Raw genomic sequence first — 72,089 nt, 5'->3', positions numbered from 1 at the left:
ATTACTCATCGAAGGCAGCAGGAGGGTTGGCGTCAACGTAATGACCGATATCGACAACAGCAAGAAATGAGACGTCAGGAAGAATGGAATCGACATAAAGATCATTGGAGATGTCCGTTTTTCATCCATTGCTGGGAAGAAGGTATTAAATTGCCAACTGTTGAAAATTGCCCTGAGTGTAATGGTTATTACGGAGTCAATCGCTCAGAAAGGAGGTTTCAACTTGGTAATCAGGGTTTGTCTATCAATGAGCCGATCAGAGTCAGAGTATCAGTGCATGATCGGCTGGGGGGCAGACTTAGTGTACATGAGAGGCTTGGTAAACGCGCTGGATATTTTCCAAGGAATCAAGAGGAGCTTGAGGAGATGGCAAACGCAAGAGTTCCCGATGAGAAAATATTCTACAGGGACCCTAATATACGTCGTGTAGAACCAACTAGGACTTGTTATCAGCCGGTTTGGAAAACCAAGTTTCCTCGATGGTGCCCAGAGGGTCTGACAAAGACGCAGAGAAGGAGGATGCAACGTGAGCGTCAGGAGGATTTATACCAAGAGGAAAATTCCTCCAATGAAAGGCCTGGTCATCAGCAGTGGCAGGTAAAACACAAAAATAAGGGTCCATCGGCAGATGTTAATATGGTATTCATGTTGCCGATGGAGTTTTTGGCACTATCTGATAATGAGGAAGAAGTTGTTCTCTCTGATCAAGTAGCTCAGTTAACACTAGATTCAATGATGGCTATTTTTGAGAAACCTACCGATGACGAGAGACAGCATCTTAAGGCTTTATTTGTGAAGGGCAGAGTTGATGGGCAGCCTGTGTCTAAGGTACTTATTGATGGAGGGGCTGCGATTAATATTATGCCTTACGTGATGTATCGGAAACTTGGTAAGGGAGATCAAGACTTGACCAAAACCGATATGATGTTGAAAGATTTTGAAGGCAATGTGTCACCGGCTAAAGGGGCAGTGTGCGTTGAATTGACCATCGGCAGCAAAACCTTGCCAACGACGTTCTTTGTTATCAACGGCAAGGGTGCATATAATCTGCTTCTAGGGAGGGATTGGATTCATGCTAATTGTTGTGTTCCTTCTACAATGCATCAATGCCTCGTACAGTGGATTGGGGATAAGATTGAGGTCGTCCCTGGTGATTCTTCTTATATCATCGCATCGGCAGAATCAGATACTTATGAGCGAACTAAATGCATATCAGGAGAAGCTTGGGAAAAAGAGTTCCTTAGAGTTGCTGATTATGAAATTCCACCGATCCAAGCAGTCGGTTCTGAAGAGGAGTTTTAATGGATAGGTTTGCCGATGATGGAAAATTAGGTCAAGGGTTCACATCGGCGGATGATTTAGTAGAAGTAGATATCGGTGATGGTGATAGGTCAAGACCTACTTTTATTAGTGCTAAGTTAGATTCCAAGTGTAAGCAGCGAATAACAGATTTGTTAAAAGAGTATAAAGATTGTTTTGCTTGGGATTATACTGAGATGCCTGGATTAGACCGATCGATAGTTGAACATCGGTTACCTATCAAATCTGGATTTCGGCCACATCAGCAGCCAGCGCGCCGATGCAACCCTAATGTACTTCCTGACATTAAGGCCGAAATAACTAAATTAATTGAAGCAAAGTTTATTCGGCAATGTCGATACGCAGAGTGGATCTCTAATGTGGTTCCTGTTTATAAGAAAAATGGAAAACTTCGTGTCTGTATTGATTTCAGGAATCTCAACAAAGCCACACCGATGGATGGCTATCCAATGCCGATTGCTGATTTGTTGATTGATGCTGCGGCTGGACATCAAATTATCAGCTTCATGGATGGTAATGCAGGTTACAATCAAATATTCATGGCTGAGGAAGATATTCCCAAGACTGCTTTCAGATGTCCAGGTCATGTGGGGTTGTTCGAGTGGATAGTCATGACGTTTGGTTTGAAAAATGCCGGTGCTACTTATCAAAGGGCTATGAACTTTATTTTTCATGAGTACATCGGCACATTAGTGGAGATCTACATTGATGATGTAGTGATTAAGTCTGGAGATATCACAGCACATTTAGCCGATCTGCGAAAGATACTGGAGTGCACAAGGAAGCATGGATTGAAGATGAATCCTAATAAATGTGCATTCGGTGTATCGGCAGGACAATTCTTGGGTTTTATGGTGCATCAGCGGGGCATTGAAATCAGTAGGAGGTCTATTGATGCAATTAACAAGGTGATTGCTCCTGCCAATAAGACTGAATTGCAATCTTTGATCGGTAAGATTAATTTCATTAGAAGATTCATATCTAATCTGTCGGGTAAGATCAAGGCTTTCAGCCCACTACTTAAATTGAAAGCTGATTAGGAATTTGTATGGGGAGTTGAACAGCAATTAGCCCTTGATGAAATTAAGAAATATTTATCAAATCCTCCAGTGCTAGTTCCACCTCAACATGGGAAGCCTTTCAGGTTATATTTGTCAGCTGATGATACAGTTATCAGTTCAGCTCTTATTCAAGAATTTGAAGGGAAAGAACGTGTTATTTATTATTTGACCAGAAGATTAGTGGATGCTGAGACGAGGTATTCGGCCATCGAAAAATTGTGTCTGTGTTTATACTTTTCTTGTGTCAAATTAAGGCATTATTTGTTATCTGCCGAATGTACGGTCATATGCAAAGACGATGTGGTCAAGTATATGCTGTCGATGCCGATATTAAGTGGTAGAATCGGCAAATGGATTTTAGCATTATCAGAATTTGAACTACGCTACAAATCAACTAAGGCAGTTAAAGGGCAAGTGATGGCTGATTTTGTCACTCAGCATTGTAATACAGTGGACTCTCTGGGGATTGCTCCCTGGACACTTTTCTTCGATGGGTCCACATGTGGTGAAGGAGCAGGTATCGGCGTTGTGTTAATTTCACCTCAAGGAAGGAAGTATGAGTTTTCATTGCCGATTGTTGCTACAGCGACAAACAATCAAGCTGAATACCAAGCCTTGATAAAAGGGTTAGAATTGCTGAAGGAGATACGTGGCGATGTTGTTGAAATCTTTGGTGATTCTATGCTAGTTATAAATCAGTTGGCTGGAATTTATGAATGCCGAAGTGAAGCTTTGATTTCGTATTATGAAAGATGTTTGCGATTGTTGAAAGGATTTAGAGATTTTCGTCTTGAACATATCTCTCGATTGCATAATGAGGAAGCTAATCGACTAGCTTAGCATGCTTCAGGGTATCAGCCTATTCAGGAAGTGCTAACATCGGCAGTTGATACCGATGACTGGAGGAAAGAGATTGTCGATTATTTAAAGGATCCATATAGAAAGGTTGAGAGACGTATAAGGTTCCAAGCTACCAAATATGTGCTCCTCGATGATGAATTATATTATCGAACTATAGATGGAGTTTTACTTAGATGTGTTAGCAATGATGAATCGAAAAGTTTGATGGGTGAAATTCATGAAGGAGTATGTGGGGCACATCAATTGGCTTTCAAGATGAAATGGATGATCAGAAGGAATGGGTACTATTGGCCGACTATTCTTGAAGATTGTTTTAAATATTTTAAGGGATGCCAGGGGTGTCAAAAGTTTGGTAATATTCAAAGAGCGCCTGCATCGGCTATGAATCCTATAATCAAACCATGGCCGTTCCGGGGATGGGCTATTGATCTCATTGGTCAGATTTATCCGCCATCGAGTAAAGGACATAAATTTATTCTGGTTGCTACCGATTATTTCACAAAGTGGGTTGAGGCAATTCCTTTAAAAAAGGTGACATCGGTCAATATGATTGATTTTGTGAAAGAGCATATTGTTTACCGATTTGGTATTCCTCAGACTATCACTACCGATCAGGGCACTATGTTTACATCAGGAGAATTTGATGAGTTTGCTATAGGTATGGGAATTAAAATTTTAAATTCTTCTCCATATTATGCTCAAGCTAATGGTCAAGCTGAGGCTTCTAACAAAGGGATCATCAAACTCATTAAGCGCAAAATTGAAGAAAATCCTAGGAGGTGGCATACAGTATTAAATGAAGCCTTGTGGTCATATCGGATGTCATGTCATGGTGCAACCAAAGTAACGCCTTATCAGTTAGTATATGGACACGATGCAGTATTGCCTTGGGAAATTAAGGTTGGCTCTAGACGAATACGTTCTCAAAATCAGCTGACAGCCGATGATTATAATACTCTTATGAAGGATGAGTTGGAAGATGTGGCGGGTCATCGGTTAAGGGCTTTAGTTAGTATCGAAGAAAATAAGAAAAGAGTAGCTAGATGGTATGACAAGAAGGTGAAAGTAAAAGAGTTTGCCGATGGAGATCTGGTCTGGAAATTGATTTTACCGATTGGGACTAAAAGTTCAAAGTTTGGAAAGTGGTCTCCTAATTGGGAAGGTCCATATCGGATAAATCAGTCTGTTCCTGGTAATGCATATATTTTAGAAACCCTCGAAGGGGTTGTGTTTCCCAGAGCGTTAAATGGAAAATATTTAAAGAAATATTACCCTAGTATCTGGATAGATGCATAAAAGTATAAGTGCCGATAACAGTACTATCGGCTAGAATTATGCAAGGATGTCAATGTCTCATAAAGTGCCGATACAATAAATAAGATTACACGTTCAACAAGGATTGGATAGCTAATATCGCACGCAGGCGAATCTGGTCGGCTTCCTCCATTTCTTTGATATCGTCATCGGCAGCACCCTCCACAGGCTTGAGTTTTTTCTTCATGGCTAAAGCTTTGCGAGCTTGGATATCTCTTTCTTGCTGAAGGGCTTTGACGGCATTAGGTAGCTGGCTTTCTTCTTGTTGAGCATGAGTTAAGGCTGCATCGATTTCTTTCAATTCAGCCAATAGAGCTATCTTCCTTGCTGATAGATCCAAGATTTTCTGCTTAAGTGCAGCACCCGAAGTCTGCAAGTTGACGATGCCCTTGTGCTTCTCATCAGCGATTTGTTTCAGTTGTAGCATCTCTTCTTTGAGTTGAGCTTGAGCTGCTCTATCGGCAATGCGCTGAGCAGCCCGTTGATATTGCAGTTGGCGTCTTTCTAAGTGAGCTGCTGGGAAGAGTACTTCTTCAACATCGGCAGGGACCTGGCCACGAATTGTTTTGAAAATTGCCTTTGCGGGGTCCGAGTCATCTACCAGTTGGGCGGTACCTTGCTGTAGCAAGTTCAGGAGGGTTTCCAACTTGGATTTAGTCTCTGCCGATATTGTTCCCAGTGCAAGGGAAGAACTTGTCTCCTCTCCATCGTCGTCAGAAATGTCAATGGCAAAGGAAAATAGGCTGTTCGGGGAATCTTGTTCCTGAGAGAGAGAAAAGGAGATCAGTTAGGGGTAAGTATGAGTATTGTAAAATCAGCTAGGTTGATTGGTTTACCTGTTTCAAGGCAATTTCCTGTGCTTGACTGGAGGAAGCAACCTGGAGTATGTCGTGTGGGGGATCGGCTGAGCTTGCCGATGGGATATCCTCTGTGACTTCATCGGTGGTGGGCTCTTGAGGTATGATGACCGATGACATTGGGGCAGATGTAGGGATCGGCATAGACCTTTGTCGTTTTGGCTGTGCTTCAGTATCTGTTAAAGCTTTGCGCTTTGCTTGGGCATCGGCAACGATTGGCTGGGGGGCATCGACACTTGTTGGTTGTGAAGCTTGGACATCTGGTACGTTTGCCGATGTACCCAATTGTTGCTGCAAAACAAGTGTAAGATATGATATTTAACAGATAAAATGTAAAGTCAAGAAGCTACCTCTGAAGGTTCATCGAAAGAAGTGGCGCTTGATATCGGCGGAATTGCCGATGACGATCCAGTAGCAGCTCTTACCCCCTGATGATTAAGGTTAATACAGTTTGTGATCGGCATAAGTGAAAATAAACAAGGTTGTTACCTTAAATGCTTTGACCAAGGTTGTAGCAGCGGCCGATGGAGTAGCCCTGGATGTAGCCAATTTGGACTTAGAAGTGATGGTCTTGGTACGAATCTTCTGGTGGGTCAAAGCGGCTAAGGTGGGAGCGTTGTAGCCGATCGGCGATGTTGGGGAAACAGGCCGGAGATTGAAGGGTTTCCCACTTTTGCTCACCGATGGTGCTGGGTTGTTAACCTGTTACAAGAGAATCAGTTACTGATATATGAAGGGAAAAGCAGAAGGGAGTTAAAGGAAACTTACCGCGTCGTCAGGGATGGCATATTCAGGGTCGATCATGTGCCGATATGTGTGAGCAGAAGTTGCGAACAGTTGTTCTTTCCACTCTCGCCACCATTGCTTATATAACTCGGTGATGAAAGATATTGGTGTCCAGGTGGATATATCAACATCTGTAGTATCGGCATCGGGGGAGAGTTGTACTACCTTGTTCCAATCTGTTCCGCAGGTGATTGTTTCCCTGGGTTTGATCACATCGGCAAAGCAGAGTTTGATTGGCAGTTGCCCAAAAGCCAATTGGCGGGATACTGCCGATGGGTTGTAAAATTCATATGTAATGTTGGTGTTTTTTCCGCTGCCGAATGTGTTTACTGGAATTGCCCTGGGAGTGATGATAGCCATCATGAGCTCATTATCTTGATTCAGAGTGTCATCGGCAAAGTTGAAAAGAAGGGGGAATCTGTTTTCTTCGTCAATATAAGGCACCCAGGCCCTATGATCACGAGAAAGACCATTGTAGAAGCTTTGAAAGAATCTGCCGATTTGGTCTTCGTTGGCTTCTGTTCCAGGAAGGACAATTATGGCTTCACCAAAATTGAGGGGTGAGCGTGTTGCCGATTCATCATCCCCAAGCACATAGTCTTCAGCAATTTCTCATGGGAATTGTTGAGCAAAAAAGTCCCATTGCAAACGTTTGTGCATATGGGCATTCAGCCACATGTTGATAAACCACCACGGGCCTCCCAGGTTGCCGATGGGTTCGCCAAGCAAAAGTTTCTGAGACACTTGATGAAGAAGATGATAAGTGGAGCTCAGAAGGTATCGGCCAAGAGGAAACCTTACGCCATTAGCCAAAAGTTCAGCTGCAGGGAGGAAGGCGTTGGTTGGTCCTACTGATCGACCACAGAAGATAAATTTTTCTAACCACATATTCAGGAATGTGGCATGTTCCCTCTGGCTAAGTGTCCCGGTTTTCTGGTATTCTTGAATATATCCTGTCCAACCGCCGATGTTACGGGTATTCACCCTATATTTAGACTTTCTACCATAGATGGAGCCTTCATCGGCAGTTGAGATGTCCAAGCCAGTAAGCATGTGGATATCGGCAAGGGTAGGAGTAGCTGGGCCATGTCCAAACATAAAAGTATTGGTCGTGTCTGACCAGAAATAAGCAGCTGCAATTATCATTGATTCATTTTTCTGCATATCGGCAATAGAGAGCCTAATGCATTGGTCTAACCTTCGTTCTGCCCAGTATACTTGCATCGATCTATTAACCCTCAAGTACCAATCTTTCCACCCTTTGGTGGTTTTGGGCCAAGATCGGAATGTGTCTTTCCACAAATTCAGAGAGAAATTTTGGGCTCTAAAGGGGATTCTGTTAACCTCTGCATTGATCAGATCGGTTGGATCTGGGTTGCCCATTGGTCCAAGGCATTGGACGTGCGGCTGATCGGTTGGGATAACTAATTTGTTGCGCAGTTCCTAAGGTTATGGAATCCAGAAGACAGAAGAAAGGAAAAATCACCAACTGAATGAATTTGCAAAAAGATCAAAGTAAAAGGTAATGGAAGTGGAGCGAACCGCGGGGACGTCGAAGTTGATGGCCATTGTCTTGAGGAAGGTGGAGGTACGAGCCGGAAACTTGAAGTTAGCGCCGGAGAGAGAGAATGCCAAGGATTGGAGGCTGAAGGTAGAAAATGAGGGTTCCGGAGAAATCTATTTATAAGCCGCCCAGAATAAGGGTATTTTGGATTTATCTCTATGTCGCGCGCATATAGGTCAAGGCGGTTCAGAGGGATATGGTAACTGTTCGCGCGATAATCAGGGGATTGTACAGATGAGTTGATGACAAGTAATCATGACTTGGAGGGGATATCGATACATGATATTTTAATTCTGAAAATGGCAGCATTATCATGTTAAGATCTTGCCGATGGGTTATTGTTTCGGTATCTTAACCATAATCAAGGCAAGAGTGGTTGGCGATTGTGCGATATTTACTGAAGTGCGTGAATCAAGATTAGATTTGATTGGATTTGATAACAAATCAAGTTTTGGCTTGGAGAATGAGTTACGGTAATCGGGCAAAGGCAAGCGTTATCTGGAGTAAATTTCGGAGCATTAATGGTTTTATACTCCGAAATTGGGGGGGCATGTGTTGACACCGTTTTTTGCACGTGTCAAAATAATCGGAGTGGACTAATCAGCAAGGGGAAAGTTATTAAATACTTTGATAGCCGATGAAAGCCAGTTTGTAAAGATGGTTGCCGATAGCTGGTGATGGTCGATGGAAAGGTTGATTTGGACTCGGGCGTTGCCGATGAGGTTGGAGGTGTTATTGTCGATGCCGATGAAGGGAGGCTTGAGGACTACTGCCGATGAAACATGGAGTATGCCGATGAAGGAAGGCTTGAAGACTACTGCCGATGAAACAGGGAGTATGCCGATGAAGGAAGACTTGAAGACTACTGCCGATGAAATAGGGAGTATGCTGATGGGAAGGAGGACGGTGAGATTTCCATCGTAATTGAGGCGGACAGGGAAATAGATAGGAGTTGATTTCCTTTTCTATATTTGTTAGGGTATGATTCATGTAAGAGTCACGTGTTTCCTTAGATATGGGATTAGTGTCCTAGTTGTGTTTGGTTGTGTCTCTTTAGATCAAGGTATAAATATGGAGTAAGGGGCAATGTAATAGATATATCAATCAATATCAAAACCAATTTTTACTCCTATTTGCATCTACTTACTTTTCGGCGACTTCGTCAATTTGCATATTTTTTCCTTTTTTACGAGTTCTCATTGATTCGGCGAGCTGCATCGTTTCAGTGCGACCTTCGGCGATTCTCGAGTTCCGCGTGAGCACCTCTTGGCCGTGACTTCCGGGCGTATCGCTGTTGTCAGGACCAAAGTGTTCGTATCTTCATCCTTGTCGATTAGCAGGTCAAATCGACTGGCACGCTTTGGATATCGATTCGGGTATTAGCCCTTTGTGTTTGCAGATCCACTTTTGCATCAACACGCTTGTATGTGCTGTTCTTTTCCCTCACTTCACAAATTCCATTTGCAAAAAACTAGGCTATGCAGAATATTATCCGAAATAGGCTGCATTCGTAAAACTGCGAGCAGCAGGATGGTTACTAGAGTTTGTTTAAAAACTCGAATGGTGGCTGGCCTTCCACTTATTTTTGTTTTTGGTGAAGGGATGTGGGGAGCCTCGCAACATAAACAAGGAGCCTTTATATAATTGCGAAATAACATGAAGACATTCACTGGACGGAAACGGTGTCCAAAAACAAAAGAGACTTGACTAAGCAGATTGATGTCTAAGATGTAGGATATTTTTTTATTAAGAAATTACATATTTTGGACCGGACATGTGTGTGAAAGTGAAAACCGAAAAGGCAACTAGATCTTAACGTGGTAAAGACCGAAATTACAGGCTAGGGCAGCTGTATCCTTCGTCAGTAAGAAGGGACCGGCAAAACAACTATGCATGCGCTTTTGTAAAAGAAGAAAGCGAACAACATGGTTGACTACAACCATTATGAAATATGATAGGACCAGGGGCGAACACAGCGGTGGGGCGGGGGGCTCAAGCCCCCCTACCTATACCGGAGTAGTGGAACCCTATGTAGAGCCCCCATGAATTTTTAGGCAAAGTTTTATAGTATACGAGGGGCTGAGACTTAAGATCAAGCAGCAGTGTTGTTCAGCCCCCCTGAAATATTTCCTGGATCCGCCGCTGGATAGGACAAAGATGCGAAGATATTTCTATCCAACATTACAAACTACGAATTGTCTATCGTCTAGAGGACATGGCTGCATTGAAATGTTGTCAACAATGAAAACATCCTTTGCAGACATTGATGTAATTCCGTGTAGCACCTAGGCACGAAAGTAGTCGGGATATAACCCGTACTGTCCCGCATCGCTTTTCTATATTTGACCTGTTCGAATTCGTATTTTTGGACAAATCCAAAATCAGTACGAAATACTATATGCTAAATTCAAAAACTGGACGAAACACACTAGTATGCCTACCTTTCCTGACTGTATTTATATTCAAGCAAACACCCATCAATTTGTGTCATTTCTTGTTTTGACCTAAGAAATGAAAACTGCAAGCATATTGTAGACGGCTAGAAAGCAAATAAAGGTGGATAAGTCGTGCGTGGTTCATGACCAGGACATCATTTTCTTTAAGTCATATTTGTAGCATATATATGATGGCAGCAAATTCTGACAGTTTAAGGGGATAATAAGGCTAGTATATGTTGCATTTATTGTTGAAAAGAGGTTATGTGGTGCAACAATACTATAGGTAGCATATATTGACATGAACTTAGAATAAGTTCAGTTGTAAATGTTTTTGGTGGCAGATTTATGTGAGGTAATATTTTTGATGACTTCATTGATCTGTGCAAGGGCAACAATAAAAAGTCTAAACTCACACTTTTCTCAAAATCACTAATTCTTCACCATTTTTATATAAGAAACTCTATTGGTTTGTGAGTGGGCTACTCCTGATGAACCATCTAAAATTACGGACATGGAAAAGATACAAGATTCATACACATTAATATATCAACTGAGTGGGCGCCAATGTTGGCCTCCGACCTAACATGAGAGGGGTGAAAATGAAAAAAAGAGAACCAAATGAGTGGGAGGTCAAGAGTCCCCCTCCACCTTCCTCTCCCCTTTTATAGGGAAGGTGAGAAATGATGTTTTCATTATTTGCCTTGGTGGGGCTTGTATTTACAAAAAAAACATCTAGGGGCTTCAAATGGCCCAAAACACTACCTCAAAATTCCCTTGGTTATGTAATTGAGCCTAAACACATTAGTGGGGGTTCCCAACGTTTAATACACCCCAACAATGTGTCAGCAGGTGGTGCTATCGTCTGTTCGTGTGGTGTGGAGATGGGGAAACAATTTATCTATAAAGAATATAAAAATCAATTAAAAATGATGATACTTTATACATATGAAAGATTGTAATTTTAGGGACTAGGATGCCAAAACCATTTAACCATGACCATAATTTTAGCGACCGTGATGCCAAAACCATTTAACCATTACTATGGTCATTATTTCTTACAACTAAATCAAAATAAGTCGATATACATAAGTGATAAGTGTACGAGTACTTTGATGTTAGAAAATAAAAAACGTTACCACTATTATAGAAAACGCATGGGCCGGTGGCTCCAAAAGAATTGTACCGTCGAATCTTATATAGGATTGAAGTTACAAGACCAACATTTGATTGGATTAGGAAGCGAACCTAAAATATGGTGCTGTATGTATACTATCAGTTGAAGCAATCAAGTTGGCGGTGTATACAACCATATTTGTACTACTGGTTGAAGCACTGGCAGGCCGTATAGAGCCTAATTACACCCGCTTAGATTTTGTGTTGGGTCCACCCCTGAATTTAGACGAAGCAAATTGAGACAACATGCAAACATACATGTGATTTTTTTTCTTTAGCCAAATTTATCAAACATTCAAAAATTTTGGTCTTCATACATTTTAGGCAATTTATCTTAGATTGGAAGAGAGCTCACACTACAACAAACCTCTTAATCCATGAATAAAAAATTCTGTCACGAATCACCAAAAAACTATCACAATACAACGATTATGACGCTTTTCAGATATCATCATGGATTGAGCATCACGGATTAACTTGCGTGACGGTTTTTCAAAAACCACCATAGATTAACACAACCCATGATGATTCTAGACTTGTCATAGAATAGCCCAAGGCCCAGTTAGCCCAACCCAAGCCCAGTGTCTATGACAAAAAATAATAGTCATGGATGAATTGCCACATCATTATGGATGCTAACACAGATGATGATGTGGATGCTTACATCACCATACCAGCCCATATAAATATAGTCCATCATTACATCACATACATCATACTATAGAACCCATATAAACAATCAATTTTCATAATGCAGCATACTGATATAGCATCACATCATATATATTAATTAACTCGTGTTTTTTATCCAGTGCCACATTAAATAGAAAATGTCAAGTTTCCATCCAACATCAACATACAAACATCAAACATCAGATAATGTACAAGGTTTGATTGAGCATTAGATCACACTTGCAAATTAAGTTGCAATTCACCTGAAAGGCTAAGTTTGGTTTTGGATAATTGATGAAACCTTAGTATACTAACCTTTGGTTCTAAGTGATATGAGATAGGTTGGTACACACAAAGTCATGATGGAGCTAGATGATGGAACTCATGGTAATGGAGGTGGCCAAAGATGAAGATCAAGTGCTCCAACTTGGAAAAGAAGAAAGAGAAAAACAAAAATGGGCTCAAGGCAAAGGTATATGAATAAGGCTATTTTTGTTTTGCCAATCAAGACATCATAGAGGGTGTGATTGGGTTTAGGATAGATAGTCATACTATGAAGAGGGAAAAATCATGGTTAAAACAGTTATCAAGTGCCACTTGGTGAATTCATTCATGTATATTGCATTAGGACCTAGTGTGTGCTAACATCCCTTGGAAAATATGTTTGTGAAATGCTAACTCATGTACACAAGGGTTGAAAACCTGGTGGAGTTAACACATTTGCACAAGGGATGAAAGAAAGGATGTGAAGGGGTTCACTGCCTTGCATCGGACGCTGATGCCATGGGCATCGGACGCATCCAATACCTAACCCTAGGTGTAGGCCAACGCTGCTGCCTGTACCAGACGCTGGCACGGGAGTGACCGGACATGACTGTGGTACTTTTCATCATTTAACAAACACATATTGGAGAGGATCGGACGCTAGGGTGTGGACCGGACGCTCTGTCCTAGCGCGTCCGATGTAGATTTAGGTGCTCTCTGTTTGAAGAAATAATTCTTCGGATGCTAGTGTGAGTTCAGTGAAGGTGACCAGACGCATCCGGAAGCTAGGGCAGGTTGAGTCTGTAAGGAAAATGGACCCTTGGCCCGTTTACTTTGGATTTTGGTGTTTGATGACCAACACAACCAAATTAGACTAATGAATTTACAAGTGATTGTTTTGTAGTTCAATAGGATGCAAGACGTGACTTGGACGAAGGCAACGTGATGATTCGATGATCAATACCATAAGCAAGACCTTAGAAGCACAAGAGAAGACCCAAGATATCAAGCAAAGTCCAAGCACGAAGATAGGAACCAAGCCATATGCAAGATCACGAAGAAACGAGCTCACAGAGGTGACCAGACGCTGGACCGGACGCTGGAGGAAAGTGACCGGATGCTCCGATCAAGAGGCTCAGCAACAGGCGTGACCAGACGCTGGACCGGACGCTGGTGGTAGATCGACCGGATGCAGGACAACAGGGTCCGGTTAAGTACAGAGAGGTTCTAGAGCGGCGAAAATGCGTCCGGACGCGTCCGGTGGCATGTGACTGGATGCTGGTAGCGTCCGATCAGTGGATCACGGCTCCAACGGTCGGGACGACCGGACGGGTCCGATCAGGACGACTCCAGCGTCCGGTCAGTAGCAGAAAAGTAGGACTTTGTCCCCAATGGCTACTTTCTCAGTGGGGCTTATAAATACAACCCCCAAACGGGCATTTGAGTTGTGTGGAGCTGAGGAAACATACCAAGGGTGTTGATACACCATTTTAGTGATCTCCACTTGCATAGTGCTTAGTGTTTTATTAGGTGATTAGCGTAGGTGCTTTATGCAGTGCTTAAGTTGATTATACCACTGCTTATACACTTGCTCTAGGTTTAGGCCTAGTGTTTAGTGAGGTTTGCATACCTCTTACCACTCGGTGCTTGCGAGCACCATTGTTGTACATCGGAGGGACTTGTAGTCTTGCGAGATCACACCAACCATGTTTGTGGTGTGGCTGCCATAGTGTACTAGAGGGAATAAGGCCTATGATGTTTCGGCCGGAAGCTTGATAGTGAAGACGGCGGGGAGCATCCGGGAGAGGCTTGCCGGAAGGCACGTCTGAGACCCATTTGCGCGTGGAGAAGGCCTGAGGCTATCCACAGAGTTACCCGACCAGGAGCTTGGCCCTTGCGAGGGGCTCCAACGAGGACTAGGGGGAAGCTTGCGTGCTTCTCGATACCTCGGTAAAAATACCAGAGTCGTCGATGGGAGTTTGCATATCTCTACCTTGCTCTTTAGCTTCTGCATTTACATTGGTTGTATTACTCCTTTCACGGTAGAGATAGCAACACACTAGCAAAACCATAGTTGCATATTTAGATAGTTTATCTTTTGCATAGGTTGTGCTAAGGTTAGAAAGAGAGGTCATAGTTTAGAGTTAGAATTTTAAGTTGCCTAATTCCCCCCCCCCCCCGTCTTAGGCGTCATGGTCCCTTCAGAGTCTGGTCAAGAACCAGATGCTGAGTGAAAGAGTGCGCACAGTGAGCCATTGGGCACCAGCGATAACTTTCAAAAGGCTAGTGACACGCGGCGTTCATCCATGCACCGGACATTGGTTCAAGCATGTTCAATGGGTGCTGGTGTGTCTGGTGTGGACGTAGTCAGCCCAATGAAGGGGGCAACTAGTCTGTGAGGCTTGGGGCCTCTATAAATAGGTGTTGGCCAGCTCTAGCTCACTCTCTTAGACAATTTAATCATTGTTGCATCCTTATGAGCTAAGTCAAACCTCTCCCACTCAATCTCTTGCTTGATTGTGCATCTAGGTGAGTTGGGTGTGATCCACATTTGTTTGGTTTTCTTGTTACTCTTGGTGATTGCTGCCACCTAGATGGCTTGGGATAGTCATGGAATCTTGCGACGAGTTGGTGATTGTTCATGGCCACTCCTGATCGTGATTGTGAGGGGTTCTTGGGTTTATTCCTCGGTGGAGGCTAAAAGCCACTCTAGTAGAATGCTCATGACTTGTGTACCTTCACCTTGTGTTGGTTCTTATGGTAGGTGGCTTGCTAGTTGAAAAATAGAGCTAGAGCAAAATTGCATTATTGCCATCTTTATCTCACAATTTGCTTTAGTGCCTTTGTAGATTTTTTATTAGTCTATTCACCCCTCTAGCCATTTAGGACCTTTCAATGGCCAAGAGGGGTGGTGCATGGTGGGGGTCAATCGCTCGCACCTGTGTCATGGCATTGTTGTTGGGGGGGCAGGGTTTGTGGACGCAGAGTCCATCTTTCGCCTAGGTTGACATGCAAACGCCGGGTGAAACTGAAAGGACAACGTTTGTGCCAATTTTTCATGGGCTGTGAAGAGTAGTAATAAAAATTTGGTCCAAATTTGTGGGTAGTCCTGGGCCTAACTGGACTACCCCCTGGGTGTTGCTAATAGGTGGGGCCAAAGGTGCCCAAATGTGGATAGCTCATTTCTGTGCATGCAGTGATCTAGTGGACTATCTAGATGGACACCGAATGGTCCATGGGATCACTATGTTTGTGAAAATTTCTAAGTTTGTCGCCATGTCCTCATGAATTGTTCGTGTGTGCACTGAACTGTCCCACGGGAACATGGTAGTGCCTAGAAAATGCAATTTTGAACATGTGCAAGTTTTTTAAAGTGAATTAAGTTTTTAGATGATGCTCATGATGTTGATGAAAATGCTCTAGTCATGATCGGGTCGTGACATAGATCTAGGTTTAGGTTTTTTGGTGATGGTGTCAAGGCAACAACGATGGTGTCAAGGAAGGTCCTCTCATGCTCTTCCCTATCTTGACATTTGAAAGGTCCTTGTTTGGTTTTGGTAATTGAGTGACAACATAGGTGGACTAATATGTGTTTGACGTGAGATACATAGGTGATGACTTGACAATGAACAGAACTGTTCTATCCCTTTTCTAAAGAATAGGAAGTCACCCAGTTTCAAAAAAAAAGAATTGGAAGAACGCGAAGGCTAACAGGTGGGCCTAGGGGTCGGGCGGCCTACAGGTGTGCGGCCCCACCTGGCAGCCCCTTGCTCTCTGTCTCGGCGTGGTGTCCTCTGGTGTCCTCTAGAACCTTCTAGTGTCTGTTTCACGGTGGATAAGCGCAATTAAATCTAACATGTAGGTCCACCTTGATGTTTTTCTGGATAAACCCTACAGAAATCATAGATTCACTAAAACTCATTGAATTTATTAGTTTAAACCCCTAAACCTTTGTTGGTGATCTCAATTATGCCCTTATGCATGTTTTATTGATGATTTGCAATGGTTGTTAACTACCATCAACAAACTCCCCCAATCTTAACCTTTGCTAGTCCCTTAGCAAAGCTAAACTCAGCAAATTGGATCCGGAGTTGCTACAATGCTTTCACTCCTCAAAAGTACACATGCGTTCAAACAAGAATTCTCCTCTAGATTAAAATAAACCAATCTGACTTTCAAACTTACCCATATTACATTCAACTATAGGGCTCCTTAGCCTTCACTTAGGTCTTGAGCAATTGAAAGACAAAATAATCAAGTCAAGCACTATGTCTCAAGTTCTTTGCTCAACCATTATTCTAGAGTTTTTATAGGTTTTCAAAATAAAATTCAGAGCTTCCATTGTATGACACTCTCAAGTCTCTCAATATATGTGGTATTTGTGGATCCTCACCAAGACAATAATAATGTTATGCCTTTCTCTTCCTACAACTAAGGCTTATGTGGAGCTCATAGGAGTGAAAAAAGCATGAAAGAGCATACTTACAATACATATATTGTAAAGTCAAACCTTAGATACAAAGAGAGTTAAGTCATACAATCAAATCAAGATGTGCATATGTGTGGATGTATATGGTGGCTAACCTAATTCTACTTTGCTCCTTAAAAACATATCTCTCTTTTAAAACTTGGAAACAACTTTGCAAGAAAACATGGGCTATCTTATTCATCTTTTCTTTTTTCAGGTAGACATCAGAGTATCCATTGTTTTATATATCTCGAACACTTATCCATTTTTTATTTTTTTCTTTTTTTATGAATAACTTTTGCATAGCCCCATGTCTCTTTTCTGCAATAAAGCTTTTGAGAGATAGCAACAAGAATTTGGAGCATTTATTTAGTGGATATCCTATAGGGTATATTTTTTGTGTTTACTCCCAGTATAAGAGTAAAATATTTTTAGGTGGATCTAGATGGAATGGCATGTTGTTGCGCCTACCCCCAGTGTAGGAGTAGTGCATATGTGGGTGGTGTATATGTGATTTTGATTTTAAGAGCATGGCAAACCTCTCATAAGGGTCAACAAAGCTTGACTAAACTCAATACAATGCAAGCAGCATATAAGAGTGAAAGTTTTCCTAATCTAAATATCATATATGGTTCTGGTAGGAAATCAAGCTTTGTTATATAAGGAACTCATCATGTAGAATTTTTATGTTTTTTCAAAAGATAAATCTCCAGACCTCTAGTATCACTAGGAACAAGATAAATAGCAGCTCAGATATTCTTATATCATATCCGCCAATTACCTAGACTTAGATCAAGCATATGCTACCCATAAGTTTCAAGTTCAGAGTAAATCCTTATATCAAAACAGTTGTATCCAAAACTCGAAAAAATTCAAGACTGAAAACTAGGTACTTGAAAGGAATTACAATAGAGCAACTATTCATCATTTTCATAGCAAGATATTATCCTTAGAGTCCATTTTATTTATTCAGCTCTTAAAAACAAAAAACTAGACACATACTTTTTTTATTTTGTTTTCAAAATTTAAGATCACACCTTATTAATATATATATATATAACTAGCTAAGATAAAATTTTATTTTGTTTTAGTTTGTTATACATCTTTTTATGTTATTATATCTAGCATAAAGCAAACTCAAAAATAGTAAAACTAAAGAAAAGAAATACTTAGCTAGATACATAAGGGGTGCTCCTCTCCCAAGCTGGATGTTGTTGTGGTCGATTGTTAAATGTTGAGTGGTCCTTCTCGGAGCGGGTTTGCCAGCTGATGTCCTTCTCATTCATCCAGAAGTTGGGTTTCTCATGTGTAACGAGTACAGCAGCGGTTCAGGAAGATGTACTTTGGGTGGATGAAGACAGTCGGGTAAACTTGCTCTTGATCTTATGTGTTATCCTACAAAATACTTCAACAAGAACACCAAAACTTATGGCACAGATTAGGATAAGGGTTAGCGGTCAGTCATTCAAAGATTTATTATCCTTGTGGGTTTAGATAGATTTTCTTTTGGCAGCATTTTAGCATGATGTCCATTTAATATATTTTTTTACAATGCAGAAGAAAAAATATGCATGCTCAGTATTTTTATTTTTATGCCACCACAGTGAATACTTCCATAGATGTTTACACACAGTAGATTTATTCACATGGGCTTTAAGATTTTATATGTAGTAATGAAATTTTTTATTTTTCTTTTATTAGTGCAAGGCAAATACAGAAAAGTAAATATGCTAAAGTGAAAAATAATTTATGCAATGCTAGAAAGTAAATATGGATAACTACCGTTGTTACCTCATGGTGAGGGTTCAGATTTTTAAGTCCTCTGGACAGGACTTGACTAAGGAGAATTCCTTCATTCCTTGGGTGCATCATCCGGTCTTAGCGGTGGAGACTCAGATGACTGCACTTTTTGTGATGGTGATTTCGATGATTATGTCACCTTTTCTTTCCACACCTGCCTGGACTATGGACTTGTCTTAGGCGGAGTAGGTTCATCTTTCATAGGCGCTTTAGGTTCTTCATCTTCCCATTCATTCCATTAGGGTTGGTTTCTTTGACGTTGGGATGATCGATGTCTACTCCTAGAGCGGCTCTTCTTCGGTTGTTCATAATTAGTATAACTATTGAAATAATAGTGCACCTTTCTCCAGGGAATTGGAAGTGGACTTGTCCAGATTCAACGTAGATGGTCGTGTTAGTGGTGTTGAGGAATGGTCTTCCAAGGATGATGGGTGTATCATCTTCTTCTTCTCCCATGTTCAGGACCATGAAATCGGTAGGGGCAAACTGATCATGTATTCTTACCATGACATCTTTAGCTACCCCCTCTAGAAATCAGATTGATTGGTCCACCATCTGCAATTGGATGTATGCAGGAAACAAAGGTTCGATACCAAATAAATATTCATACATTACCTTGGATATTATATTGACACTCGATCCAATGTCGTAGAAGGTCTTATGGAAGATTCTTTTTCCAATGGTACACTCGATTGTCGGTACACCAGGATCATCTTTCTTATCAAGGAATGGTGAAGTGAGGAGGTGGTCGTACTCAAATAGGAGTGTGTTTATTATTTGTATTGTTTCTTCTTGTGGCTGACTGGTCTTATTCTTCCTCCTTCGGTTGTTCTTCTTCTTAGTCACTGTTGTCTCTTCGGGCAGGTATGCCTTTTGTGGATGACTAGAAGATTACAAGATGTGGTTCTTGAAAGAGAACTTCTCCTTTTTATCCTTGATCATGAAATAGATCTTGGCACTATCCGTGTAGATGATGGCTTTTGCGGTGCTCAAGAAAGGTCAGCCTAGGATGATGGGTGCTCTTTCATCTCCACCTGTTTCCCAAACCACAAAGTCTACAAGAACATATGATTGTCCCACTTGGATGATGGCATCTTCAAGAACTCCCTTGGGGTAGTAGAGTAACTGATCTACAAGCTATAAATGCATATTTGTATACAACAAAGGATCTCCTAAAATTTTCTCATAATTACCTTAGGCATGATGTTGACACTTGCTCCGAAGTCGTAGATAGCTTCTCAGAAGATATGAGGTCCAATGGCGATAGGGATGACAGGTCTCCCTAGATCACCTTTCTTGTTGGGTAGGGTGTAATCTATCCATCTTCCCTCTGATGGTTGCGTGTAGTAAAAAGCTGCATTGTGAATATCGACAAGATTTGCAGTTTCTAAATCTTTCGGCTACCCTAGAATCTTACCTTTGTCGGATGGAGGAACAGCAGCCGCCAGCTGAGCTATTTGTGATTCTATTATTTTATTAAAGCTATGCTGGTTCTTAATGGCAGAAGCAAAGCTATCCATTCTATTACTTGTATTTTCTAGAATTTTATCATTGATAGCTACCTTCTTAGATAATCCTTCCATAAGTCTAGATTGGCCAGCAATTAATTCTCTCAAGGGTGGTTGATTGAAGTTATTATAATTATTACCTTGAGGGTTACCTTGGTAGTTCGGCCTTTGTTGTTGGTTCCATCCTTGTTTCTGTTGATGACGATAGTAGTTGTTGTTAACAAAGTTCACACCCTCTTGGGTTTCAGGACAGTTGTTCCCTGAATGCCTAGTGTTGCCACATACTTCACACGTCATGCGTGAATCATGAATGTGCATAACTTCTTGCTTTTCATTAGCTCGGTCTTTGAGCTTCTTCATCAATAGGTCCATCTTGGCAGATAGCATGTCTACCTCCTTGAGTTGATATATACCTCCACCTCTCTTGTGGGTCTAAACACATTCTTCATTCTAGCCTTGGTTGGAGGCCATCTTCTCCACAAGAGTGGTCATAGCTGGAAGTGTAAGTGATAAGAATGCACCTCCAGCAACAGCATCCATGGTCTCCACAAGAGTGGTCGCAGCTGGAACATTTGAATGAGTTGCCAATTCTCCATCCCATGATGAGGACATTCTAATATATATAGTCTTGAAAGTGTTCCCATGCCTTAGGGACAGATTCATCATGTTGCTGCTGAAAACTTAAAATTCTCTCACGCAGAGCATTGGTCTTGCCCGTGGGAAGGAACTTTGCTAGGAAGGCAGTGGAGTAGTTATCCCATATAGTGTTTCTATCTTTGTTGGCATAGAACCACTGCTTTGCCTTCCCCAAAAGTGAAAATGGGAAGAGGCAAAGTATTATGGCATCTTGGGTCACTCCTTTGATGGTGAAAGTGCTATAGATCTCCAGGAAGTGTTGGAGATATGCACTTGCATCTTCATGTGCCTTTCCATAAAACTGCCTTGCTTGCACCATGTTGATGAGGGCTGGCTTGAGCTCGAATCCATTGTCTCCAATATTGACTGTTGGTCCAGTACGGATGTTGGCTGTAGTTGGAGCAGAGAACTTGCGAAGAGTCTTGTTAGCCATGGCTTCAAATTTAGGTGTTAAGCTTTGCCTTATCTGGTTGTCTTCCGACTCTAAAGCTAAAACTTTCTTGAGTTTAGCTCTAGTTCTCTTAAGTAATGCTTCTGGATTGTCAACGTAGTTTATCGGAAGGTCAAAACCAGTCATACATTACCCTACATAAGATATGAAAGTAGACAGAACAAGGGTAATCCTGCTTGAGCAGGGATATATGGTTTATCTCGATCATATCAAGAAGTATAAGTTTATCAATACTTCCTTTGCCTAGCTACCTTCCCCGGCAACAGCACCAGAAATGCTTATTGGTATTTATTAACTTGTCACTTGTTTTAATAGCTATCTATTATAAACCTATATCTCCTAACATTACTTTACTAGGTTGTCATCCCTAGTGATGTTGCTAGAGGTACTTGTTGGTACTACCTAGCATTACTACTAGAATAATACTAAATAGTTATTTATTAATTTATGTGACTAGAAGGAATATATAGATATAAATAAAAAGGAATCTACTATTGTAGCACTTCACCCGAGAGTATTCCAGGTATCGTCATTTATACTTTTACCATAGGAAAGGTCTAGCATGGACAAGTATTGATAACTTATACTATTGATGGAGAAGTAAACCATAACCAATATTCTACTCAAAATAGGGGTAAGTCATAGGATAAGATATATATATATATATGATAAGTATTGATCAATGATATTGATAAATCACTCAGAGTACTCCTTTCTATGGCATTAGCATGGTCATGTAGAATATTAGAGGAATAATTCCTAAGTCATTCTTAATTATAAGTCAAAGCATACATTAATTAGTGTAATTATATCTAATAGTCATTGCGGAGATCATCTTCATATCTACACATAAGGGATATTACTAAGGGAGATCAAGAATAGAGCTTGTCCCCCTTCGTAACCAGATCCTACGTGCTATCTACATCGGGGAGTGGACTACAAAGGACATAACAGGAGTGTCATGTCCTTGATCTACCACATGACCTAGAATATAGGGTGTATCCATAGGTAAACAACATATAAGCACCACGCTTACACAATGTCGACCACCCACCCATGGATCCTTAGGGAGAGCGCTATACGAACATAAGCATGAATATGATGATAATCCAACTATACTAGGTATATAATCAAAGTAGACGATGAACATTATAACAAAGAACATAAATGAGATGAATACTAATCTTGTTGTAAGGAAATGGACCCTAGGTCCCATTTACATTGGATTTTAGTGTTTGATGATCAACACAACCAAATTGGACTAATGAATTTGCAAGTGATTGTTTTGTAGTTCAATAGGATGCAAGACGTGACTTGGACAAAGGCGACTGTGATGATCCGATGATCAACACCTCAAGCAAGACCTTAGGAGCACAAGAGAAGACCCAAGATATCAAGCAAAGTCCAAGCATGAAGATAGGAACCAAGCCGCACGCAAGATCATGAAGAAACGAGCTCATAGAAGCAACCGGACGCTGGAAGAAAGTGACCGGACGCTCCATCAGTGCTCGGAACAGCAGGTAGCAGCAGCGACCGGAAGCTGAACAAGTGAATTGACCAGACGCACCGATGTCACTATTCATCAGTCCGACAACACACTCAGCAAGTGACCGGACGCAGGACAACAGCGTCTGATCGAGTACAGAGAGGTTCCAGAGCGGCAAATTGCGACCAGACACGTCCGGTGGCAAGTGACCGGACGCTGGCAGCGTCCGATCAGTTGTTCGCTCTAACGGTCGGGACGACCGGACGTCCGATCAGGACGACTCCAGCGTCCGGTCAGTAGCAGAAAAGCGGGATTTGTCCCCAACGGCTACTTTCTCAGTGGGGCTTATAAATACAACCCCCAACCGCCCGTTTGGCATATGTGGAGCTAAGGAAACATACCAAGGGTCTTGATACACCATTTTAGTGATCTCCATTGCATAGTGCTTAGTGTTTCATTAGGTGATTAGCGTAGGTACTTTGCGAAGTGCTTAGGTTGATTAGACCACCGCTTATGCGCTTGCTCTAGGTTTAGGCCTAGTGTTTAGTGAGGTTTGCATACCTCTTACCACTCGGTGCTTGCGAGCACCATTGTTGTACATCGGAGGGGCTTGTAGTCTTGCGAGATCACACCAACCACGTTTGTGGTGTGGCTGCCACCGTGTACTGGAGGGAACAAGGCCCATGGAGTTTTGGCCGGAATGCTTGATAGTGAAGACGGCGGGGAGCATCCGGGAGAGGCTTGCTGGAAGGCACATCAGAGACCCACTTGCGCATGGGGAAGGCCTGAGGCTATCCACAGAGTTACCCGACCGGGAGCTTGGCCCTTGCGAGGGATTCCTTGTGAGGGGCTCCAACGAGGACTAGGGGGAAGCTTGCGCGCTTCTCGATACCTCGGTAAAAATACTGGAGTCATCGACGGGAGTTTGCATATCTCTACCTTGCTCTTTAGCTTCCGCATTTACATTGATTATATTACTCCTTTTGCGGTAGAGATAGCAACACACTAGCAAAACCATAGTTGCACATTTAGATAGTTTATCCTTTTGCATAGGTTTTGCTAGGGTTAGAAAAAGAGGCCATAGTTTAGAGTTAGAATTTTAAGTTGCCTAATTCACCCCCCCCCTCTTAGGCGTCACGGTCCCCTTCAATTGGTATCAGAGCCGGTTGGCTCAATTTGGACCTTTGGCTTAACCGCCGTTGAGCCGACGCTATTTAGAGTGGTTGGGATGGATACCTCTAGGCCTCCGCACTTTGACGGCACTAACTTCCCCTATTATAGAGCTAGAATGGCTTGCTACCTTGAGGCGGTTGACTTAGGAGTTTGGAGAGTCACTCATGATGGGATGAAACCCATTAAGAATCCCGATAAACCCACAAAGAGTGATGAAAAAGAAATTCATTTCAATGCTAGAGCGAAAAATTGCTTGTTTGAATCTTTTAGCATGGATGTATTTAACCAAGTATTCACCTTTAAATACGGCAAATGAAATATGGTTAAAACTCCAAGAGCTCCATGACGGCACAAGTAATGTCCATGAGCAAAAACATTGTCTAGCTAACAAAATTATGATTCCTTTGAAATGAATGATGATGAGCTTGTTCGTGATATGTATTCTCGTTTGAATCTAATTATCAATGAGCTCCATTCTATAGGATTAACAAAGCTAGATGATGTGGACATCGTGAGGAAGATCATCTCCGTGCTACCACAAAAGAAATATGCAAGCATCATCACCATCCTTCACAACATGGAGGACTTGAGCACCATGACTCCGGCCATAGTCATTGGCAAGATAGTGGCATTTGAAATGTCACGGAAGATGGGTCAAGAAGAAGCCTCTTCATCAAGCAAAGGCAAAGCTCTTGCATGTGGCAAGAAGAAGATGAAGAGCAAGCAAGTTGAGACAAGCTCAAGCTCAAGCTCCTCAAGTGAAGAAGAAGAAGAAGATGATGATGATGATGATGATGAAGATTCAAGTGATGATGATCAATCTTCCTCCTCCACCTCTGACCTTGATGAAGAATCAATCAAACTAATCAACAAGGTGGAGAAGATGATCCAAAAGCTCAATGTCAAGGGTGTGCCCATCCAAATCCAAGATCTCATTTTCACCAATCAAAGAAATGAGCAAAGAAAGAGAGGATGCTATGGATGCGGATGAGTTGGGGCACTTTGTTGAAGTTTGTCCAAACAAGCCCACACCCAAGACAAAGAAGAAGGCAGTGCAAGAACCAAGCCCTCACATCAATAAGATCATGGGATGATTCTTCAAGTGAAGAAGAACATCATCACAAGAGGCGAGGGCGCAAGCACTCATCATCAAGCTCTTCTCGTATGTGCCTTATGGCACGAGGTAACGAAAGCTCATCCTCTAGTGAGAGTGATAGTGATGATGAAATGCCTTCTTATGAAGAAATTGTGCAACAAAATCTTAATTATGCTAAAGTTTGCACTAGTCAACAAAAGAAGCTCGGAAAAATAAAAGAAAAGCTAGATAGTTCACAAGAAGCATACAAAACTTTGCTTGAACAATATGAGAATTTTGCTAATCTCAATGTTGAACTATCTACTAAAATTGAGCAACTTGAGGCTAGTGCAACAACAAATGCATGCACAATCAATGATGAGCAACTTGTAAAGAAAAATGAAAATTAAAAGAAAAGTTAGCTAGCTCACAAGATGCTTATAAAAGTTTGCTTGCTAAAATGGAAACCATGTGCAAACATTGTGATGAGCTAACTAATAAAGTTGCTAATCTTGAAGCCGTTAGTACAACTCCCACTAAGGCATCTAAAAGGAAAAGTTCTAACATGTCTAAAAAGGATGCCTCTACTTCTTGTAATGATTTATGTTTAGACTCATCCTTGTGCAACCAAGTTTGTGTTGAGAAAGTTGTTGTAGATACATGCACACAAGAGGTTGCAAAGGAGAATGAGCAACTCAAGCAAGAAGTAGCTCGCCTCACCAAGGACTTGACTCAAGTGAAAGGCAAGGCAAAGCAAGCCCAACTTCATCAAGATAACACCATCAAGGGAGTGAAGAAGCTTGATGAAGGACAAACCGTGGTTTGCTATGTGTGCCACAAGGAAGGTCACAAGTCCTATGAGTGCAAGGTGAAGAATGAGGGAGGAGCAAAGAAGAAAGAGAAGAAGCAAATAAGCAAGCTCTCCAACACCTACACCAACAAGGTGGACAAGAAGGCCTCCACACCTTATCTCTTGAAGAAGAAGAAAAATGACAAGGTGGTGGCCATCAAGGTGAACAAGCAAGCCAACAATAGGGTCAAACGCTTTTAGGGTGCCAAAGGAAATCATCTCCAACATGAAGAGCACCAAAAAGGTTTGGATCCCGAAAGGGAAGTGAGAAGTCCTATGGACTTCGAGGAATTTGGAGACTTGGCAAAGTATGGATGTATTTCATGGGGTGCATCATGATGGATAAAATCATTGCCAAGTGGGTTAGTGAATACTATGGACCTAAATTCCCCTTCCCATGTTAGGTAACTAGATTCAATTTACTTTCAATTGGTATTAGATTTAAATTTTCCTATAATTGGTATCTTGTAGCATCTAGTTACTCTTCATGCCTAGGTTTGCATTTGCATTCTTATATATTTTGTCATGCATACACTAGGTATTTCATATGGTAGGCTTGCTCGGTTTCATTCTTATTCCTTAGAGCAATCCTACATGGTTTAAAATTGTTTAGGAGCACGACACATAGCTTGTCCTTCAATTGTTCATCTAATATGTGTCCAAAGTCTAAATTGTAGATAATTTCTCCCGAATATCACCTTCGAAAATGACTCTCACATTCATGTGATGTCATCTTTCAAGTGGTATTTTTTATTCTAAAATCAATGTGCATATTTCCTACAAGTATTCCATACTTGTGTGCACAAATTTAGGGGGAGGTTACTCTACAAGTTAGATGCTTTGAGACTAACACCTTTTTAAGCTTATCATGTGTGTAGTAGTCTCATTGCAAGGAAAATGGAGTCCCCGGAGTTAAGCATCATACTTCAAATATCCACCACCGATTGCAAGTGGTAGAAATCAAATTGATTTCTACATGTGGTATTTCTAAACCAATATCATCATGTTGATTTCATTTTGATATTTATATGCTTTCTCTGTGTATTATATAGATTAATTTCCCTTGTGCAATACTTTGCCAATTATGCATATGCTTTTGACTTCTATCATATGTATGCATATATTTAGGGGGAGCTTAGTCTATATAATGTGAGAGTCAAATTTTGTGATCTATTTCACTCTACACACAAAGGATCACAAAGTTTGACCCTCCCTTGTGCTACTAATGTCTTCCTTTTTCGGTGTTTGATTCCAAAGGGGGAGAATTTAGAGGACCAAAAGCAAGCATTAATTTATAGTAATGGTCCGAGAAAGGGAGGATAGTGGATTATGGATTAGCCTATGTAATGGGGAGAATTTGTAGGAAGCAAGGCTTAAATCCATAATACCACATGGGGACATTTGCAAGGGCAAGATTAAGTTTTTATGTAGTCTTACAAGTAGTATCTTTTAGCATCATATAATCTTACCCCTTGCATTGCATCCTAGCAAGTAGGTAGTTTTTAAAATTTAAAATTCTATTATTTGCTTGCTTTGGTCGTGTTGTCATCAATCACCAAAAAGGGAGAGATTGTAAGGAAAATGGACCCTAGGCCCATTTACTTTGGATTTTGGTGTTTGATGACCAACACAACTAAATTGGATTAATGAATTTGCAAGTGATTGTTTTGTAGTTCAATAGGATGCAAGACGTGACTTTGGACAAAGACGATGTGATGATCCGATGATCAACACCTCAAGCAAGACCTTAGGAGCACAAGAGAAGACCCAAGATATCAAGCAAAGTCCAAGCATGAAGATAGGAACCAAGATGCACGCAAGATCATGAAGAAACGAGCTCACAGAAGCGACCAGACGCTGGAAGAAAGTGACCGGACACTCCGATCAGTGGCTCGGCAACAGCAGGCGTCAGCAACAGGGACCGGACGCTGAACAAGTAAATTGACCAGACGCACCGATGGCACTGTTGATCAGTCTGACAACACACTCAGCAAGTGATCGGACGCTGGCGGCAAACCGACCAGACGTAGGACAACAGCGTCCGATTGAGTACAGAGAGGTTCTAGAGCGGCGAAATTGCAACCGGACATGTCCGGTGACAAGTGGCCGTACGCTGGCAGCGTCTGATCAGTTGTTTGTGACTCCAATGGTCGAGACGACCAGACATGTCTGATCAGGACAACTCCAACGTCCGGTCAATAGCAGAAAAACAGGATTTCATCCCCAACGGTACTTTCTCAGTGGGGCTTATAAATACAACCCCCAACCAAGCATTTGGCATGTGTGGAGCTAAGGAAACATACTAAGGGTGTTGATACACCATTTTAGTGATCTCCACTTGCATAGTGCTTAGTGTTTCATTAGGTGATTAGCGTAGGTACTTTGCAAAGTGCTTAGGTTGATTAGACCACCGCTTATGCGCTTGCTCTAGGTTTAGGCCTAGTGTTTAGTGAGGTTTGCATACCTCTTACCACTCGGTGCTTGCGAGCACCATTGTTGTACATCGGAGGGGCTTGTAGTCTTGCGAGATCACACCAACCGTATTTGTGGTGTGGCCGCCATCGTGTATCGGAGGAAACAAGGCCCACGGCATTTCGGCCGGAAGCTTGATAGTGAAGACGGCGGGGAGCATCCGAGAGAGGCTTGCCGAAAGGCATGTCGGAGACCCACTTGCACATGGGGAAGGCCCAAGGCTATCCACGGAGTTACCCTGACCGACAACTTGGCCCTTGCGAGGGATTCCTTGTGAGGGGCTTCAACGAGGACTAGGGGGAAGTTTGCGCGTTTCTCGATACCTCAGTAAAAATATCGGAGTCATCGATGGGAGTTTGCATATCTCTACCTTGCTCTTTAACTTCCGCATTTACATTGATTATATTACTCCTTTTACGGTAGAGATAGCAACACACTAGCAAAATTATAGTTGCATATTTAGATAGTTTACCTTTTACATAGGTTTTGCTAGGGTTAGAAAAAGAGGCCATAGTTTAGAGTTAGAATTTTAAGTTGTCTAATTCACCCCCCCTCTTAGGCGTCATGGTCCCCTTCACTTGTCATAACAATTATAGCAAGCATATAAAAATAATAGAGGTACAAAAGAGAGAGGGGGTATAAAGATTATACCGAACCACGCTCTTGACACTATCATGAATCCAAGCGAAGCCTGCTTGCCTCCATCTAGACCTAGCCGAACTAGCTATGCCCTAGAATATGATGGAGCTCTGATGATGATTAGGGTTTCTATCTTCTCAAATGACTTGATGCCTTCAGGGGGGCAAGGGCTGATATATATGGGCTGGAGCATCCAACGTGAGCTTTTGGATCAAACTGACTTAAGGAATGGCGTAGATGCAACCTAGGAAACGGTGGAAAACCAACATTGTAACGTGGAGGCTGACAGGTGGGCCCAGGGGCCGGGCAGGCAGACCCTCGCTCTCTGCCTCTACATGGTGTCCTCTAGAACCTTCTAGTGTCCATTTCGCGGTGGATAAGCACAATTAAATCTGACATATAGGTCCACCTTGATGGTTTTCTGGATAAACCCTGCAGAAATCACAGTTCACCAAAACTCATGGAATTTATTAGTTTAAACCCCTAGACCTTTGTTGGTGATCTCAATTATGCCCTTATGCATGTTTTATTGATGGTTTATAATGGTTGTTAACTACCGTCAACACTTGCCAATGTCATCTGCCATGTACTTCACAAGACCCCAAGACGTGCTGCCCAAGATCAGTACTCTGATTCGAATAGCATGGAGCAACTTGATAGCACACCGATGAGACGTAGTAAGATCCAACCACCAAGGGAGTCCCCAACTTAGTTGGCGATGCTTGCACGAAGGATCCGAACACCGAGGAGTCTCCAGCGTAGCTGGTGAGTCCCAGCGTAGCTGACGATGAAGCTCATGCGACGAGCAGTCCAACCAACTGGTCGGCGATGAAGTGAATGCTGAGCAGGAGTGAGTGCCGAGCAGTCCGACTAGTTGGTTGGCAGTGAAGTCCGTCCGATAGGTGGTCTGACTACCCGAACGATGATCATCTTGTCTAGTCCCTAAGCGTAAGCTCGTTGACCAAACCGTGCCCCTACGAAACAAATGTGTAGAATGGTAGTATATGATGTAAAAATAAAATATATGAACTCTAGAGAAGAATCAGTAATGGTGATGAAATAGCGCATGCAGCTCGACGATTAGTTGGTGTGAACACTTAGTGTTATTCTAAAGATGTGTTTATATTTAATATAAACCGTCCGACCAGTTAGTGTGTAGCTGAGTCTCAAGCCTTAGCTAGCATGTTAATCATAATACGGAGCGCAGAGCCCGTGTGCGTGTAGGAAGAGCAGGGTGTCGCTAAGGAGCCACCGTCGACCACCCTTAATGTAGAGGGCATGCGCTCGTGCATGTGTAGGGAGAAACCGGAGACATGGCCGTCTCTAAGAACATCCGAGCATCAACATGATTGTTTGGGGATTTGCCTTAGGCTTAGTGTATGTCATCTTTTAGATGGTATATATGAAAGAAAATCGTTTGGAGAATAAACATGGAGAAAACAGCACGGAGATACATCATGACGATATATGAAGGTCGGATAATATTTAGAAGAATATTAAAGTGTGACTTAGCATGATTGACGTTGAGCGGAGTAGTCGGTGTATCGCGATGTCCGAGTAGATGGGTATGGCTCGGATGGCTCGCTTGTGGGCTCGGACGGCTCGCCTAGCGGCTTGCTTGATGGCTTGGCGGCTCGCTTTGGGCTCGATGTGGCTAGCTTGACGGCTCACGATCGGCGATGGTGTAGGAGCGGTAGGAGCAGCTTTGTCGCTGCTGGAGTACTCATCGCCGTTGTTGGCTTGTGTGATGATTTAGCCTGAACTTGTACGGAGTATGGGAGGACAGACATATTGTCTCCATTGATGCATGGCCCTGTACACCGCATATATGCTTCTTGCTTGCGTGGCGGTGTAGGTCGGATGTGGCCTTTTGCTTGGTCGATCTCACGATTCAGAGTTGAACTCGGTGAAATTCCCAGCGAGCCAGAGCAGATCAGTTTGGCTTCTGGAGCCTACACGTCGCTTTCCCGGTTGGTGCCTGCCAATTCGAACTGCCATCTGTTGGGCCACATCTTTTCATCGTGCATGAATACATGCAAATCTTGGTAGCCTGCATGGTCATCCTGGGATCGATTGGAGTTCGGTGACCTGGTGTCGCCGCGCTACTCCGTGTCGGCGTAGGAGCCATGCGTTGTTGCCGTCGTGACCCAGGAGGATCGCCGCTAAGCCCGATTGCCTAGTATCGGGGCTGCTGCAACCCTGCGCATGATCACGTCCTGCCGCCACGGGGTGTCTCAGCCTTGAGTTGATATCGCCGTCTCACGAAGTCGAGTCGCCGCCGCATATGAAGATGATGATGATGAAAATTCCTATCTGGTTCGTTATGGGTTTAGCACGCACACCTCCTACCTGGCGCGTCACTATCGACGAAATACGTCCGGATGTCTACCGAGGGGTATGTCTACCACTACGTAGAAAACCATTTCCAGGGGCGCCTGGTAAACATCTGTAGGGGCGGTTCTGTCAGCCGCCCCTATGAAAGGGTGGCTACAAAACGATGATTTGTAGGGGCGGCTACAGTACCAGCCGCCCCCAACAAATTGATTTGTAAGGGCGGTTGGTACTGTAGCCACCCCTACAAATCGATTTGTAGGGGCGGCTACATTACCAACCGCCCCTACAACTCATTTTTCCGCAAAAAAAAAATAAATTTACAATTCAAATTCGACCAAAACATATATTTTTCAATTAGCATTAAAGATAAACAAGTAAACTAACCAACCTTGTTCTACTTCAAAACAATATGAACTTTAACTATGTTAGATATATTTACATATGGAGCAAACCATTTTTATATGGAAAGGGAATTTTCATAATTTCGTCAAACATACCATAGCCGCACACAAAGAACTCAGACTAAGAAAAAAATAGAAATACAAAGTAAGGCAGATTGCATCATCTTTGCCTTAAACCACTATAGGAATGTATAGAAATTATTGAGTACACCAAGTTCTGACCACTGGTGTGCTTAAAAAGATGCTTTACCTGCATTATGAACTTCAAATAGTTGTTGATAGCATAGAGAAAAGCAAGTAACATTATTGCTTTACCAGTCAACAATGTCATCATATTCCTCATCATCTCTTAGTTCATCTGCTGTCACTACCTGTGTCAGGCATACAACTTTTGTTGGCATGGCACCTCCAACTTGGTATACGAGTTTCTGTTCACAAAGATTTAAGTCAGAATTGAAACAATAATAATATAGACATTGTCATTATTCTACTAAAATCAGTCTAAGACTATGTTTAGTTCCGGCCGGATTCGGCGCCGCCGGAAACCCAAGGCACCGAGCGGCACTATAGTGCACTGTAGCATTTTCATTTGTATTTGGTAATAATTGTCCAATCGTTGACTAATTAGGCTCAAAACGTTCGTCTCGCAAAGTACAACCAAACTGTGTAATTAGTTTTTTTTATTTCGTCAACATTTAGTGCTCCATGTATGTACCGCAAGTTTGATGTGACGGAGAATCTTCTTTTTGCATAGTGCCAAATTCAGAAATTTGAGGAACTAAGGGCCTGTTTAGTTCCCAAAATTTTTTGCGCAGTACCCATCACATCGAATCTTGCGGCACATGCATGGAGTACTAAATGTAGAAAAAAAAAAAACTAATTGCACAGTTGGGTGAGAAATCGCGAGACGAAACTTTGGAACCTAATTAGTCCATAATTAGACACTAATTGATAAATACAAACGAAAGTGCTACAGTAGCCAAAACCTAAAAATTTTTGCATCTAAACGCACCCTAAACATGGCCTAAAAGTGCTTGCTTGTACCTGCATTTGCACCTATTGCTGTGCCTGCAACAGAATGCTTTCTTGCTCTGGCCTAGGCTGAGACGCTCCTTGGTTTGCCTGCCTAACAGTAAGAGTGCCATTAAGAGGAGCATGTTCGATCGGCTGGTTCGTATCGTTGCTGGTTTGTGAAGAAGTACTGCCGGCTGATTTATATGAGAGAAAAATACTGTTCCGGCTAGAAATTTACGATCGTTTACGACAAGCCACAGTCAGACGAATAGGCTGAAGATCCTGGTACACACAGAAGGCATATCCCTTCGAATTACCAGTTTCTCTATCCTTCACAAGATAAAATCCACGCAGAGGTCCAAAGGACTCGAGCAACTCCTGCACTTTGGCCTCAGTGAAGTAATATGGTAGACCACCTACAGAGATCCGGTCTGGGCCTTCCAATCCTCCAGCAGAGCCAGGTGTTAAGCCAACAGCAGCAAGATTGAGGGCGCGTTTAGTTGGTAAAAAATTTTGGGTTTGGCTACTGTAGCACTTTCGTTTATATTTGACAATTAGTGTTTAATTATGGACTAATTAGGTTCGAAAGTTTCGTCTCGCGATTTCTCACCCAACTGTGCAATTAGTTTTGTTTTTCGTCTACGTACTCTATGCATGTGCCACAAGATTTGATGTGACATTTTGGGGTGAAAATTTTTGAAATCTAAACAGGGGCTGAGATTCGGATTTGGTTGGCTCGGACCCAGAGCAGCTGCTAGGGAAGGATTGTAGTCCGTTGGCCTTCTAACCTTGACGGGTGCTCCCTCAAACATTATGCCATCTAAGGCCATTGCATTGCTTGCTTCCTCCACAGATCTCATCTCCACAAAAGCAAATTTCTTGTCATGGTTTATGTAGACATTAAGAACAGCATCACCTGGACCAGCTGTGTTTCCTCCAATAGCAGCCATAACTCCATTGAAGAATATGGCAACGGTCTGTATGAAATAATGAACTGGTAAGGATATAGAAGATCAAATAGGAACAAGTGAAAAAAAATTTAAGCTATCCAAGTAATTACCTGCTCATTAGCAGTTGGAGGAAGCCCACCCACATAGACACGCCGAGCATGTCGCGTAGCCTGTTGTGTCATGGCTTGTGGCTGAATAACAAGGGGGTTGAACTGATGCAAGGCAAGCAAAATTAGAAAGCAACAAACATGATCAAATAATACAAGATACAAGTGTGTCCAAGAAACAAGGACAGTTGATTATCAAATTTGGATGCCAGATCATGACAGAATGACCATTCATGGTTGAAACTCAAATTAAAACACCCAAAAAGGAAACACATGGATTACCTGTCCAGCAGCCAAATTATACAAGTTTGGAAGCACCCCAACCCCAGTAATAGGAGCAGTGACACCAGGAAGCTGACCTGCAATTCATCAACAGAAGAATTTATGAAAATGATGATGAAACTAGCTTAGCAAAAGATATTGTATAGAACAAAATAATAGAAAACCACCATTGCTAAAAAGCCTACATAGAAAACCATATTTTCCCCTCAAAACTCCAATCAGCTGTAGCATATTGTTTCAAGAAAATCAAACTATGAAACTACCAAAATGTAACACATGCTGATATGAAGACGAACAAGATATCAAACCAGAGAGTGTCCTCCACAAAATGAAATTAGTTCTTCTATACAGGAGAAATCTGATTCCTAACAAGGATAACTCTTTGTGGAGACAGTTCAGATTAGAGTGGAGTTGCCAAATGCCAAACTCGCTAAAGAACCTTAGGCATAATAAAGTTCAGTACCTTATCAGAACCACTAGTTTATATATTAACATTGATATATAAAGCTTAAAGAACAATTTAAATATCATTTTTATTAATTTGTACGCATATTAACTAATCATAGATGAGTAATTCCAATTATGGATAAATATATGTAAAGAAGAATCATACCAGGGATAGCACCAGCAGCAACAATAGGAAGTGCCTGTTGTGGAGGTGCTTGGTCAAAATATTGCACCAATTTCCAGAATCCCTTGAAACTAGCAGAAGTAAAGTACCAAGACAGAATCAGAAACTAGCATATTAGCAGCTTAGGAATATCAAGGAAAATGGTTCACCTAAATGATCTCGCATACTCCAGCTCCAGATCAAGATTTCTTGGAGCTACAAATATCTAGCTCCAACAAATCTGTGTCTTTCTTGGAGTTGGAGCTCTAGCTTGCGAAACCCAGAAACTATTTACTAGACAACTAAAAGAGCATGCGAATAATATGTTCTCACAATTTTCCAAATATCCTGAATGTGGCCCATCAAGTTAGGTGGCTACTTGTTACAAAATTCCCAATTCAGTAACTAGTTTAAAACAAGCAAAAAGTAAATCATCAAAAGTCAAAGCAGAAGAAAAATATGCAAAAGTAAGCTGCACATACAACCCAGTACTAAGCAGGTACAAAGGTTGGCAAAGATTGACACAGCTCCATCAGTCCACAAGCAGCAAAAACTAATCCAACTATAGGTCAAAAGAAAATGCACCTAGCACTTAGTCAAAAGAAGCCTTAACCGGCCAGCAATCAAATGCCAACATGCGGCTTACTTCGTATGCTAATCTGCACAACACGAACTATGAAACATAAACATAGAGTGCAGAATAAGATGATATATTATAATAAGCAGAGGTAAGTTGTACAGGTAATCTCAAGACTGACAGAAACAGAAGATTTCCTATCATAATTGATAAGCATTGGGCATCTAACTTCACTAACCCACATGAATTCGTACAGAACCATAACTTCACCCACCAGTTTTTACTTTTATTTGCATTAATTATTGGTGGGGAATCAAATCGCCACACAACCACCAGTTTAAATCACAGGCTAGCAATAATAACCGCTGCACCCACTAGACATCGAACCCATAACGCCCCAACAGAACAAATACATCCGACACATCGGATCTATCCCTCTAGAGCCCACATCGAACTCGAACTCCCACAGATCGCGTCATCGGTCGGCACCTAACTACAGGGCATCGGATCGGGGGCACGCGCACGAACCTAGGGCTGGGAGGAGCGGTCGTCGGCGTGGTCGGAGAACCCGGCGGGCTTGCTGTCGACGGGCGGCGAACCCCCAGCGGCAGGCGTGGCGGGCTTGCTGTCTAGGCTGGTCCTCGCCGAATCGAGCTCATCCTCGCCGGATCTGGTGGTGGCCACCACCATGTGCTTCATGCGGCCTCCAGCAGCGCGCCGGAGGAAAGAAGGTAAAGGGGACCGCGCCACCAAGTCCCGCCACCGCTGGAGCTCGACGGGAGGCCGCGCCACCGAGCCACGGCACCGAGCTCCGCCACCGTGCCTCCGCTAGGGGGAGGGGACAGGGTCCCGCGCGCCGCCGGCGCAGGAGGAGGGGGACGGGCCTCCGTGCGACTGCCGGCGCTGGAGGAGGGGGTGCGACGCCATGCGCCTCCGCTGGAGAGGGAGGGTCACCGCGTGGGAGAGAGGGAGGGGCGGCGTGGGGGAGAGACGGAGGAGGGGCTTGGAGGAGCGGGAGGGTGCGGCGTGGGACAACGAGCGAGGGAGAGAGAGAGGGAGGGGAAGGAAGAGTCGAGACAGAGAGAGAGAGGAGGAGGGCAGATGATATTTTGGTTTGGTGTACGTCGGGTATTTGTAGGGGCGGTTCAATCACCAGCCGCCCCCTATAAATACTAACATCAGGGACGGCTGGTGAGTGAGCCGCTCCTATAAATCAGATCCATTTGTAGGGGCGGCTCGTATCATCAGCCGCTCCTACTGTTTTATTTGTAGGGACGGCTGGTCTCTGGGCTCCTCAGCACGTCACTGTAGGAGCGGCTCCATCACCAGCCGCCCCTATAAAAAATCGCATCGTTGCTACAAACCTTTTTTCACGTAGTGTACGGTAGTAGATGAATGGAATCGGATAGTGACACATAACGCAAGAGATAACGATTATACAGGTTCAGGCCGTCAACTCAGCGTAATACCCTATGTCCTGTGTCTTTCAGTGAATTGTATTACAAGAGATCGAATGCCTTAGGCTGAGCCTAGGATCCGTATGAGGATGTCCACTAGAGAAGTCCTGCCCCTCCTTATATGGTCTAGAGGGGTAGGGTTATAAGAAACATATTCTATTTGGTATTATACAATCAGCCTGTTCGTTTGTTGGTTTCAGTCAGGGCTTATCAGCCATGATACAATATTTTTCTCTCACAACAAATTAGCACCAGTCGGATTTATTAACCTAGAAACCAACCAGCGAACAGGCTGAACATCTAATAAATCACTTCTTCTTGTAGCCTTACGGTGCACGTCAACCAGTGCCGTATGCCGCACGCCTTAATCTTATGGACTGAGCTGCCTCTGATGGTGTGGCTCATATCTTGTCTTGTGGATACCGAATTCGTACCCTGTAGTAATATAATAAATAAATAACAAGCAAATAAAATAAAAAATACTCTAAAGCCATCGAGTCTTCTCGTAACAAAAAGGTCACAAAGTCGAGAAATTTGGTCGGCGGCGACCCTTTCCCCCCCAAAAGTTCAAACGGCCGCGTCGACCCACAACAGCGTCCAGCACAGACCGGAGACCCCGGCCTCCCAATTACACGAAGCACCCCACTAACCCAACCGTAATTACGGAACCGCTCCTTTGCCTCTGCACCAGAGATACCCGTCCACAATTAAATTATCCACCAAGGACTGCGACGCAAGTTTCTCCCATGTTCGCGTGAATCCCCAGCAACCTTTCACCTCAACAAGGCTTGCCTTCCCTTCCCTTCCCCCTCCCCCGCTCTCCGCTTAAACCCTGCGGCTGCGGCGAAACAATTCAAAATCCGCTCCTCGAATCCGTCCGCCCCCACCCGGAATCCCCTCTTCGGCCACCTCGCCCGCCGCTCCCCGCCTCGGAACCTTCTCCAACCTTGTCGGGCCTTACGCGTCCGCCTCGCTCTCCCGCTCGCCCCGAGCTCGCCGTCGCTGACGCCATGGCGGCGGAGAAGCTGCGGGATCTTAGCCAGCCAATTGACGTGCGGCTGCTCGACGCCACCGTCTCAGCGTTCTATGGCACCGGCTCTAGAGAGGAGGTAATTACGCCCTCTGAACCCATTCTATGTTGCTGCTGTCATTCCTCCCGTGGGTGGGGGGCTTCTGGTCTTCGGCGGCCGATCGCTCGCGGTGGGCAGGCTAAATTTTTGGGCAGTGAATGGTGGTTGGCTCGGTTGGGACAGGGATGCTTGCTTTTTTTTGGCCGTGTGGCCGTGTCTGATTGTCATCGCGCCGCAGCGGAAGGGGGCAGTCTGCGTTGATCAGGCGGATGGGTTTGTCAGTGTGATTCTGAAATGATGATTGTCTTGCTTTCTTGCAGTGAAGTCTAGAAAATACTCCTGTTTCTCGGATTCTATCAATTAGTGATGACCGATATTTTTGTTAAAAGTCAATGAAACAAGTATGTGATCCTGTGCAACTTATATTTCTAACACTTTAATTGCATAACTGTAAAATTTTGGCCACTAACCATAGTACAAAACAACATTTGTATCCAAAGTTTGAACTATAAATGAATTAGCAATGTTTCATATAAAAACATGGAGAAGTAAATAATCTGAAAATATAGCCCAATACAACATTCTAATACAATTATGCAGCCTACAGAAGCTTATAGGCTGCAGTTCTGTACGTGTGCAGACTGTTAAAACACCAATCAACTCTCTGTATTCAGCACAGTGGAAAAAAACGTATGAGCTTTTGACTTTTTTTTCATCATCAGCTAAAGCTAATCCTATTTTTGTGTAATACACCAGCAACAACTATGTTAACTAATTTCAAACAACTTATTGTGTTCTGCAAAGTGCAAACATCACTTTGGTTGACAGGATAGCTGCAGCAGATGCGCTATGAAATGTGTTCTACATTTGTTAATTATTGGCTCCTGGCCCTTTTGGTATAAAAGTTTAATTCAGGCTGAAGCAATTCTTTTTTTTCTTATGCAGTTGTTGCATGGTGCTTGCATTATTGCATCACAGTGTCTGGATCTAATTGTACTGTTGGGTGAAACATTTTGTATTGCATGCTTTGCAAATGGGAAACCAATAAAAGATGAACCATAGGAATACTTATCATTGTGCATTATTATAATTCATGTTACTGTCAATATACAACGTTCTTGTAATACTTATGTGCCGCTGCTGTGTTTCAGAGGCATGCGGCAGATCAAATCTTGCGTGAGCTGCAGAATAATCCAGATATGTGGCTACAAGTGGTTCACATTCTGCAGAACTCCCAAAATTTGAATACCAAGTTCTTTGCTCTCCAAGTAAGTTTTGATTCAAGATGTTTTTTTCTGTTGATACAATAATATTAAATAACTAAGACTGGACAGGAACACGCTGGCAAATGGCAATACTGTAATTACTGTATGGTGTGGATAGTATTACAGATCAATTAATCTAGAATAGGATTTTCTGTAGTGATTTAAGTGGATAGCAACCATGCCACTACTTTAATACTGAGCATGCACTTTTGTGGGATCAGGGGTGTGTGATGACAGGTCAACCCATTACGTTGCTCAAACCAAACCAATTGGTTAGTTGGGAGCTAGGATTGGATTGTCCATTCCTCAAACCAAACTGTCATAGTGCTGGCTCACTGGTGGGAAATTAGGAATAAACTGGGAGGAGAAGAGCAGCAAGGGGGGAAATAGGGGAGGGGAGAACTGGAGAAGTGTTGCAGCCCTAGGGCTGGCCACGCCTAGTAGGAAAAAGGGAGCGAGGGTGACAGCAGCAACTTTGTGGGTGCTGGAGATGGTGACATGGAGGCAGCAGCTGCTAGTATGCTGAGGAGGATGGAGAGCTGATTCTAGAACTTTGCCCTTAATCATTTCCTTCTTGATTCAACCTGACACATGGGACCTCTATAAATAGAGGAGACTTGACACTTGAGTTGACTCACAAGTAAATGTAGATTGTATTCGGATAGGACTCTAGTTTCCTTAGTTCCCAAGACTAGTATATATGTAACCACTAAGGTCTCGTATGTTGTAATATACACAACTGTATCTATTATCATCGTGAATATCTAGTTATCTACTATCATACAAACATTATGCATGCTCAGACTTTTGAGTTGTGTGTAGACAGTGTCAGAGCTTATGATTTATTCCATTTTTTTATTAGTGTGAAGATTGCATGGAAACTTAAACCTTTTTACTGCAATATTTATCTTGGCTTTGGAAGAGACAGCGAAATAGACTGGACTTAAATAAGTGTTCACATGAAAGACCAAGAATGATCTAGCTACAGTAACAGAGGAGACCAAGTAATACCCCAGTTTGCAGATTTAATCCCTATGCCTTTATACTTTTTTAATTAAATGTAAAACCACAGAAGTACAGCATAAGGTATTGATTTATCACAAGTTGAAACGAACATTGATCGTGATGTGTATTTAAGCACATGAGATGTGTACTTTGATGGTAGATTTACTCATCTACACCAACATCAAGAAAAACTTTGTTCCAAAGCAAGTTAGATTAGGCTAGATTCGAAGTCATGAAACTCAACAAGAGGTGCACAGACGACAAAGATATTAGTTTGAAAAAAATGGTTTTGGTACAGTACAAGACTAAAAGTTGCTGGTTTTTCATTGTCTTGCCAAGCCTATCATAACCCTCCTCCTTTGAATGACCTTGAAGCAATGCATAAATATGTCTATAACCTTGTGTTAGCTGTGCAGTAGATTATCTATATTTTTTGTCATCAATAAAAAAAACTCGACCCCCTGCGGCTCCCCAGGGCATTGCTATTAAGGTAGATGACCTCAACCTTGTGGTCTGAGAAGATCCCATAGAAGACCTCTCAACCTTGTAGGCCGAGAAGATCCCTGAACCCCAGCTTTGCTGACGAGGGGATTTCTTAACCAGCTTAAAATCGCTCCCACGGGGAGTTGAACCCAGGGCAGAGGTGCTACTTAAGCACTTGCAACCACTAGGCTACAAGCTCTTTCACAATTTCTATCATCATGAATTATGCTCAATAGAGATATTTCTAATAATATATACACAAAAGATTTGTTTTCTATGAACCATTTATGTCTGATTCTAATCCTATACTTTTAGGTACTTGAAAATGTTATCAAATATAAATGGAACGCTTTGCCAGTGGAACAACGTGATGGTATGAAGAATTATATATCTGATGTCATTGTTCAGGTAATGATCAATATATATGGCCATTACCTTGATGAACCTGATGCTGTTTTTTGTGTTCTGTAAAGCTGACTCTCTGAATACCCCCCCCTGCCCCCTTTTTTCCTTTTGCTTTCTACTAGCTCTCAAGCAATGAGGTTTCCTTTCGACAAGAGAGACTTTATGTCAATAAGCTCAACATTATTCTGGTGCAGGTAGGCTAACTGTTTTGATTGTATTCTAGAGCAGACTTTTTTGTCTAAGTATTCATAATTTGTTGTACGAATCATTATGGTCTATGCTACTGTGGTAAATATGGATTTTGATTTTTCGCAGTACTGTACACCTCTGTTTCTTATGTTGCCTATTTCTGTTATTCCTGTTGTAATAGGTTTTAAAGCATGAGTGGCCCGCCAGGTGGACAACCTTCATCCCTGATCTTATTGCAGCAGCAAGGAGTAGTGAAACAATATGCGAGAATTGTATGGCAATACTGAAGGCAAGTTGCTTGCTCAATATGCCTGTTACCTATTTGTTTTACCATATTTGGACTGGTTGTCTGACTGAGCAACCAATATGCAGCTGTTAAGTGAAGAAATTTTTGATTTCTCAAGAGGGGAAATGACGCAACAAAAGATCAAAGAGCTGAAGGGTTCACTAAATAGGTATATATTTGCATCTCCTTTTTTTCCTAGCTTTCATCCTCTAGTTGATAGGTTGCTCATCTGTTTAATGCATTGCATATTGTTTTGGTGGCATATTTCATCTTGCCTATATGGATGTGACTTGAGCTTTATCTCTGAGTCTTAAAACAATGCTTTATATATAAAAACGTTTATTTATCTTTGAGTACTGATATACTGTTGTATGCTTTTGAACAGTGAATTTCGTCTTATTCATGAGCTCTGCTTATATGTCCTGTCTGTGTCACAAAGACCTGAACTTGTTCGTGCTACATTGGCCACACTTCATGCTTTCCTGTCATGGATCCCCATCGGTTTCATATTTGAATCACCTCTGGTGTGTAGTCCTCTTATATATAACTTGAATGCTCTAATGAACAATTGGATCTGCTCCAACTAAAACCTTTTCATTTAACCTTTTAGCTGGAGACACTTTTGAAGTTTTTCCCTATTGCTGCTTACCGGAATCTTACACTTCAATGCCTAACAGAGGTAAAAAAAAAAGTCAATTATTGTCAGTTCTAATGCGTTATTCGGTTATTCCAGTATAGCCACTAGTTAACACACTTTATTTGAATTTGATAATTATGGAGATTTATCTCTGAGGATTGAATCAGGAGTCATAAGGTGGATGTCTGTACTGATGTTTTAAGCTATTGCAGGTTGCTGCTCTTCATTTCGGTGATTTCTATGACATGCAATATGTCAAGATGTATGCAGTCTTTATGGTGCAGCTGCAGGTATATTTCATAGTGTCAAGAGCTATGATTCACTTTCCTCTAGCTTCCTTGGTGGCCTCTTTTTTACTCTTTGTTTTCCTCGATGAGCAGGCTATTCTTCCTTGTGGAACAATTTCAGATGGCTATGCCATTGGTTCTAATGAAGAACAGGTATACTCTACCCTTTCCCCTTGATTCTATATTTTCTGGAATTTGCAGATTTTCAAATCTTCTATATGAAGTTTCAGAGTTGATAAGCTTGTATTCCGTTTTGAGTAATCAAATTCAAAATGGAATTTCACGTGGTTTCTTATGTTTAATTTGAATTTAGAAAATCATATTGTTATTCAACCTACAACATGTGTAATTTAAGTGACCTTGAGTTTGAGAATTGAAACCTGCAATGGCACTACAAATTAAAGTACATTCATATATATAGTTAACCTTGGTTCCATGATTCTTTATTTCTTTTAAAGAAGATTAGGATGATTTGAAACTCACTTATGTTTAGGGACAGGGTGGGTCCATAATGCAAAATGTAAGGTAGAGTAGTGATGATGGCAGGCACATTAATACACCATCACCACCAACGGCATTGTTTTAAGTAGTAGAGACGGAGATTTCAATGTTGGACATTTTTTTAAAAAAAATATGAATTTAATAATTTTGGTAGAATTGAAATTTGATAGTGAAGCCATTTCATTTTATTAATCAGATTACCAACTTTTCTGGTATAGCTGTCTAGTAACAAGATGTCAAGATCACAACCATATATTTAATTGTGATGTTCTAATGGGACTATTTGCCAACAGTGCTAACCTAATGAAAATTTCGATAAGCCTTAAAAGATTATGACAGTCCAATCCTGCATAATGAGCATGCTGCTCCCATATGATGCACTAAGACATACTTGTTTCTCTGAGCAGGCATTTATCCAAAATCTTGCACTTCTTTTGACATCCTTCTTCAAGGTAATGATCACTGCATTCTGAATCAAGCAAAGCTGTCCAGTAGGATACTTTTATTGTTATAAAATTCATGGGCTGCTGGACCCAACATATATGCAGTTGATGTTATGCTTTTTATGAGGAAAAGCTGGGGTAATATTGACTTGTAGAATGTAGGCTAGTTTCAGGTCTAATTTCGGACCAAGAAAATAAAATTGCTAATTCTTACACAATACCAATCTCAAATGATATTACTCTAATTTTAATGTGATAAATGTAGAATCACATGCGCATACTGGAAACAACTCCTGAAAATAGAGCTGCATTGCTTTTGGGCCTTGACTACCTCATTGAAATTTCATTTGTTGATGACACAGAGATGTTTAAGGTATGAAGCTAGGCTGAATTCTGGAACACGTAGAGTATTGTGTAAGGTCATCTTATATTGTTGGTTGTTTGATAAACAGGTCTGCTTGGATTACTGGAATCTGTTTGTTCTAGAATTATTTGAAACATACAACCAAGTGGAGCGATTGATGGAACTTCAGGTTTTTTTAATTTTAATTAACACTGCTTATATTATCTATGTTAGAAATGCTTATTTTTTCGTCTTGCTTTGGGATGTGTGTAGATCTTGATAGTATGATTTAGTCATTTTTTTTGTTTCAGCAGCATTTAGTGAGAGATGCCAGAACCAAAATTTCAACTTTCCCATGCTATTATTGTATTCTGTTTCTGGCTTTCACAGTTTCACTTGTTTTGGCTGTAGTTGTTATGCCAGATTTTAATGTTTTTGCCATTTATAAAGGACATGTTACACTAACATGGCAGTGCTATGCTAATATACATCTAGTTTGGGGCCATCTTTGACATCATGACATGTATGTGATTACTAATGCAGCATCTTTCCCATATAAAACATACTTTTCAGAATATAAGTTTCAGCTTACCAAATAGAAACAATTGATGTACAGAACTGGAAGAGAAATAACTTGTCTGTCCTTTGTCACATGAAATGTATCTAGAACTCAATTTGCTCGGTAGAAATAAGGGTGACATGAAAGATTCAGTAAAGCACACCTGATTTCATACATTGTGGAATGGCTACTCCCAAGCAAGTAGTTATACAGAGAAACAAATGAAGCACAGCCTCCGTCTCAAACTGCAAGTCGTTTTAGTTTTGTCCTAAGTTAAACTTGTCTAACTTTGACGAAGTTTATAGAAAAGTATTTTAGCATCTACAATATCAAATAAATGTACTATCAAATTATATTTTCATGGTGTATCTAAAGAATCTTGTTTGATGTTGTAGATATTTGTGCATTTTTCTATAAACTTGGTCAAAGCTAGAGAAGTTCAACTTAGTACAAAGCTAAAACGACTTAAAATTTGGAACGTGGGCAGTAACTTTTAATGTAAGGTGGTATATTATTGGAGGTGTATGTGGTGTTGTAAAGGTTATTACCCGTTTCATTCTTCTAATATAGTGACACAGCTCTCCTGCATGTTCGAGAAAAAAAGAAAAATGTGGTATATTATTGTCTCTTCAGAGCCACTTACACACATGCCTAACTAGTGGTAAAATTGTAACTTGGGTGTGCAAATTGAGATGTTAGTAGTGCAAAGGTTCAGAAACGTTTGGTTGCAATCTGAAGTAAACTGAACTTTCTCAGGGCTGATCTTTTGTAAATGATATGTTTTTATTTTTCTTTTAAATGGTTCTTTTGATGACCTCTTGCATAACTCTTCATTATTGTTAAAAATTCTGTATACTTCATTCCTAATCATTTACCACATGCAGAAACTTCAGACTCAGCTGATTCCTGGAACTGATGATGGTACGCTCATAGCTGTTCAACATAGGAGGCAACTTTATGCAGTATCACTTTCGAAGTTAAGAACGTTAATGATCTGTCGGATGGCAAAGCCAGAGGAGGTTTTGATTGTTGAAGATGAGAATGGGAATATTGTACGAGAAACATTGAAAGATAATGATGTCCTTGTTCAGTACAAGGTTAGTAAAAGGATTAGCTGGCGATTCATGCAGGATATCATAGGCATCTTTCATTAACTTTCTATTGTTATCGTTTGCTGTTCTATTCTAGATCATGAGGGAAACACTAATATACTTGTCACATCTTGATCACGAAGATACAGAACAGCAGGTATATCTTACTGTGTTACTGTGGATTTTTTTAACATTTTGGTCCATGAATTCTAAATCAACTTTGTCAGAATGGTTATTAACTTGGCTAGTTATGCTATTTCTGTTTGACACCAGGTTAGGTTTATGGTAAATGTACACACTACATGAACTAGAGAAATGACTGGTTGCATAAGCAATGAGTACTATCTGAGTTGGGACATATGAGTCAGCACATGTTCATAGGATAGTTTTTTTCTTTGATTTTGGGGAGTTACATAGGAATCTAAAAATCAAGTCCAATTTTGTTTTCTCTCTTGGTCATTTATGATTGAGACAACATATCCTGTGCCCAGTACAGATACTACCACCTTAACTTTCCTGTGTTTTCACTTGGATCTTGAGCCTATCCTTTGTGTGTTTTTTAATATAATATTCTGGTGTTTTTCATCCTGCTTTCCAAGTGGAACTTTGGAAATAGAAAAAGGCTTAGCATTATGCTTCTAGAGTTGTTGGTTATTATTTGGTGATGTGGAAGCCCTATTTTATCTTCCTAAGAGTATTATAACAAATTATGGTAGCTTCCGAGATATGTCACCTTCTGTGTATAACTGGCACAAGATTATCTTCTTCGTTTGTGTAACTTACAATGAAGCATCTTCAAAATTTCAGATGTTGAGGAAATTAAGCAAGCAATTAAATGGTGAAGACTGGAGCTGGAATAACTTAAATACTCTATGCTGGGCAATTGGATCCATTTCTGGTTCTATGGTGGAGGAACAGGTTCATTGACTTAAATAATTATTTGTAGACATGCATTAATATTTGTCAATGAAACAAAGATCCACATCTGTTCGATTGTTCCATTGTTTTAGTTTCCCCGGATTGGCTGATATGCTCCAATACAGTAACAACCCCAACCTTAAATGGTAAAATGCCACCAACCCAATGAGTATAATCCCTTTTCCAACAGTTGAGAAACACTACAGTTTGGTGGCAATTGCACTCTGGACAATTCATGCATAATGCACCTTTCTAACATTCTGTATCTGTCATTTTTCTCATTTGTATACTGCTCTGTTATTCGTAGTGTAATGTAGTGTTTGAAAGGAAAACAACCCTCAACAGTTCTCCCAGGAACTCACACACAAGAACACACATGTGCACAATAGGTTTAGTGGCTGGAAATTGACCTAGCTTCTTTTCTGATTTCTGGATCACATATACAGCTGTGCGCTACTTCTAATGCTGAGAAAAATCTTCTAGTCAAAGCAGCCATTACTACCATAATCAGCCTATTATTTTCTTGAACTACTAGCTAAAATCATGCTATCACTAGTGACTCAGAATCTAGACTGTAGGCTGAACCTGGACACAAATGCACACAAGTTTTGTTGCTGACAGAGTTTCATCTGTTCAAAACCTTTAAGTATGTCCCTATTAAATCTGCTGCAGGAAAACCGGTTTTTGGTTTTGGTTATTCGTGATTTGTTGAATCTTTGTGAGATTACGAAAGGGAAAGATAACAAAGCTGTGATAGCAAGTAATATTATGTAAGTATTGCTTCCATTTTATATTATCATGCTTTTATTTATTATGGTAAGATTTAGAATGATCAGTATGCTGCTATTCTTTTTCCCATAATTAGGTATGTTGTGGGGCAATATCCAAGGTTTCTAAGGGCGCACTGGAAGTTTTTAAAAACAGTGGTCAACAAATTATTTGAGTTCATGCACGAGATGCATCCTGGAGTTCAGGTTACAATATTTCTGTTTCTTTTATTTGTTGAAGAAAAATGCATTTAGTTTCTGTTCAATTGGTTCTGCAGCTTTTAATTTGAAAATTATAGTCCTCATATTTAGCTAGTAAGTCAGCTAGTCTTTTATCGTATTCTGCTGTGTATCTGGCAGCAAGGTTTTTCTTAATTTGTCTTATTGTTACATATATCTGGCACTTTTGTATATTCTTAAACTTTTTGCCCTGTGAAGAACACACTCAAAGTAATATAGAACCTAAACCATGTTTTGTTTGTAGGATATGGCATGCGACACTTTCCTGAAAATTGTTCAGAAGTGCAAGCGCAAGTTTGTGACACTCCAGGTTAGTTTGGTATTGTTAAATAACACCTATTGTGCAGATTACAGTAGAATGTGTCTAGGAATCTAGCTTTGAATTGCTCTCTTAAAATCTTGCTTAGCTGATGAAAGGTCCTAATGGCTAGAGGGGGGGTGAATAGCCTATAAAATTTTTTACAACAACACTAAGCAAAGTGGTTAGACAAATATGAGGCGAAGCAATACTTGCGCTAGCCTACTAAAAATGCAAGCCACCTACTACAATTCTAGTTACTATAGTCTTTAAGCACACAATGTTAGGTCACTACCACTAAGTTAGTGAGCTCTAAAAGACTAACTAAAGAGCCTTACTAACCACTACTCAAGATACAAGCTAGCTCGCAAAACTAATTACACTAAAGAGCTTAGCTACACTAGGAAATATAAATACAAGGTAGGGTAGTGATGTTTATACCGTTGTGGCAAGAGAAGATCAATCAATCACAGTGAATACCAATGAAATCCCGGTGACAAGATGACAATGATTTTTCGTCGAGATTCACTTGTTGGCCGGCAAGCTAGTCCTTGTTGAGGTGATTCACTCACTTGGAGGTTTATGTGCTAATAGGCATCACACGCCTAACCCGCAACTGGGTGCCGCACAACCAACACAAGATGGGGATCACACAGGCCACGAGCAATTCACTAGAGTACTTTTTGGTTCTCCGCCAGGGAAAGATCAAGAACCCGTCACAATCACCACGATCGGAGCCGGAGACAAGCACCTTCCTCCGCTCGACGGTCCTCGCTGCACCAAGCCGTCTAGGTGGCGACAACTACCAAGAGTAACAAGCGAAATCCGCACCGAAACATGATCATCAAGTGCCTCTAGATGCAATCACTTAAAGCAATGCACTTGGATGCTCTCAATTCTCACCAAATGATGAATCAATCAAGTAGGATGAGTGAGAGAGAGATGGCTATGCTCACTAGGATGTATTCTCAATAGAAATGGTGAAGAGAGTGGGCAAGAGCCGACCAAGGGTTTTTTATAAAGCCCCAAACGAATAGAGCCGTTGGGCTCACTGCACTTTTCTTGGGGCGACCGGACGCGCAGGTCGAAACGACCTGATGCTCAGCCCCCTGCGTTCGGTCACCGGATCGCTGCCACGTGTCGCCTCCATTCAACTACTACCGTCTGATTCCAACGGCTAGTCAGCCTTTCTCGCGAGGTTAAGAGCGATCGGACGCGTCGGTGCATAGATAGCCTGTGCGGGCGTCCGAGCCACCAAGCACTGACCGGACGCGTAGCTCCACTTCACCTGATGCCGCGCCACCTCGCTTCAGATCACTGCTAGAGAGGGTCCAGAGTGTCAAATTCATGATCGGACGCGTTCGCTGGATCCTGATCGGACGTAGGCCAGCGTCCGGTCCGCACACGCCACGCGCACCGCCTTGCGTCAGCGTATGTCAGCCTTGACTGGACGCAGGCCCTGCTGAAAGGTCCTAATGGTTAGAGAGAGGGTGAATAGCTTATTAAAAATTTCTACAACAACACTTAACAAACCGGTTAGACAATTATGGGGCGAAGCAAGTGTTGCGCTAGCCTACTAAAAATGCAAGCCACCTACCACAATTCTAGTTTCTATTGTTTCTAACCACACAATGACTATGACACTACATTAAGTTAGTGTGCTCTCAAAGGCTAATTAAAAAGACATATTAACCAAACTAACAAGCTCTCACAACTAGCTACACTAAACGGCTTGATAGCTAGTTTGTGGTAATATAAAGAGAGAGAGAGTAAGATAGTTGTACCGTCGTATTGAAGAATGAACCAATCAATAGCAAGAATGAAAACTAATGAAGACCAATCACATCGGAATCAAATGATGACACAATGATTTTTATCGATGTTCACTTGCTTGCCGGTAAGCTATTCCTCGTTGTGGCGATTCACTCACTTAGAGGTTTACGCGCTAATTGGCATCACACGCCAAACCCTCAATAGGGTGTCACACAACAAAGACAAGATGATGATCACACAAGCCACGAGCAATTCACTAGAGTACCTTTTGGCTCTCCGCCGGGTAAAGGTCAAGAACCCCTCACAATCACCACGATTGAAGCTGAAGACAATCACCAACCTCCGCTCGACGATCCTCGCTGCTCCAAGCCGTCTAGGTAGCGGCAACCACCAAGAGTAACAAGCGAATTTCGCAGCGAAACACGAACACCAAGTGCCTCTAGATGCAAACACTCAAGCAATGCACTTTGATTCTCCCCCAATTTCACAAAGATGATGAATCAATGATGGAGATGAGTGGGAAGGCTTTGGCTAAGCTCACAAGGTTGTTATATCAATGCAAATGGCCAAGAGGGTGAGCTAGGGCTGGTCATGGGGCTTAAATAGAAGCTCCCATGAAATAGAGCCGTGGTACCCTTCACTGGACACAACTCGGGGTGATCAGATGCTCCGGTCAGATCGACCGGACGCACCCTACCAGCGTCTGGTCAACGGATGGCTGCCACGTCATCCCTCTCTTCAAATACCGAGCGCCTGATCTCAACGGTCAAGTGATGACCGGACGCGCTGCTCGAAGTGACCGGACGCAGGACCCCAGCGTCTGGTCGTTTCCAGTAAGGTTCCACTCGCGATCGGACGCATCCGGTCGGTCACGATCGGACGCAGCACCAGCGTCCGGTCCTTTCTCTTCTTCTCTGTGCTACCACGTCAGCGGGACCGGATGCACCCACTCAGCGTCCGGTGACGAAGTGACCCAGCGTCCGGTCGAAGACCGACGCCAACGTCTTCACTGCTTCTACTGATCGGACGCGCCGGTTCAGTTGAGGCCAGCGTCCGGTCCACTCTGTGAAACCCTGTCTTTTCTGTACAGGGCGCCGGTAAAGTTTCTTACCCTTGCTCCCAACTGCTAAACACAATGTGTATCACCTTTGTGCATGTGTGTTAGCGTATTTTTCACAAACATTTTCAAGGGTGTTAACACTCTACTAGATCCTAAATGCATATGCAATGAGTTAGAGCATCTAGTGACACCTTGATAACCGTATTTCGATATGAGTTTCACCCCACTTAATAGTACGGCTATCGAACCTAAATGTGATCACACTCGCTAAGCGTCTTGATCACCAAAACGAAAATGCTTCTACTATTTATACCTTTGCCTTGAGCTTTTTGTTTTTTTTTTCTTCTTTTTCAAGTCCAAGCACTTGATCATCACCATGGCAACACCATCGTCATGTTATGATCTTCATTTGCTTCACCACTTGGAATGTGCTACCTATCTCATGATCACTTAGTAAACTAGATTAACATTTAGGGTTTCATCAATTTACCAAAACCAAACTAGAGCTTTCACCTGCGCGTCCGGTCACAATTACTGTTCAGCGTCCGGTTGTGACCCAGACAGAGCCCGAGCGCGCCAACTCCACTAAAATTGACTGGACGCACCACCACCGAGTCTGGTCACTTCGGGAGTCAGAGTCCGGTCACTGAAAACAACACCACCTCTTCTCCAACTTCGCCACCCTTGATCAAATGTGCTAATCACCAAGTGTTTCACCTTGTGCACGAGTGTTAACATATTTTCACAAACATTTTTAAGGGTGTTAGCACTCACTAGAATCTAAATGCACACGCAATGAGCTAGAACATCTAGTGGCACTTTGATAACCGCATTTCGATACGAGTTTCACTTCTCTTAATAGTACGGCTATCTATTCTAAATGTGATCACACCCACTAGGTGTCTTGATCACCAAAACAAAATAGCCCTATGGATATCTCCTTTGCCTTGAGCCCATTTTGTTTTTTTCTTTTTTCTTTTTCAAGTCCGAGCACTTGATCATCACCACGGCTATCACCACCATCATCATGATCTTCACATTTGCTCCACCACTTGGAATATGCTACCCTATCTCATGATCACTTAGAGTAAAATATTAGCACCTAGGGTTTCATCAATTCACCAAAACCAAATTAGAATTTTCAGCTGAGCTGAAGTATTCAAAACTGAATATATATTTTCGGGTGTTGTGACTTGGTACCCTTCAATTAAAGGGTAGTTTTAAAGGCATCTCTATCATGTGCTGTGACTAAACTCAATGTATATTTTAGGCTGTCCCAATGCTAAAAATTAGAATAGCATGGAACACATGGGCATGTGCTGATGTGTATCTCTCGGTGATGTGTGGCTGTTACCATTTATTCAACATTTGTTCATGGTTGTACAGGTGGGTGAGAATGAACCATTTGTTTCTGTGCTGTTGTCCAACCTTCCTACCACAATAGCAGATCTTGAGCCTCATCAGATCCATTCATTCTATGAATCGGTATGCTGTTGAAATTAGCTATTTGGCAGTCTATCAGTGAAGGATATATCTTATGTTTTCATTATCTTTCTTCAGGTTGGTCAGATGATTCAAGCTGAATCTGACAATACTAAGAGGGAGGAGTATCTCAAGAGATTGATGAGCCTACCTAATCAGGTTGCACACTCATAGATTTTGTCATCCAATTTTTCTATGACTTTCACCTAGTATTTTAGTTGTAAAATTATTACTCTAATCTTGCAGAAATGGGTTGAAATAATTGGGGAGGCTGGCCGAAGCACTGATATTTTGAAAAACCAAGATGTCATCAGATCTGTTCTGAACATCTTACAGGTAATAAATTAAGTTTTGAAGTGGCCAAGGGGAGGCTATATTTGTTCTCATGCTTCTATGATTCTATTGCTTATCTACTTTCGTGAAAGGTAACTGCCTAATTGGTGGCATCATGTCACTTGCATAGTGGATGGTGCCTGATACTGTGACACTTCCTCATTAGATTTGATGTTCAAATGTTGGATTTTTTTTTCTTTGTCAGAAGCATACTCTAGTGCCATACTGGGCTCACCTTAGACACATTTTTCCTTTTCTTTTAGATAATTGTACCAACCACTTTATTAGAAGCATGCCGTAGTATCATTTTAAATTGCCCAGGCAACTTTCTGTTTAGTGCCACTTTTTTTCTCCAATTTTATTTCTTTTTTGGTTCTTATCAAATATAGTTTTTGGTGCTTGCAGACGAACACAGGTGTTGCATGCTCACTTGGACCTTATTTTTTCCCACAAATTTCAGTAATCTTCCTGGACATGTTGACAGTGTATAGGTATTTTCACTTGCAGTTTACCAAAGTTTTTTTATCTTTTTATTTTCTTAAATTTAATTTGCTCCACACATGCTTGTATTCCATTCAGTGAGCCCCCCCCTCCCAATTTCGTTTCTCTGATGCTGCAGATTTGCTGACAGTATTGCTTTCTTCATATTATTGCATTGCTCGTTTGATGAAAGTTTTGTATGTATCACCTGCTAATGTGCTACAGAGTCAATGTTTCAGCAGCTAATATACTTCCTTGCCTGTTGCATATCAGAATGTACAGCGAACTGGTGTCAAACACTATCTCTGAAGGAGGGCCTTTTGCTTCAAAGACATCATTTGTAAAACTTCTGAGGTATGAATAATTATTCTCTGCAGATATTAATATTGTGTATTTTGTTAAGTGGTTTGTAATAAACAGATCAGTAAAGAGGGAGACATTAAAATTGATCGAGACTTTTCTGGACAAAGCTGAAGATTTACCACACTTGGGGAAACAGTTTGTTCCCCCAATGATGGATCCTGTTCTAGGTGATTACGCTAGAAACGTGCCTGATGCAAGAGAATCTGAAGTTTTGTCATTATTCGCGACAATTATAAACAAGTAAGCCTGCCATTATTTCTTCATTCATTTTGTTTCGTGATTTGCTTGTTAAATATAGATGTGCATGAACTGGTCTTTTATGGACCTTTTTTTGGTAACAAATGGAGTTTGTTTATCCTATTCTAACTTGCTTGGGACTAAATGCTTTGTTGTTGGTAAATGGAGTTTGTTAGTAATTTGTCGTTTTCTGCATAGGTACAAAGGTGAGATGCTTGAGGAAGTTCCTCGCATTTTTGAGGCTGTTTTTCAGTGTACTCTTGAGGTATAGATAATGTAATTTCAATCTGATTTTTTTTGCTGATAAAGATAATTCTCATTTATAGTTAAATTATTTTCTTATGATTCATATCAGATGATCACCAAAAACTTTGAAGACTATCCTGAGCATCGCCTTAAATTTTTCTCCTTGCTTCGTGCCATTGGTACACATTGTTTCCAAGCTTTTATTCAGCTCTCTAGTCAGGTACAAGTGAATTTGGTATTTCATCTTTCAGATGTCCTGTAAATTACAATGCCATCATCATATATGCTTATTGTTAAGCTCAAAGCGAAAACATGCTTGTTCTGCTTGCAGATTACTGGTTTACTAACCTGATTATTTATCTGTCTGCTTTAGCAACTAAAGCTTGTTATGGATTCCATAAGTTGGGCATTTCGACATACAGAGAGAAATATTGCTGAGACCGGTCTAAGCCTGTTATTGGAAATTTTGAAGAACTTCGAGGTGCAATTTATGCTCCATCCTTGGTTAGTACTCTGGTTACACTTAAGGTAACCTGAGTGATGCTGTCCTTGCAGGCTTCAGGGTTCCAAAATCAGTTCTACAAGACATACTTCTTAAATATTGAGCAGGAGATATTTGCAGTGCTCACAGACACATTCCACAAACCTGGTTTCAAGCTTCACGTTTCTGTGCTTCAACATTTGTTCTATGTGGTAACTATATATACATATATGTTTATCTGTTGTTCTATCCTCTAATGATTGTGTGTGTGTGTATTTGATTACTATGTTTGCTGGCATATTAGGTTGATGGTCTAACGGAGCCTCTCTGGGATGCCTCAGCAGTTCCTTCTCAATTCACAAATAATGCAATGTTTGTTCGAGACTACACTATTAAACTTCTCAGCTCATCCTTTCCTAACATGACGCCTGTAGAGGTATTTTTATCCCTTGTGTACTTCTATTCTTAGTTCAATCAGCAGGAAATTTTACATCTATGTTTTCTACAGGTAGCAAAGTTTGTTGATGGACTTTTTAGTTCAAAAACTGATCCTCCCAATTTTAAGAATCATATAAGGGATTTTCTTGTTCAATCGAAGGAGTTCTCTGCCCAGGTAATGTCACAAAAGTGCCTGCATCACCTTGAGTAAATTTATTTCATTTTGGCCTTGCTGAAATAAAAAATAGATCTTGCCATATAATGAAACTGTTTGTATCTACACCTACATATTAATCAATGAAGTGCACAGCCTCCTTGCCCATATCGAAGCATTGCATTAGAGCAAGGAAACCCTAGCCCACATCAATCTGACAATAGCACAATATCAGAAGGATGTCTTTGATTTCAGTTCTTTCCTTTATAATCTAGTTTTTAATGAGTGATACATTATTGAGTGAGGTGTTTGTAAATTATATTCTCTGCTGATTTTCTTGTCATCTGGTGCCAGGATAACAAAGATCTATATGCTGAAGAGGCTGCTGCTCAGAGGGAAAAGGAACGCCAACGTATGCTTTCCATTCCAGGGCTCATCGCCCCGAATGAATTGCAGGATGAGATGGTGGATTCGTAGCGCTGCCTTAATATGACATTCAATGTCTCTCTTTACTTCTAGAGCCCTTGAGTTGAAGGCCCAATTGTTTTGCTGGGGTGATGAAAGAAGTGCTTCGTTTAGTTTTAACATTCTTCATAGTTACACTACGGGTTCAGGGGTTTCTGAAGCAGATAGTTGAAGGATCTAGTTGTCTGAGCTGTTTCAGACTGCCAGTGGTATAAGGAGGAGGGGGGGGGGGGGGGGGGGGGGGGGGGGGGGGCGGAGTAGCTCTTGGCCCCGTTCGCGTGCTCTTAAACCCGGCTTGCTCCGCTTCTTTTTTCATTCGGAACAGTGTTTTTCTCTTACAGATTCCTCTAGAATTTCTCCATGCGAACGGGGCCCTTGTGTTCAATGTATTTTAGCTTGGAGTGTTGCTTGTGCTGCACTATTTTGCAGTATGATGAAGCCTGGATGGCATCACATGCCAAGCGTGGCTTCATTTCCTTTTCTTATATAATATAGAATGATTTCCTTTTACTGTAGTGTCTTGGTAATCATGGTGAAATCATTCTACATTATGTAAGTTTATTACTGTGAGAACTGTTTTCTTGTTCCATTGCGTAGTTTCATTAAAATGCAACTAGCAATTTGTTGCTTGCTACAGTTCCTGGTAGCAATGTTTTGGTTCTCGATGTGAATCAGCTGGTCATTTTTGCATACTCCATAAAATGTAGTCCAACTGTTTAACCTTGAGTGAGGATAAATGTTGACAGGTTTTCCTGGAGTTCAAGGTATATTCATCGGATTTTGTTTTATTTGCTGTGGTTTTGGTTCACCGGGGTACGTTTTCTGCCTGTTTGCTTTATTCGGAACTTAGCATAAAAACAGTATATCTTTCAGAGTTTTTTTTTCTTTGAAAGGAGATATTACTCTGCTTTTAAGAAAGCATATAGGATTGATACAAAAGCTGGGGATACCAGCCAGAGCTAGAATTTGGACACATCAGAGCAGAAGGACAATGCGACCGGCTAATAGTAATGTGATTAACGGTATCCGTATCACTACCGCTCAAGGTGTGCCAGGGAACAGTTGACTTGCACATGGAAAAGAAGAAAGGAAAAGAACAGTTGACTTTCATCCCGTGCTTCCTGCACCCCTCCCCTCCCCCACTGCTCCAAGCGCTTCCCAGCTGCGCCGTTCTCCTCCATGCCTACTGCACCTGCACTGCTCCCTTGCTTCCTGCGCACACGTGGGGACCGCTTGCGCCCTTGCCGCCATCTCCCTCTGCTTCCCCTGCTTGTCGTCGAGCAACGCTCCATCCCTCTACTCCCCATGCGCATGCACAATGCCCCATCAACTGCACTAGGAGGTTGTGGCAGGTGGGACACATTGCAACATGTGGAGCATCCCGATGTATTTTTAAAACATTCAGATGAAACACTTGCAACATACGTCTAAAACACTTGAAAACATGTGTGTAGCAATTGCAAAACATATGCAATATCCAGACGAAACAATTGCAATATACGTATCAAATATCTAAAACACTTGAAACAAAAGCTTGGAACATGCATGTTATGCAACATTCCATATCTACTTATGCAACATTCATATGGAACATTTAAAACATACATCTGAAACACCTAAAATATTCAAAACATACGCTTGCAACATGCGTATATTGTCATTGCAACATATGCAATGCAACATCCTAGATCTGTTTTTGCAATATATAGATGAAATACTTGAAACATACGTTTGAAACGCTTGAAACACGGCATCGTTGGCAGCCATAGCCTACCTGGTGGAGAATTACGATAGCCAGCAAGCGGTGCTCGGGTGCTGTCCGTCCAGGTGTGTGTGTGTGAGAGAGAGAGGTCGTCAGTAGCGCAACAAATAGCATAGGGTGCTTTGGGTAGTGCTCGAGCCTATCGTCGTTGTCCTTGGCCATGAGCATACGGTTGATGTAGCCCAACATGATGTCCGAGAACGCCTTCGAATCGTCCAGCTGCCCCACTAAGGGCAGCACGGCGGACGCATCCACGGTGGGTCCGCGTGGTTGGTGCGGGTGGCGGAACCATAGTAGCATACACGACATTCAGATAGTTGCTGCCGCCACCTGCAGTCTAAGCAATCCCATCAGGTGACAGGAACATCAACGACTCATTCGTGGTGAGTGTGAGAGGAGGATGGGGATGGCTGAGCTCGTGTCGTTTGCCTGTTGAGGATGAGAGGAGTGAGGAGTTTGAAGAAGTGACAGAGGAGGAGGCAGTATCGGTGGAGGCTGAGAAATGAGTGGATGAGAATTAATTAGGGAATGAGTGGTTGTTCATGAGACACATGAGCCCGAAGAGTCCATCTGATATTTTTCGAAGGGCCGGACGCTCGGGTTAGAGTGTTTCCGTTTAGGAAATGACTTTTCAATAGCCATCTTGTCCCCCGTTCTCCATATCTAATCATATTGAGCATGTAAAACCTACAAAGAAAATGAACAAAGCTAATTGTTGTGAAATTCCTTTTTCCTTCAGTCCAGTTCTCCATGAACTCAGCACATGTAGGATAGTCAGTTCAGTTAAAGGCTTCACGCACAAAGCAACACACAAACCTTGAGATAGCACACCCAAAAAAATGACTAATGCATTTTGCCCACATAGGCAACACTCTTTAACCCTTACCAACCCCTTTTCGATAGAGAAACAACTGTTTGGAGCTTATTCTGTGTCATCTGCCAATTTTTTTTTTTCTAATTTTCAGGGGTGCTTTACACTTCCATATCCTCTTGCAATCAATGTGGACAATTCTCTAAATAGCCTTAGCATGCTGACAGTTGAAAAAGAGGTGTTCAAGGAAACAACACTTGACCAATTCCTTTTAGCTAAGTTGTCACATGCTAAAATTACTCTATGTAGATACCATAGGAAAATATTTACCTTTAGAGGGAGCTTCATCTTCCAAATAAATTTATCTGTAAAGGGTGTACCCTGGTTAATCAGATACATATACATAGATCGTACTGAGAAAGTACCATTTTTATTCAAGTCCTAGGTGAAACTATCCCTTCCATTGGATGGCCAAAAGCTAGCTATATTCACTGCAAAAAAAAAGGTTATGCCAAGTAGTGAACTTATCCCCAATTATTGAAACTCCTTGAAAAGAAATATCTACTGGAACTTGATCCATAACTAATGCCACCGTAATATAAGGGTAATTGACTATGTTATATAGGTTTGAAAATTTGCTCCTGTAGGGGTTTGATACCTACCCATTTGTATTGTCAAAATCTGGTATGTGAGCCATCATTTATTTTGGAAGTCCCACATCCCAGAAAATCTTCCTTCACCTTTAGAAGACTTCTCCAAAACCCGTGAGTCCCTAGGTTTTGTATCAACCTATGATAAGGACTTAAAACTCAAATATTTATTCCTAAGCAAGGTCTGCCAAGTTCCTTCTTTGTTATGTAGTTTAAATAACTATTTGCTTAGAAGGCATTTGTTTTTGATCCAGAGGTTGTTATACCCAAACCACCTTGATCTTTAGGACGACACAGAATGCCCCACATGTAGGGATGAAAACGGTACGGATATTTTCCGACCGTATTCGAAACCGAATCCATTTAGAGGGGTTGAGATCTGTCCGTATCCGAGTCCAGATATCCAACATCCGATACCGTATCCGTATCCGAATACTCAAATCGCATATTTATGATGTCGATATTCAATCGTATCATATCCAACATAGTTGACACTATCCGTATTCGAATCCGAATCCGGACAGAAATATGAAAACAAATGTAATATCGGTGATATCCGTCCGTATCCGATCCGTTTTCATCCCTACCCACATGAGATAGAAGATGAATGTTGTTGTATAAACTGAAGTTAATTCTAAGTAATAACATACATAATACTCTTTTAATGAATAACAATAGAAATAGGAGGTAAAATAAGAAATTGTGATTATAGTATTGTGAGGACTTGCCAAGTTAATTTACTAAAACTTAGTCTTATCCTCTTGACAGACTCAGCTTAAATAAATCGACTCCAATATCCCTAAAGATGCCATCTTCACACTCCACTAGCGCAAGACACAAGATCTAGTTGCGTAATATACATCTATAGCCGCCAAAACTCAAGCTTCTGTCTTATCAAAAGATTACGTAGATCAGTGAAAACATACATAAAAGACATTACCAAATTACTAAGTCCAACTATACAACTCTAATTGAGACTCATACCTCACACAAATGTGAGTTGTGAACCATATGGCTATAGGATGATGTCTTATTACCTATGTTGAAAGTCATATGCTCACTACTAGAAATATTCACTTCTATGATGAAAATCTTAATGACGAATCCAAAACCGTCATAGAAGATCGCTTTTATGACGAATATTTCCGTTTCGTCATAGATTGGTGGTGACGATCCTGCAACCCTCCCTTTCTATGACGAAATCAGGCATCGTCACAAAAAATGTCATAGAAGAGCGCATGGTTTCGTCATAGATCACTCGCGCGACTCATCTGTGATGATGTCCTTTAAAACTGTGATGAATAGGGCTTCGTCATTGAACTAATTACACATCTATGATGAACAATGTTCGATCTGTAACGAACGGCTTCATCATAGATCTCCACACGATACTTTCTTTATCTGACGTGTACCTATGGGACCTACAATTACTCATCCATGACACTTGCAATTTGTCATAAAAGTCTCCGCTTGATCATATCTCCATGCGACGTGTACCTGTGGGTTCCTTCTGAAATGATCCACGATTTCCTCGAAGGGAAATCCACAGATTACATCATAATGTGATAGTCCACGAAGACCAAGCTGTCACATTATCATTATTCAGTTGATACCACAGTTCATACATCGTAGAATTACAAGTTTACAAGGTATTACATCACTTGATAACACACCTAAGTACAACGTATACTAGCAGAAACACACACAGAACGACGTCAGAGTAGATGTAGCACATCGGTGGTTGAAGGCTCCTCCTTCACGGGCAATCATCAGAGTCAGCGTAGAAAGTCAGCGGGCGTAGACCTCATCTTCTCAACCAAACTTGAGCACAGGAGCGAGACCATCTAATCCTTCTAATCTTCGTTGTCGTCGTCATAGATGGCATCCAAACCTGCCAAATATCTTTCAGTACGATTTGTACTGGCCACTAGCTCCCATCCTATGCTTTGTGTTTGCTTTATGGTAAGTGGAATGCAAGGGTAAAGCAAAAGGCCTATATATGGCTGTAGGTTTCCTATGCAAGTTCATCAATATTTTATAATAGTTCATCAAGTTTTATCTCATCCACATGTTCACCCATCCCATCACACACATCTCACCACACTCTCACTCTCTAGGCGGCAAGGACGACTCCCTCTCATGCTTTGCCTCAACGGCCAAAGCCAAAAAACAACACCAAACCTAGGGGTAGAAGAAGAAAGGACACCTCTCACTAATCAAGGGAAGCGTAGGTCATAGGAATGTCCATATCTAAGGACGTAGCTATACATATAGATCAATCAACTCTGTAGAGCGTGTACACCTGTAACCACAAGATCACCATCATCGGCGATGCCCTGCCTAGGCTAATACTGACTGCCTCCCAACTGGAATGGTGCCACCCTACCACTCAGCCCTAGGCCACCCCGGAGTCCACCGACACGCTAAGACTATGAGACATAGTACGGCCCCCCCCAGAGGTCACTACGTTGTCTTAGGAGGGTGTGGGCCATATGCTCGTACCTCCCTACACTATCCACTTTCAACCTAGCGGTAATGGCACCATCCTAGTTGGTCGGGTAACCATCCCCCGCCCATTTAGGAGCGAGTGGTGTGTACGTAGGGTCCTATGATCTGGTTCTCTCGACATACCAGTCCTTAGGGGGACAAGACATGACATCTTCTCAAGGGGATAACCAACACCCCATGCCTCGATGGCACCTCCATCCCAAAGAGTCACCTCCTCAGAATATACTCCTCTCACATATACCCGCCACAGGTACCTCTCTTAGGGAATGCCTAGGTCGCATCCCCCTAGCAAGACTCGTCCAAAGACTCATCGTAGAATCCTATCTGGTCGACTCAACCCTCACCACACACCCAAGGCGCATGCCAAGATCTCCTCAAGTTATCACCAATTTTAGCGGCACCATGTGCCTTAGCCACTCACAAACAATCCTCCACCAGACATCACATCACAGATATAATGCATAGTAGAAGTAAGTAGTAAGTAGTAAGCGAGCGTCTAGCCTAATAGCGGGTGTGCTAGGGTAAAGGTTGTGTCAAGGTAATGGCTTCAAGCAATTCTACCATGCAACCTATCATAGTTCATTTGCATGAAAGTAAAGCACTAGCAGCTATATTATTGCATGTCTAATAGGATTCTATGAGGTTGGGTGGGACATGGCACCTGTTGACTGGTTAACTCCGAGATCCTCAGTGTACTTGTAGTTGTCCTCCTCAGAGTCCTATTGTCATCTATGTCTCCTCCCTCCAATGGATTCCGGTTCGATCAACGTCATTTCCCGATGCAACTACCTTGTTCGTACGACAAACAAAGCAAAGGAGCAATCAACCACTAACCAAGAAAGACTGCAAAAGAAGAGGCAACAAGGCATGGGAAGATCGAATAGCACCAAAAGAACACCAAGGGGGAAAAGACAGCCCTAGTGGAAGACTTCTGATCCTTGGGCCAAATGAGGCAGACGTGGTTGTTTGCTAAGCACAAGCTCAAGTCATAGCCTAGCTAGTACTTCTTGGGCCAATCGTGTTGACCTGTACGGCCTCAAGAATAATGGTCGAGACCCTAGATCAACTTAAGCAAACACCATGGAATAACAAGGCTAGCCCTCACAAAGCGAGTTCGTATCCTTAGGCTTAAAAAGGAGAAAGTCGGCTAGGCATGTCCATGTCACATCCTCGGTAGAGACGGCACTCTAAAGGTCGATTAGGTCGACTCGCATAGTTCTGAGGACATGACATAGACCATAGATTCGCTAACTAGAACTGATAGTCTGGTCTTTGATTCGATCGTCATGGCTAAGGACAGGATCGAACAGAGCAGGCTAAGGAGAAGGGAAAAAGTTATGATCTCTCTCAATCCATACGCCATTGTAATTGACGAGAACCGAAGAGAGGGTGGAACAGAAAGAGAAGGAGAGGAACGGTGGTCTGCTTCTTCCAATCCTCATGTCATGGTAAAAGACGGGGCATTGGAAAAAAGCGACACATAGAAGAATACCAACGCCCGAGTCCACTCATAGGGTACCTTGACCGACGTGCACTAAATGGTACCAGGACACCCCTAGGGTCTTAGTAGTGCGGTTATCACTGCTAGAACCTATAGAGTGCTAAGCTCTAAAATAGGTACAAGCATACAAGGGGCTCGAGCACGAAAGAGCCAAAAAGGGGAAAAGACATGGGATTCGCCTTCCTTTGATCCACTCACCATAGCAGTCAATGGGAATCGAAGGAATATAATCAAGAAGCAACAAGGAACACCAAAGGGACACACACAAGTGAAAAGGGACTTTGGTTCCACGGTACTTCGATCCACATGTCATGGCAAAAGACATTAATCGAAGAAGTTGGAACAAGAGGGCTCAATCCACATCTTACTAAATCGATGAGGATCAAAAAAGAGAGAACAAGAGAAGACAGAAGAATGGTCCTCGTATTCTCTTGACCAACATGCCATGGGAGCGGGCGAGGGTTGAAACAAAGGAGACAAACCCCACGGTCTCTCGATCCTCACCATCTCATAGGGCACCATGGCCTATGTGCAACTAGATCAGCACTTGTAATTCCTAGGGTTCATAGCGGTGTGGTTGTCACTGTGAGAACCATAGAAATGCGATGGTCTAAGTGGCACAAGCATTCGAGATGGTTAAGAAGAACAAAAGAGCAAAGGAGAGCAAAAAGAGCAAAAGAGTAAAAGAGGTAGAGCCTGATGATCACAGCGAGGCAACTTGCGGTCATGAGCTTTACCCACATGAGTTGGCTTCCGTAAGTTCCATGATGGTCGTCCCCTAGTTCATCTTCTATAGACTAGGTCATGATGGGTTCGTTGTGTGCGGGTAGGAAGCACACCGAAATCAAGCCCATGATGGCCACATCCTAGAGCCATAGGAGGGGCAACAAACATGGCACTATGAAGTCAACTAAAAATGAGGTGTCAAGTTATCCTTGACATCATGGCCATGGTGGGATGAACCCATGACCTAGATGTTGGAGCGAGGTACGATCCCTTGATCGGCTCAAAGGCTCAGTCCACAGACGACAACGAACAACACACAAACAAACCAATGACACAAACCACAAAATGGAGTAGCACATTTCCATAGAACAAGAGATAGACACCATAGCATAAGAGATAGACTAGCATGAAGGCATGTCACAGGCATAGATAGATAGATCATGTATATGAACAAGGTTAGATGACAAGTATAAAATGAAAGGTAAAGCAGGAGCTGTGTCGACATCGAGGATGGCGTTGATAGAGTTCAAAACGGTCGACCTTGATGATGGCAAGGAAGGCAAGGCTTGCTGCGGAGCGTCTGGGTGAGCTACAGCCAGCTGCAACAAGCTTTAGCTAGCTGTGGCTTGCTGTAGCCAACTGTGGCCAGCTGCTGGTTGGCTGCGACTGGCTACAACTTGCTGTAGGCTAGCTGTAGGCTGGCCAAACGTGGCAGCAGGTGGCTAAGGGCATGGTTACTGTCGACTAGACATGATAGTAGGTGACCGGGAGGTGGCAGAGCTCTAGTGGTGCGGTGCGGGGCAGCCATGCCGAAGGAAAAGCAAGGCACAACCTTCCTACAAGGTGTAGAACACGGCACGAAGGTTGGTCTTAGACATGAACGACAACAGATAGGGGAAAGGCGAAAGCTTTGGCCTTGGAGGCTCATCGGCGATGGTTGCTGTCCTTCGGCGAGGTAGGCGTCGATGTCTGGCTCCCATGAAATGGCATGGTTGGGGTTGGCCACTGCTCAACGAGGTTGGCTCAGAGCAGCGTGGTGCGGCGAGGGCAATAGTCATGACACAAACGACAGGCATAGGTCGAGGTGCTCTAGGCTCGGCATGGTGTGGATGACTAGAACGATGCATAGGGGCTAGACATGGTGCTCCTGTCGGTGGCTCAACAGAGAGGAAGGCATGACCTTGGGTGAGGTGCTGCTACTATTTTCCCTAGGGAGGTGCAGGGGCATGGTGTCGAGGTACTCAACTTGGAGTCATTAGGGTCCTCTAGCAGGGCAACGTGGACGCAGCTGTGGTCGAGGGTGACGTCGCAGTCGGGGTCACAACTGAGGCTTGCTCGCGAGGTTGTGGTCTTGGAGGAGGGGTGCATCAGGGCCATGGCTACCGCGTGTGGCCCTGAGTGGCATGCCTAACATCTTGGTTCCAAAGGTCAAGGCCGAAGCCACTTGGTTGGGTCAATGTTGCGAATGCGATGGCGAGGTTGAGGCGGAGGACAGCATCACAGAGGAGACTCAGCTACAGCTGGCTTAGGGAAGCAGGTGACCAGGTCGAGGATGAATTCAGCCAATGCGGCATCGACGATGACAGTCGTGGCCTTGGCAAGGATGGGGTTTGACCAGCGGTGCCTGACCGACGCGACAAGGTGGAGACACACGTCTGGCAGGCGAGCTCCGATGCGGCCTAGGTGAAAGCTCTAGTTTGGTTTTGGTGAATTGATGAAACCCTAAGTGCTAACCTAGTTTATCAAGTGATGATGAGATAGGTAGCACATTCCAAGTGGTGAAGCAAACGAAGATCATGACATGATGATGGTGATGCCATGGTGATGATCTAGTGCTTGGACTTGAATAGAAGAAAGAGAAACAAAAGGCTCAAGGCAAAGGTATAAATGGTAGGAGCTATTTTGTTTTGGTGATCAAGACACTTAGAGAGTATGATCACATTTAGGTTCGATTGCCGTACTATTAAGAGGGGTGAAACTCGTATCGAAATGCGGTTATCAAAGTGCCACTAGATGCTCTAACTCATTGCATATGCATTTAGGATCTAGTGGAGTGCTAACACCCTTGAAAATGTTTGTGAAAATATGCTAACACATGTGCACAAGGTGATACACTTGGTGGTTGGCACATTTTAGCAAGGGTTAGAAACTTCACCGACGAAGTGTCCGCCCGTAGAGTGCGGACAGTCCGACGGTGCCACCGGTGTGGCAGAACCTCCTAAGAAATCGGGCCCACGTGCACCTATCGTTGTCTTGACAGACTTCGGATAGCGAACACGAGTTCCCAACAACTCAATAGGTCTGTCGGGTGTCCTTGGGAAACCCGAATCATCCATGATTCTCTTTTCAAACAGGATCCCAATCACAGACATTGCAGATTACAACAGTTTATTCAAAAATATATCAGAGTAAAAGATAGCGGAAGTCTTAAGATAACATAGTTACAAACCAGTTGTTTTCAAACTTACAATACCAAAAGTGTCATACAACCATAGTAGCGGGATAATATTACATTAACTTTATTTATCATACAAACTAGTGCCTTGTCCAAAGGCCATTCATCACTCCTCATCATCGTTGACTTCAAACACAGACATGCAGCAGGGACCAAAACAAGCCTGCGCATGCGACTCACTTGCAACAAGGGTTAACAAACCCTGAGTACAAAAGTACTCAACAAGACTAACCCGACACAACGGGATGTACGACTTTAGAGATGCAGGGGTTTGGGGCAAGGTAAGGATGTAGCAAGATTCAACAGTTCTTTGCCAAAAGCTTACTATTCTTCATTCTATTTTCAAGTTTTACCACTAAGTTCTTTTTGTTCATTATCTCAACTAAATATACATTTCCCATATTCCATTCCTTCTTATTCCATTCTTTTTCTCATATTTTAGTAATTCACTAGTCCTGCATTACTTCTGTAATGAATCGAGTCTCCATATCCGTGGAGCACCGGCAATTCGAATTGATTCAAGTCCCAGCTAGGGATTCCTTATCACATGACATATGTAGAACTTAATCTTGCATATATCAACCTCGCTACCGGATCCTCCTATACTAAGCCGTCTCCACACCACCCGAGAGCACAACACACCTCAAATCCGGCCACATTCCAGCCACAAGGGTACATGCTACTCCCGCCATCTCTCCACTCCCAGTGCGTGGGCATTCATCTTAGTATCGGATTAGCCAAAGTAGGCTTATCGGAGTATGTGACCAGTACTACAAAGTGTCTCGTTCAGAAGATCCACAATGAGTGGCCTTTAAGCGACATAGTCGGCAACATTACCCAAAATTCAAGATAAGTCACTCGACTAGTCTCCAGTTCATTCTACATTCTCTCTTTCCTTGGCCAGTATGCCATCTTTGATTGTATTGAAACTTTTACTTTGAAAGCCTACCATAAAGCATACTAAGCATACTACGCCTTTATAAAGGAAAACATCTTCAAGGATGGTAAACAATTATCAAGGTAGGTAATGCATCAAGTAGGTAACATTTGAATTAATCAACTTAATGCAATAAGTAACATAGGTGATAAACTTTTCAAAGTATCAAGGTAAGGGTTAAATGCATAAACCGGGGCTTGCCTTCATTGACGATCTCAGGTTTCGGATTAGTATGACGATTATCGAATCCCGTGACAACCGGGGATTCTTCCAGAACTTGTTCAACTAGAATCATTTCACTCTTGGGTTCTACACGAAACGATAACATATGCTTTAACATGATGATAATGTAAACATGATGCTTTCATGGTACATGAAATGTAAAAACACCCCGAATACGATTTTCCTTCACGGTATAGTTGCAAGCCAACAAAACCAACTTGCAATCCTACCATCAAGAACCATACATGTGACTTGACCAAATGGATCTTGAAACCCTACTAGTCACAAAACATAACCAAAACAAGATCCAACACTAATCAAACACTTAGGGTTTGCCTTTATTTATTTTTGAATTAATTTGGAATTAAGCCCAAAAATGAACTTGTTCCAAATGACCTAAAAATTTTATGTAAGCTTCCTTATAACAAAATAATGTACCAAAACAAATTTCATAATTTTTGGAATTATACAGTGACCTACAAAAATCATGGAAATTGCATTTTTCAATTAATGGACTGAATATTTGAACATTAAAAATTTATTCAAATTTCAAGTTTCAAATTTTTAAACCATACTAGAACATGTACAGAAGCTACACACAAAATTTCAGAATTGTTGGAGCTATTATGAATTTCCTACAAATTCCCAAAGTTTCAACACTATTCACAAATTCAGAAAATAAAAATTTTCACTGTTCTTCTTCCTCACTCGCACTGACAGGCTGACCCCACCCGTCAGTGACTCAAACATGTCACGACGACGCTGCCCTCTCTGGTCGACCTCAAAATGCGCCGATGGTGACGCTCCGACGAGGCCGACCTCACCAAAATGATCTACACCCTACTACGAACCCATCCCTGTCCTTGGAATGGCAGAAGGTACACCGAAGAAGACCCCACGCCAGCCATGGCGGCTCGAGCATGTCGGCTCACGGCGTAACCCCAGCAAGACTGCGGTAGAGTCAAAAGCAAAGTGAACTTCACATTCAGTGGCTCACCACGGTCACGTCGGTGGGCTTGGTGAAGGCGGAGATAGTTTGGAATGGCCTGGCCACGTTGAGACGATGTTGGCGTAGCTCCGGCCGGGCTCGGGGAAGAAGCAGTTGCGCCGGGCGACTCCGGCCAACCCAAGTGGCGTAGGCAAGCCGTAGAGAGGCGCAAGGCCGAGGCGATCACATAGGCGTAGCTGGGCATGATGGATGCTGCTCGACGAAGGCTACGGCAAGCAACGGAGCAAGCTGGCGGTGGAGCAGAGCAGAAGGGGAAAAATGAGAATGACGACGGCGGCGGCGGCTGCTATTTATAGCCGGGAAGGTGTTGCCTGGCGTCGACAGCGCACGCCTGCGCTCGCCACGGCACTGGCTGCGTGTCAACGTGCGAAGAAGCGGCGAAATCCGATCAGCGGTGACCTCCGCGTGGCGCCGGCGGCAAGCAGAGAGGTGGAGGTTGATTTTTGAAATAATTACAGAACTGCCACTGTGTCCATTTTTCAAATTACTCATAAATTTTCTAAAGAAGTTGAAAATCTCCAAAAATGAAAGTTGTTCAATTTTTCAAACTCTACAACTTTGCTTCTAGAAATATTTTCAAATTTTGCTTCCATTTTGAAATTTGAATTTGGGGTGCATTTGAGCATTTGAATCATTTCAAAATTACTCCAAATTTTATATGTAAACTTGAAAAACTTTGAATACCAAAGTTGATCTACATAAAATAATCTCCAACTTTGCTTTTTGCCTCTACCCCAAATTCCACATGGATTTTGAATTAGTAAAAAGGGGCAAAAAGGACTTTTATAAATTGAATTTGAATTCAAATTTGATTTGTCTTCCTTTTACTTAAATTTTGATTTTTGACCAGGAACATTACCCATTAGGGTTATTTGAGTCAAATGACATATGGCCTCACATGATCACATGAAATTTGACACTTGTGGTCATGATCTTTATTTAGGGTTTTTGAAACACATCACATGAAATAACAACATTATGAAATAAACCTATTTAGTGAATGCATTCAAAACTTTATACTATATGAATGCTTTGCAATGCACATGATGACATGTCAAATTTTTGTATTAGGTCAAAACACCAGAGGTGTTACAACCGGCGCCCTAAACTCAGGTGAACGTGGTCACTGTAAGTGACCAGACACTGGTCTCTAAAGGACCGACGTGTCTGGTCAGTAGCAGCAGAAGAAGCGCAGCGTCGGTCGTCGACTGGACGCTGGCACTGAAATGATCAAACACTAGCTGGCTGTGTCCGGTCACACTGACATGGTCATGCATAGGGGAAACACCAAGTGACTAGACGCTGGGTGAGTCCGGTCGAGCATGACCAGACACATCCAGTCATAAAAAATTGTTTCTGGATGCTTACTGGAAACGACCAAACACTGAGGTCCAGCGTCCGGTCACTTTGAGCTGCTGCGTCCGATCATCACTTGACCGTTGAGATTGGGCGATCAACATTTGAAGAGAGGGGACACATAGCACGCATCGCGTGACTAAACGCTGAGGTCCAGCGTCCAATCAATATGACCGAAGCGTCCGGTCACCCCATGTTGTGCTCAATGAAGGTGTTCTATTTCATGAAGGCTTCTATTTAAGCCCCATGGCCGGCTCAAGCTTACTCTCTTGGCCATTTACATTGACATAGCAACCTTGTGAGCTTAGCCAAAGCCCTCCCACTCATCTCCATCATAGATTCAATATCTTTGTGAGATTAGGAGAGAATCCAAGTGCATTGCTTGAGTGTTTGCATCTAGAGGCACTTGGTGTTCGTGTTTTGCTATGGGATTCACTTGTTACTCTTGGTGGTTGCCGTCACCTAGATGGCTTGGAGCAGTGAGGATCGTTGAGCGGAGGTTGGTGATTGTCTCCAGCTCCGATCATGGTGATTGTGTGGGGTTCTTGACCTTTCCCCGGCAGAGAGCCAAAAGGTACTCTAGTGGATTACTCGTGGCTTGTGTGATCCTCATCTTGTGTCGGTTGTGTGGCACCCTATTGAGGGTTTGGCGTGTGATGCCAATTAGCACGTGAACCTCCAAGTGAGTGAATCACCACAACAAGGAGTAGTTTATCGGCAAGCAAGTGAACCTCGGTAAAAAATCATTGTGTTCATCATTTGATTCTGAGGTGATTGGTCTTCATTGGTATTCATTCTTATGATTGATTGGCTCCTTCCTTGACGTGGCGGTATAAACAAATTACTCACTCTCTTTACTTTACCGCAAACTAGTTGTCAAGCTCTTTAGTGTAGCTAGTTGTGAGAGCTTGTTAGTTTGGTTAGTGTGGCTCTTTAGTTAGCCTTTGAGAGCACATTAACTTAGTGTAGTGTCATATCTATTGTGTGGATAGAAACTATATAAACTAGAATTGTGGTAGGTGGCTTGCATTTTTAGTAGGCTAGCGCAACACTTGCTTCGCCTCATAATTGTCTAACTGGATTGTTAAGTGTTGTTGTAGAATTTTTAATAGGCTATTCACCCCCTCTAGCCATTAGGGCCTTACAAGTGGTATCAGAGACGAGGTCACCGTGATTTGAGGCTTAACAACCTTCGGTGTAAAAATGGCTCAAATCAACAACACCAAGAAGCCACCCTAATTTGATGGCATAAATTATCTGTATTGGAAATCAAAGATGACCACACATATCAAGTCAATCAATAGAAAAGTGTGGAAGGTGGTAGAAACCAAAATTGAGATTGGTGATCCAGAGAATCCCACCGCGGCCGAAGAAGTGCTTCTCCAAAACAATGACATTGCTCTAAAGTGCCATTCATGATGCAATTGATGAGAGAACATTTGAGCAAATCAAAAATATTGAGATGGCTCATGAGGCTTGGAAGAAGTTAGAAGAATCATTTGAGGCACTCAAGCCATGAAGGGTGCAAAGGCATACATTCTTAAAGAGAAGTTTGCAAGCTTCAAGATGAAGGAGGATGATAGTGTGCCGGATGTAACATCCCGTCTCTATAAGGCTGGGCCTGCTTACATCTAGCAGCTTTTCTAGAACATAGACTGCCCTCACAGACCCACACAAGTCTTTTCTACGCACTTTGTCCTCACTCATGCGCACCCAGGAAGGACTTTCCGATCGGTTACCCATCCTGAAATTGCTCTAGACCAAGCATGCTTAACCTTGGAGTTCTTAAGAGATGGGCTTCCAGAAAAGAAGTCACAACTTGTTGGTATGAGTATCCTATTAATCCTATTAAGCCCTGGGCCAGGATGTTACATTCTCACCCCCTTAAAAGACCGATGTCCTCATCAGTTAATCCCAAGCCAGGAACGTCCCCTCTTGGCCACATCCATGTGTCCAGTGCTAGCTCATGTGCCATGTTGTGTGACCACTCTAGGACCACTCTAGCCATGCGCACCATGCCTACGCAACTATGACACACGCGCTATGAAAACCATGAGAGTCGGCTCTGATACTATTCTGTAACGTCCCGCCTCTATAAGGCTAGGCCCACTTACATCTGGTAGCTTTTCTAGGACATAGACTGCCCTCATAGACCCACACAAGTCTTTTCTGCGCACTTTGTCCTCACTCATGCACACTCAGGAAGGACTTCCCAGTCGGTCACCCATCCTGAAATTGCTCTAGACCAAGCATGCTTAACCTTGGAGTTCTTAAGAGATGGGCTTCCAGAAAAAAAGTTGCAACTTATTGGTATGAGTATCCTATTAATCCTATTAAGCCCTGGGCCAGGATGTTACACCGGAGATGTTCCATAGGCTTCAAGTGCTTGTCAATGATCTCAAAGCACTTGGAGAAGAGGTGAAGGACAAGGACTTCTCCCACAAGTTCTTGAGATGTTTGCCTTCAAGATTTGACACATTGGTCACTATTCTAGTGAGGAGCGGTTTGGATTCCATGACACTAAACCAAGTGTTGGGAGATATAATGACCGATGATATATATAGAGATGATGATGAGAAGGAAGAAAAGGAGAAGAAAGATGAGAAGAAGAGTGTGGCATTCAAGGCCACATCATCCAAGGGCAAGGCAAAGCAAGAAACATCAAGTGAAGATGATGGCTCATGGGATGATGATGATGATGAGAAGATGGCTCTCTTTGTCAAGAAATTTGGCAAGTTCATGATGAAGAAAGGGTACCGTGCTAGAAGAAAGAAATCTTTATCCAAGAACAAGGAAGACTCAAGAAGGTGCTTCAAATGTGGAAGCAAAGTCCATACAATAGCGACAATGATGATGACAACAAGAAGAACAAGAATAAGGACAAGAAGGAAAAGAAAGATAAGAAGGACAAGATGACCTTCAAGAAGAAGAAGGGTGGTTCATATGTGGTCACTTGGGATAGTGAGGCTTCCTCAAGTGATGATGATGATAGTGATGATGATAAGACCACCAAGAAGAAGGCACTTGCAAGCATTGCTATCAATGAGAAGCCTTCTCTCTTCGATACTCAATCATGCTTCATGGCTAAGGCCACTAAGGTACAAATTTGTGATGATGGAAGTAATGAGGAACATGAGAATAAAAATGAAAATGAAAGTGATAGTGATGATGATGAACCTACGAAGGATGAACTATTTGACATGCTAGAAGATGCTAAAGAACACTTTGACATCAAGAGAAGGGAATGCAAAAG

General features: G+C 42.3%; 1 protein-coding gene and 1 pseudogene across 2 annotated transcripts; one reads left to right on the top strand and one right to left on the bottom strand.

Annotated features, from left to right (window-relative positions):
- Positions 1-31,607: 31,607 nt before the first annotated feature.
- On the bottom strand, positions 31,608-36,070 carry LOC136543766 (splicing factor U2af large subunit A-like; annotated as a pseudogene).
- A 1,307-nt stretch (positions 36,071-37,377) lies between these two features.
- LOC136541678 (protein EXPORTIN 1A-like) lies at positions 37,378-55,116 on the top strand. Of its 2 annotated transcripts, XM_066533686.1 has the most exons (32): positions 37,378-37,709; positions 38,822-38,938; positions 40,739-40,831; positions 40,951-41,022; positions 41,199-41,306; positions 41,390-41,472; positions 41,689-41,827; positions 41,914-41,982; positions 42,153-42,230; positions 42,321-42,380; positions 43,136-43,180; positions 43,437-43,544; positions 43,624-43,704; positions 44,958-45,170; positions 45,262-45,321; positions 45,972-46,082; positions 46,755-46,852; positions 46,948-47,056; positions 47,334-47,399; positions 51,607-51,705; positions 51,781-51,861; positions 51,949-52,038; positions 52,441-52,526; positions 52,789-52,869; positions 52,936-53,118; positions 53,314-53,380; positions 53,471-53,581; positions 53,735-53,842; positions 53,917-54,054; positions 54,147-54,278; positions 54,351-54,455; positions 54,789-55,116. In XM_066533686.1, the coding sequence occupies exons 1-32, from the start codon at positions 37,611-37,613 to the stop codon at positions 54,909-54,911; spliced, it is 3,213 nt and encodes a 1,070-aa protein (XP_066389783.1). In that variant the 5' UTR covers positions 37,378-37,610; the 3' UTR covers positions 54,912-55,116. The 2 variants fall into 2 exon arrangements, with proteins under 2 accessions (XP_066389783.1, XP_066389784.1); XM_066533687.1 differs by lacking the exons at positions 37,378-37,709; positions 38,822-38,938 and adding an exon at positions 39,829-39,939.
- Positions 55,117-72,089: the final 16,973 nt, after the last annotated feature.

This window comes from Miscanthus floridulus, chromosome 3 (assembly GCF_019320115.1).
Source record: "Miscanthus floridulus cultivar M001 chromosome 3, ASM1932011v1, whole genome shotgun sequence".
Classification (NCBI taxonomy): Eukaryota; Viridiplantae; Streptophyta; class Magnoliopsida; order Poales; family Poaceae; genus Miscanthus; species Miscanthus floridulus.
Note: the sequence above shows the minus strand (reverse complement) of the source record. Positions and strands in the feature narration are given on the sequence as shown.

Bases quoted from the DNA above. Each gene is read 5' to 3' on its own strand.
- LOC136541678 (XM_066533686.1), top strand. From the start codon at position 37,611: ATGGCGGCGGAGAAGCTGCGGGATCTTAGCCAGCCAATTGACGTGCGG. The intron at 41,307-41,389 runs GCAAGTTGCTTG...ACCAATATGCAG, and splicing joins ATTGTATGGCAATACTGAAG to CTGTTAAGTGAAGAAATTTT. The intron at 54,055-54,146 runs GTAACTATATAT...CTGGCATATTAG, and splicing joins TTCAACATTTGTTCTATGTG to GTTGATGGTCTAACGGAGCC.